The sequence below is a fragment of the Melanaphis sacchari genome, unplaced genomic scaffold (assembly GCF_002803265.2).
Source record: "Melanaphis sacchari strain LSU unplaced genomic scaffold, SCAv2.0 Contig4_pilon_pilon, whole genome shotgun sequence".
Taxonomy (NCBI): domain Eukaryota; kingdom Metazoa; phylum Arthropoda; class Insecta; order Hemiptera; family Aphididae; genus Melanaphis; species Melanaphis sacchari.
Genome location: NW_020271335.1, coordinates 3365875 through 3437963, shown reverse-complemented (window position 1 = coordinate 3437963; position 72089 = coordinate 3365875). Strand labels below are relative to the sequence as shown.

The window sequence follows — 72089 nt, the reverse complement described above, 5'->3', positions numbered from 1 at the left end:
GTATTTTAGAATTAGTCTAAATATTTTAAACATTTCATTTTGTATTATAATATATAATTTTAAAATAAATTTTGTTAATCAATATTCAACTGAATTATTTTATTATTTGTCTAAACAATATTTTTTGTATACTAGAAATATAAAAAAAATAAATAAATATAATTTGTATAGGTAAAATAACATAAAATTCACAATTTTTTTACCTAGCTTGATTTTATAATTAGAAATACTTTGATAAAATCATATTATATAAGATAGGCCGTTGCTAGAGATCGACAGACAATCAGGGATACATAAGACTTTTACGGTGTTTTATTAAGCAAAACAGAACCGTTACCTTATCGATTGATAATAAATCATAAACACAATCGTTGTTTCAATATAACACGTATATAAGTAACCTATATTATGTTTCGTGAATTTTTCCGGAATATGTACAGTGTGCCGATATATTCTAACCATCTTTACATTCACTGTGTAGCATATTATATTATTTGTTTGAAGTTAATTACAACGGAAATTCCTATATATATACATAAATCTGTATAAAAAGAAGAAAACAAATTTCAATTTTTAACTACAAACATAAAAAAAATATAAAATTAGTTAAAAAATTTAAAAAAAAAATCCATATAAATAGAATCTACAGAAATCTAAAAATTAGTTTTATGTATAGTTAACCTAAAATGAGTTTCAGTATATTGCACGTTTATTGAATTAAATAATAATTTACTTCAGAAGAAGTGCATAATGTTCCTAGTTAATTGTGCCACCATCGGCACCAGTGCACCACCTACTGATGTAGGTAATGTATACCATAACAATATTATATATGTATTTGATTAAATAGGTAGATATTATTTAAGTATCTATTATAGTATTATATTACTACAAAAAATGAATGAAAAACAGCGAGCAACTATAATATTTTATAAGACAATCGTGATGGCAGCATCAATTTGAGCAGATTATTTACCAATTATAATAGCGCAGCCGAGGTATGTAAAATAATATGCTGCAATATAATTTTTTATTTTCATAAAAAAAAAAAAGAGTTTTGTTGGTTTTCAAAATATTATAATATAATATATCTGGCACATTACATAGTGCAGACTCGCAAGGCGTTGAATTTTTAAATACCTACATTTTTTCCGTTTACGAAAACTTCTAAAGACAAATAATAATACGCTATAAATCGAATATTAAGCATGGCTTGATAATATATGCGTAGCAAATGACGAATTCGTGACTACACAAATTACTTACACCTTTATGACGCGCATGTAGATACGTCTATAGTTGAGTTGTGATGGTTACGGTAGATGTGAAGATTACTAGTACAAATCGTAAAATAAAAAAAAATCTTTATGCGCACAATTTAATAGGTAAATCGAGTTTGTTTAGCGCTTAAAAAGTAAAAATAAAATTTAAAAACCTAAATTACTACCTATACACGCAATTACGTAAACGATAATAACTTGAGTTTTCAATCATGATTACGGTACTCCGACAAATACGTTTTAACCAACTTGTCAATACTTAATACTTTAAAAATGAAAACAAATTTAAAAATAAAATGTTTTTTTGTATACTTATGTACACTATACTCATACTTTATTATTACGACATTAATATGCATATTAATATTGAATACTATAATTTTGAAAAACAGTAATATACGTAAATAATTACTATTTAATGACCAATAGGTATCATTATAGTTAATAAGTAATATAACAGGTACTTCGCATTTGATCTTTATTTTCTCAGTAGAATAAAATTAAGATAAATTTTTATGCTCTTTATTATAAAAATATATGTGTATAACTGCTTAAATAAATAAATTACATAAAACCAATGAGTTATAATATTCTTCAATCAAATGCTGCTTTATAATAAACTATATATGGTATTATTTACAAATATATATCTTTAATAACATATACAATTTATGACTAAAAAATTCTGGATTAACATTGTTCTGTGGTCCAAAGACTATATTTTTTACGAGGCCAACTTTTAACGTTTTAAAAAATATAGTTTTATAGATGTTTAGAAAAAAAGGTTACTAAAAAGGAATTGAGCAGAGAAAAAATGTTTGATAGAACATAAAAGTATGGAAGATTACGAATTTTATTTTTTATATCACTAAATTATTATTAGAATGTTATATAACTAAATGTTGGCTCTACGTTAAACAAAAAATACAAAAACAAAATACATTTTTAAAATTACAATGCAATGACATGATCGTTGCATATTATTTTTTTGACAGATTAACTTAAGTTTTGATGTTTATCTAAAAATTCTAACCTAGACCATCGACTAAATTTCAATAAAACAATTGGCCTTGATCTTAGAATAGTATATACGTCAATAGAATATTATATAGTTGTGCAAAAATATTGTCAATACTATAAAATCGTTGTAATAAACGTCATTATAAAAGTTTTGCACACATTTATCGAAATAATTTTGCGAACACAATAGAAGCAAGTCAATTGAAACTTTAATATGCGAGGCATTATGAAAATAAAACAAATATTAATCCGCATTAATACTTATAATCATAAGATTACATGAATTATAACCTAACCCTTCACGTGCAATTCATTGTTCGTTCTCGCAGAGATAAACGGATATTTATTAATGATTTTATGAGTTCTCTCTTTATCTTCAAGGCAAAGTCGTTGACTTTATTTCCACCCGATTAAATCATATACTTAAAAAATTTTCTATTATATTATATTGCAGTGAATCCACTTCATAAGACAATTCAATTAAATACGGATCTTGACAGTAAAATTATTTGATAATATAATGTTTCTCATCAAATCTTCGCTAAGAAAATAAGTGACCTACGTCTGCAGTTTAAATCAAACCGAAAACATAAATGACTTTATTTACAATCTTTATAGATACCTAATCTCTTTGAGATGGTTTTCCTACACTTAACGGTGTACCTGTATTAGTGAAAATTAAACAGTTTATACTCTATTATTCCATTATTAATACATTTATACTAAAATTAATTAAAACAACATGTATTATATTGTAGAGATTAAACTCCCATATATTATCATACGGTTTTAATAATAAGTCCATTATAAAAACTAAAAATATTTATTGGGAAGTACACCAAAATATAAATTTTTTATAAAAATGTACACGTAATTGCCATGTATGTTGTATGATATACTAATATTTCTATATAATATGATGCTGTGTAGAGTCTTAATACCAACTTATAGAAGAGATGCCGATTCTGAAGCTATAATCAATATATAAAACTTAAATTTCGCAAAAAAAATATCTGTGTAATATGTATAAAATAGAAATAATAAAAGTAACTTATAGGATTTATAATTGTTATCAGGTTATTTATTTAAAAAAAATATAATGATATATCATAAAATGTATTGTACAGACGGTATCTTTTAACACTAAACAATATGATACAAATTAATCCAATAAATTCACATTAAATATTAAAAAAAAAAATAATTAACATGAGTTTATGTGATGCATTTATTTGAAACTATATAAAAACTACATAATACTCAGGAATGTAGAATGCTTACTGTAAGGAACTCATTTTCTTTTTTTTATTCCTTAAACGGAGAATTTGCCAATATGCAAATGCACTCAACTTAATTGCCTACATAAAACTCCATTTTCGAGATTATAAGCTGAAATTCCGAAACAACAGTACTTACCTATAGAATAATAAAAATAACTACTAGAATATTATTGTTTTTACCAATTTGGTTTTGTTTATTTTGTATATAATATATTAATATAAATAAAAACATTTAATCTAAATAAAATTTGCAACAAATAATCCCCGTTTCAAAATGTACCATACTTGCAAGTCTTGAAAGATGTTAATACGACGCGTTATACTACTTTTATTGCCAGCCAGTGATGTTCCCAGGAGTTTTTATTAGTAAGGAATAACAAGTTAGATTAAAAAGCGTACTACATGATTAAAGCTCTTATTCTTCCGTTTTCTTCTACCATACTTATAACAGAATATTCATTAAATCTGAATAAGTACTAGCTAACCTCGTATTTATAATGGATTTAACTTTTTATTTATAAAATTTCATCAATTTTTCTTGATTTTCAAAATATGATATGATAAAAAAAAAAAAAAAAACGATAACACAGCAAAAATAAAAATGTATATAAATTAATTTACACCTTACTCTAGTCGTTGTGTTTCTGTTTTGTTTTCAATATTTTATACATGAATATATTATTTCAGAAATATTATCGTAGACACGCAGGTACAATGAAACCTCTTTATAACGGATCAATAAAAGACGAAAATCCCTTTACAACGAAAAAAACAAGAGTTCCGCGCATAATTTTAGTTTTCGTTTAACAAAAAAATTAGTGAGTTGCCTAAAGGAATAATCTGATAAAAAAAATTTTACTATATACCTATAGGCTATGATATTTTAGATAGATATACATTGTCATGATTAGTAAGAAATTAAATGATTGTAAGAATATCTACCGCAGTTTAAGGAAATTTACGAATTGATTTTAGTTTTGCTTGCCGTATTTAGTTATTCAGTAATAATATAGCGGTTTTAATGCTAATTAAGTCGAGAAAAAATATATAAGCTTTTATAATTGTTGATACTCAATAAAATAAATATGAGAAAAATAATGAATTAAAAAATATTTGTCAACTATCAAAAGTTATTTAGTATTATTTGCCATTTAATGAAAAATACTTCGATATCAAAAGTAAAAGTTATTTAGGTTATAGAAAAAATGTAATAGTTGGTGAATATATCATTCAAATCCCCTTCCTCGTAAGAATGCCCGTGATACCATGCACCGCAGTGACGTTAAAAATGTTCAAAAACAAAATACAACAATAATTAGCGTGGAATTAGCATGAATTAGTATAACCGTAGATATTGACATTTACACGATTTCACAGTAATTTAAGGAAAAAATACAATGAGGTGGACTAACGAGTAACGTGTAACGTTACATTAATACAAATATTCACAATCTGTTTTTATATCATTGAATGAAATCGACACGATATTTTCCACACGGTAAAATGTAATTATAGCAATTAATAAAATTAGTAATAGCAAAACATCATCCGCCCACCAAAATTGAAATAGTATACGAATTCGGCTACGGTCTACTATGCACCGCACACTGAAACTTAATATATTATGAAAAACAAGATATTTTAATGTATTGGCGACTTTTTTTTTAAGTTTTCAACGCATATATAATACCATAATATTAAATACCTATTATATTATATATATATAATTTCGTGTACTTACTCGTTTACTGTCCGTCATCGTCGGTAATTCGATAATTCAAAATAAACCATAGAAAAAAACACGCCAATTGCCCATACGCAAGTAGTCTGTACATATTACACGGCAGAACTCTACCGTGTGTGTTACTGTGAGTTTTTTCCGTCAATAACCATATTCTTCCAAAAATATTAACGAGTTATGTTTTTTTTTTTATTTTGATTTGAAATTAGGCGCTAATTAGATAATGCGAATAAAAGAAAATATTTCTACTTATTTGTTATTGAATGTTATTACATAATACAACATAGGTGGAAAACTTGCGGCTCGCGAGCCATATATGGCTCTTGTCATTGTCAGATACAGCTCGCGTTTTATTTATAAAATCAAAATTAACTTAATATTATTATGAATTTTAAGTTTTTAGGTATTAACTCATAAAAAACTATCAAATTGTATAAAAAGTGTCTATAAGCGTTTTCGCTCTTAATATCATTGTATTTATCTATGTGACCCGCGAACTTATTCATGTTGGCCACCCCTATATAATATAGCATTGTACATTTTTTAAATAACTATCTTATAACTTTGATTTCCATCGAAATTCATCTTTCTGATCAATATGTCCATATTAAAATAGTATTGACAACAATGATAGAAGCTGACAGAGCGATTTTCTAACAGTGTTAAAAATACATAAAACATTTGGACGAGTGATGATTGCAAACGCGGTGAGAAACATTGTAAATTAATTTTTTTATGTTTATGATGGATAGGCAAAAGTGTATATATACAGATAATATGTGTATGTGTATTTAAATATATACGCGAGTACTACGACGTACATTTTCGTGTTACAATATATCACAATTATAATTGAACGATACAATATTGTTTAACGACCGTATTATACAACCATTATAAGGTATTATAATGCCTACGAATATATTATAATTATAAACGCTTATACGTGCACCCATACAATATATATATAGTATCCACAACGAACAAATAATACGTTATAATTTATAATCATATTCTATTGCGTCCGTCAATTGCGACGATTTACCAGCAACAGTTTGCACGCAACAATCGGGCAGGTGTGTCCATAGGTGTACACTACATTAAACACCTTACCTATATACGTATTTACGCAGGCCCTAAGTACGTCATTCTATCGTCGAGCCGTTATTGCGTTTCGAATATTGAGCATTTAACCTCGATCGTACAGAAATATCACTATTACATAAATATTTTTTTTTTTTTTACTGAATTCGCATAAAACCATTAAAATACAGTACACGATATTAAACAATACATATATGTATTTAAGAAGACGTTACACTTGCGTGCAGTATCTCCGTCTTACAAACGTATAGCATAGCAAATTGTTGAATCTGATTTAACTCTGTCATGTTTAATATTACAGCAAATTTACCTAGTGAGAATTTAAAAAAAAAAAATACAGCCTACGAGGTTCTTTAGTTTGTCTTTTTACTTTTAAACTTGATAATATAGGTAAATTCATTATAACGTTACACACGACAGAGTTAAATTGATTGTTAAGATCAAACAATGTTATGCGTTCGTAAGACGAAGGCACTGTGGACGTATCGTAGGTACTATTAATGGTTGCTATATTATGGAAGTAGACGAAGATTTTAATTAACATAATATGTATATTTTGATCTAAGTGGTCTGTCTAGTTAATTTTGATTTTGATTTCAAGGTCAATAGTGAGTTTACTTACACTTGGCTAGTAATTCTGAAACCTGTCGACTACATGCGCATAATAACTGAAATACTAATTTCACGATATAAGGGTGTATAGGCACACAAAATATGAACTATTATTATAGATAGCATAACACGGATACTAAATTATACAATTATATAAGTACCGGCTTATTTGAAATAAATTAGCTACTGATTGATAATATACCGGTGGTAGTTGGAATATATATATATTATAAATATAAAATAAAATATAATTCCAAAATTACAAACCAATCAATCACTTAAGACGTCCAAATAAATAATAGAAACGTGTCCGGTGTTGGAATGGTCACTGGATGTTTTGTAATATGCGTCATCAGTTTGATCCAAATATTATGTCAACTGAATGTTGTGAATAATACCATTGATTTTAGAATAAAATTTTTATTCTAAAATCAATGATAATACTAATAAATATTAAATTATAAATTATGCTATCTCTTTTGGTACAGCGATATAGTTATTCGTTTCGGCTACTTTAATAAAAATAATAATAATATAGTATAATAGTAATCAACCTTGATAATATCCAAAGGGGATTAAAAGTTTTTGAAACTTTTAAACTTGACCTAATAAAAATAAAAAAATAAAATACGCTTAGCTAAATTATATATGTACATATATACAAATATAATCGTGATTAAAATAAAAAATCAATTAAATATTTTTCAACCCTAAATATACGTTGCCTGTAATTTAATAGGATTTTAAATAAATTAAACCAGTAAGAATAATAAATATTTCTTGGTTTAATCATTTAGTACTAACAAATGTAATAAAATCGCTTAAACAGTAAGTAATAACCACTACTAAACAAAAGTATTAGTGTGCATAAAATAAAGTTAATGTTTCAAAAACATCTATTGATAATTATTATTGTTTACAAACAAATTTACATTATTTTCCATTTTAATTTAAAATTCTTAGGGAGGTAAAAATTTAATTTTCAACTATTAATAGATAACTAAACGTTCTAAAAGTTGAATATTAAATATTAGCTATTAAGTACATTAATAACTAATGTTAAATTATTTGTAATTAACTTTCGTACTTATAAGTATAATTGTAGAAACATTGAAGTAGTGTCACTGGGCGCCCCTTCTCTCAAGTCCACGTGTCTTTTTATTTTCTTCTATAGCCTTCAAAATTTACTTAAAAATAATTTACTTAATTTACTCAATGTATACAGATTATAAATATTCTTTTTAAAATAAAAAAAAAATTGTAGAAACAGTGGTAATAAGGGATTTGACAGCGTTAAATATTGGAAATGTTTTATAACGGAGAAATTTAGGCTTTCTGTTTACTAAATGGTAAATTAATCGCTTGCAAGCATAGTAAACGCCATAAATCATACTCCAGAGTTCGGTTTATTTGATTGAAATAACCATAACTGTGATCAATTGTTTTGATACTTTCGCCGCCTATAAACACAAAGGACCTATGATACGTTGTACCCGTATTAAAATTATTATCTAAATAATCACCATGTAGATATTAGATAGCTGGTAGCAATTTGTAAATCATGTTTTTAAATCGTCCTGTTTTTGAAAAGTTATTTACTTCTGCCAATACAAAACCTATGCGATCAATTATCTGCAGCTGATAGCCTAGGTTTAAACATAATATTTAAATAATACCTATAATATTTATATAATACTGATAATTTCTTATTTTTAGAATAATATCATAAACATTGAATACTATGACACATTATAATGTAATAAATAATAATAATATGATCTGTGTTCCCAGTAGTATTATTCGTTTTATAACCATTGATTTCTGTATTATAATAATTTTAGCATATAATTATACGTATCGCTGTTAATTCTTCCGGAGTTCGCACGTAACAACAAATAATAATAGTAACGATTTTAATTAAATTATAATATAGTAATAAAATCGTCAACGATTTTCGATTTCACGGTTAATTTAGTATTATTATAATGCATATTATTTTTTTTTTTTTTTTTTTTTATTTTTATTAGCTTTTAGTATGTAACTATAATAGCTCAACAATTATTAAAAATAATGCATATTATATAGTAGTATATAATAATATAATAATATATAACGCGAGAATTTACGAAACCGTACTATACACATTATTATAAACGCTGCTTACTCCTCGCCAGAAACAGCTCCAGCGCGGTACTGCGTTTATTGTTTTATCGTATTGCCGCTTTCAAAAAACTTCGGAAAAAGGTAACAAAAGAGGAAAAAAAATACGCAACCCAAACCACCCATACTTATAATATACTTACACATGCATGTATTATATAAAATATGTCATGTTATTACGATGTTTTTACCACAATAAAGAACAAATGTATAGTAGGTAATTGTATGCGTATATTTTTGGTTATAATAGTACTTTCCTGTGTGTTAAAGAAGAGGTAAGTGTGTAACGATATAATATTGTAAGTTCCTGCAACGTCAATCAACGTATTTTCCGGTATCATTGCTTACATGCATTTAGTGATATATTTAGTATAAAAGAATGACATATTTCTAAGAAAAAAACGAATATCCTAAATCTGTCCAACGCAGTGTATATTATATAAGAGTTAAAATGTTGTTGTTTTTAACTTATTAACATACTTTTTCTTCAAATTTAATTGATATTAAATAAACTTATAATTTCATCAATTCTTATTGATACACATGATAAATGATGAATAACGAAATATGTTTTCAAATAAATTTAAAATCCAAGTTCAATCCGAGTTACGTAATTTATGAATAATTAAATAATTATTAATGATAGGTATATAACAAGAAATTAGAAATTTAATTGTTCAATAAAAATAAATTATTTTTGATACTAATTGACCATTTATTTTAAACTATCTATAAGCCATTCATACATATTAAAAAATAAAAATAACTTAATTTAAATTAGTAAGTTGATTGTTAGTTTCTATGTATAACTCTTAACTTAAGTGAGTTAAAAATAAAAAGTAAATTAAAAGCTTTAAAATTTAAAAAAATGTTTTATCAATTTAATTTAATTCAGTCAAAAAACTTGTCCAGTCTCTTATATTATTCCACAATATTCAATACAATTTTGATATAGTATATAATACGTACAATAAATCTTTGAGTGTACTAAAATTCAGAAAAACTATTGAAAGTTCTGTATATTAACAAATAAAATTTATATGTTTAAGAATAACTGGTGTTCTGCGAGGTGCAATTTCATCTCCTGTCCTATACAACATATACACAGCGGACCAACCTACCATCCCCGATAGTACTGTCGCTGAATTCGCCGATAAAATTATCTTTGCCTAGCATGATATGTTTCATAGTTCATGCTGTCTCCCAACATTTACAAAACTATCTATGATGGAATTGTGATACTTTAAATGGAAGATAAAAATCAACAATGAAAAGTTGTCATACATTACTTTCAGTCTTTAACAAAATATAGTTCCCCCAGTAGTTCTTAACAATAAAATCATCCATCCATCCTCAAATATGAAATTTCTGATACTTAGAGTTTACATTAGACAAATTATTAGCCGGAACAGAGAATATCAAATAAAAACGAGTCCAATTAATCACCAGACGAAGTCTCTTTATGTATGCTTCTTGATAAACATTCCAAAATTAGCTTAAAAAAACAAACTCCATCTATACAAAAATCATCTAAAATCAATATGGTCTTACAATAATTATTGGAAGTTGCTAAAAAAATAAGTAAATATAAATAAAATAAAGATTTTCCAATCGATAATATTACGTACGATTACAGACGTATCTTTCTATGTATAGAGCCACACATTCCACTCAGACGTAAACATGCAATATCAGAAGTAGCAAAGTCGTCTTACAAGTTATTTCATTTCCGACCAGCAAACCATTCAAACCCTTTAATCCTTGCCTTTAGCTCTGTCGATATCCCTGAAGATCCACCGAGAAGGCTAAAGAGAAACAGGTGTAAAGATCTACTAAGCGTATAAAAGTAGTAATAAATATAAAATTAAAAAAAATAAATAAATTGAATTGGACCAAAACATAAAATCATCAATGTCATAATAGTATTACTGTTAAGTAGTTTCTTAAAAACAAATAATTCATGAACAAAATACATATTATACTGAAGTTAAATTTGCTTATTGTAAAATATCTTTGAAGATTGTATATTTTTTTAATAAATGTTAAAAAAAAAAAAAAAAATTAAGATTTATTTTAAAATAATTATTTGTAATATTTGAAATTTAACAACATTTACAATTTTATTAACCACATACGAAGCATTATATGATTATACAAGTAAATACTATTATTATTATTTATTTTTAATTGAATGGGCAAACTACTTACTGTTTCTAAAGTTTATTATTTTTGTAAATTAAATGTATTGATGATTATGTGACTTGCAATATTGTTTACGACTAATTCAGATTGTTTATATTCTTAAATTGCATTTTTGTTTGTTTATCAACCGATAACGCAATATTTTATTAATAAAATCCACATCATACAATATAATGAGTGAACTTATGAGATGATGCAAAAACTATTTAATCACCGTCATTTTGACGAAAACTTTTTTGCCGTTAGACAAACGAATAATACTAAGAAAGATGTAACTATATGACCATGAACTTGAATTTACATTTCGCGATAACTCTCAATACCCAACATAAAATAAGCAATGATATATAAATGTTTATTTTTAAATATAAAATATAATATACAATATACAAGATGATTTAACAAGCATACTCACTCCTATTTTTCCTATAACACAATAAAATAAATTTCTTATTATACTAAAAGGGTATATATAGAAATACTTAGATTTATTTATACTATTCAATTAGTATCTTATAACGATACAAGTTTACAACTTATTTTTATTTTTTTTTAAGTTCAAATTATCTTTTTTTTTTATAAGTTGTTAATCCGATGATTTTTTAAAAATGTCGATGAATTCAAATCAAAATTAAAGCGATTATTTTTTGTCGTCTAACCTTTTGTAAGTACTGAAGAATAAGGATAATATATCCATGACAGGTTGCTAGATGCTAGATGATTTGAAAGAAGTAGGCCATGTGAGGTATGATAATTTAGTATAAATTCTATCAAAATTTTATAATTTGTAAAAATTATCTGAATACAATATATGTTACAAAAATTCAATATAATACGTAGGTATTTTATATTTTTTTATACCATTTTTAAGGACTATTATACTTTGTATAAATTGAACTTTAAGAAACTACTCGCTTAAATTTTGATTTAGATATCTCGGACAATACAAAAAAAAATTGTTTAGTATTTACAGTCATAAAGTTTATTTTATTTAAAAAATGAATTTATATTGCTACAGGACACTACATAAATAATTTAAAAATCTAAGTTAATTAAAATAAATTTCTTAAGTAAATTTAAAAATTTAAAAAATTAGAATATGAATAAATTTATTATCAAAGAATAAAGAGGGTAAGTACGATTAACGAATCATCCTGTATAATAAATTTAATATCACGGTACTATAATTATTAATTACATTAAAACGTCAAACGTCTATACGAAATAATAATTTTTGAAACGCACAAAAAAAGTCTTAAAATATTAAGTAGATTCGCGTATAGCGATATCCTATACACAATACACATGCATATAATATGTATTATATTTATTACAAAAATATTAATTTTTAATTGTTCTGTGATGATTATATAGTGTATAAAAATGTAAAACATTACTCATGGTAGTATAGATATATACTATACTTACACCATTATCTATTTAAATTAGTTTTCTTTTTTCTTTTTTAGTCGTATGACTCGTGATCGTAAGCATAACGTAGTCATATATTATAATATAGTAGTGTGCATATCGTTGTGTGTTAATTATAATTAAGTCGATTATAACATACGTAAAATAATTGCATAATCCATTAAATAGAAAATATATTACAGGTATAACGAATTGATGAACATTATAAGTACTATGCGTCTGTGTGTGTTCTATTATGGCAGATATCTATTATTCGCACTGAGTGGTTTTCGCGCACACGAGTGTAAACGCGAGAGTCACGCACATGCATTTGTTTATTGGTTTTCATGAAAAATAGACAAACGAAAACTAGATTCATATCTATATAGAATTCGCGTTTATATACATTTATATAATATAATACGATAGTTAAAAATATTATAATAATTATGCGAACATAGACCGCCGGGACCACGTTTATCGTATGGTTTTGACCCTGAGACTTCATAGTGTGTGTAAATATATTTTGTATTTGACTAGTCTCGTTATTATTATTCTTGTATCATAAAAACTAGTCAAAAAAATATTAATAACAATAATAAAAAGAATATAGGTACATGGTTTTTTTTTTTGCATTAATTTATATTTATATTACGAATTTCACATTAATAACATATTATATTATGCTGCAGACACTATACTTTTCGCTGGACTCACAAAAAGCTGTAAATTATAATAATATGTTTAAAGCAATATAGCTGGTTATTCCACCATCGTGCCACGTGGTTATAGACTGTAATGAAACGCATAAACGCGGTAGAAAATGGTTTGTTAGCGAAAAAATGATTTTTTAATGTATACTATGTAAATAGTATTATACTATAATATACAAATATGCGTTTCATACAACAAATTAATGTCCTTGTATACCGGTCGTCTCATTCCACATCTATAATACACCCAATATTGATCTGAAACAAAAAAAGGTTCGATTAGAAAATCTTTTTAGAATAGTTAGGGTTGGCCGGATCTTTAATAAAATTACATCTACTATACGCTAAAATTACACCACGCTTTCATATATTATTATGATAAATGGTAGACAAAGTATATTATCGTTAGTCACCGTCTTTATTGAGTAGAAGATAAAAATTAGAAAACGCTTCATTTCTATTCAGTTGAAATCAAAGAAATTTCATCCCTATTCGCTTAAATTTAAAAACATTGAAGTCTGCGTAGTACTTACTGCTGAGCTGAATACAAAAATTTTATAATACGAAATTTACTATTTTTCAAATTTTTTAAAATAAAACAGTCAAAAAATAATAATAAAAAAATATATGTAGATTTAGATTTATATTTATTGTCAATAGATTTTTACCACTCAAGGCAGACTACCTTAAACCTACATAAATATGCCTACTATTTGTCAAGGCTTAAATCCCACCTTAGCATGTATAAATGTATTATGTATAAGATTGTAATTAAAATTTTAATATAAATTAGTTTTATTCTTTTTTTACTTAATTAATTCTTAGATTATAATATGTTATGTTATAATATAAACGTTGGATTAAAGTACAAGGAAATGAAAAATTAATGTGGATATTATTAATTTTATTGTTACTTTTTTTTTGTATGAAACTTATTATATTTTTAAACAAAGATCGATTTTTAATTGATTTTGTTGATTAAGTGGAATTGTGGTATTATAGGTGATAGAATTAAAACATCAATATAGATAGGTAATATATGAAAACTATAGTTACTCTATTACTTTCTACGGAAGTCGGAAGAAAATAACATATATGAGTATTTAAAATAGATACACAAGATCATCGCAGGTTAGCATTACTCATTATTTGCAGAGATTTGGAACACCGAAGTGAAATGGAATTTTAAAATTTAAAATTCAATATGATGAAATAAGAATAATATAATTTATTTATTTCTTAAAAATAAAATGTGGAATGATTATGAATAAGGAATGTGATTTGTTGAAATATAATGTGTAATTAAATTTAGGGTATGAAAATGATAATTGACTAAGTTAATTTTTTTTTTTTTTTTGATTATTTTCAGTTAATATAATTTTCATACGTAATATGAGTTAACAATATTTTATATAATATTTAAATATTACTGTAGTCATGTTATTATTTTATGTTTGCTACTGTTCATGATTGGTAATAATGTTTTTGTTTTATGACAATAATAATTTATATTTTTTATTCTATTTAATATAATATTCGTAATAAATAAAGAAAAAATTAATAAAAAAATAATATTTTGGTAATTATTTACTTTTTTTTTAAATTGTTGTTTTGCAACTAAAATTGGGACTTGATTTTGTACTTTGAATTAATACTGATAGGAATTACAGATGATGAACTTGGATAACAGAAATAATATAAGAACGAGAATAAAAGAATAAATACTATTGATAGGTGTTTAAAAAAAAAATGTGAATGATGAAATCGATGGAAACGCTACATATTACCAATTAGTCACACCCGCGGCTTAAAATCCGAGACTAAACAATTAAAAAAATATTAGCTCATACGCACGTTTGTTTTATATGTTTAAAAACGACAGCCGTTGTAAATAGGTTCACGCATCCGTCGCGCGTCTGTACAATATTGTTAGTAATGCCACAGAACTAGGTATATGCTTTATGTGTCGGAAGTTCGTGTTAACATAAAATATATTATACATATTAATATTAATAATTATTGTACTATATTTTAGGTTCGCAGAAAATCTCTTGTCTGATATTATTATATATTCGAGCATGAATGCACGGCAATACGAAACTAGGTTTCGGACAGACATGTTGTTGCTGTGATATGTCCACGAGATTTGTCGCCAAATTGGCCACGGAAATTATTACGAAAATTATTTGGGGGAAAAAAACAAAAAACATTTGGGTCACCGAACGCTGCTGATCGCTATTTAGTTATATTCCGCGACACGATGGTTTCGTCACGTATTTTTTTCTCCACTATCGGCAATAGGTATAATTACGCCGGCGATTCTAGTTTTTTTTTTACGGAAAACTCGTTGTAAAAACGAGCGCACGCCTAAGTGTATTATAATTTTTATCTTCGCTACAAGGTCAACGTATAATACAATTCCGCGAAATAAAAAAAAATTGTTATTTTAAAATCGATTGATCGGACCACTTTTGATTTCGTTCACACATTTGATACTATCCATTGGCGCAAACAACGAAGGCACATGGTGATATCTAGCTCCCCTCCCACCAGGAATCGACGTCAAATTTACCCATTAAAAATTCTCATTAAATCGATACTATATATTAAATATTTATTATTTTAAAATATAAATTCAATTATAATTATTAAAATATAAACAATTATTTAAAATTGTGTTTTCCTGATAAGTATTCAGGTTTTGAAAAGTGATTTAAGATTATAAGCACGATAAGAAATATATCTGTTTATACATATATCGAAAACGAAATATTGAAAAAAATGTATCATGATATTATTTTCTAGATAAAAATACATTACTTATAATATTATGAATTATAGTCAATATACATATTATTATAGAGATTTTGTGTTGATAATTGATATATAATGTCTAATACAGCTTAAATGGTTGACCATATATCTAATAAAAATAATTATCAATCTGAACCTACTAGAACAGGTTAATACATTCATCACGGATGAAAAAATCGACTTTTGATTTCATTTGAGAAAACCTTGTATATCTGCCATTATGATGTATTATTATCTGCGTAAAAACGTTCGTAGGCGGTAGCTAATAGTAACTAAATACCTATTATACCTAAACTAAATTATTACTTCAGTCTCGGACACTTTACTTATTAGTTTAAATTTCACGCATGCAATCTATTCGCCATTTTATACGTTCATTTTGCGCACTACACTTAAAACGACAAAAAGGTCAATTTAAACTATATAGTTACTTTCTGTTTTTGTTCTATAGAGACGAAAAGTTATTTCAAAAAATATTCACATCAGGGCCATATCTAAGGATATCTAAGGCCATATCCCTAAGGAGTAGGTGGGAAATTGCCTCTATGATGGAATACTTTAAGAGCTGTAAATTTGTGTGAAATTTTTTTTTATGTATAAAGCCAACATAGTTATAACATTAAGATTATTTAAAATATTTTTTTCGTGTATTTTGATTTAGTAGAGATTTCTCAAAAATTTGTTTAGGATAATCTATTTTTATACAAACAATTCTATGGATAAAAAACTGAAAACGGCTCATAGTTAGCTTTTTTTTAAACTATCACACAATAATAATTATTAATAAGTCTATTTACATAATATCCATTTGATTACTCAGATTATTTTTTAAGTTAAATAAATATTGCATTTTACCAAATTTAAAATGTAGCAACCTAAATGAAAAACAGTTGAGTCAAAATCCAGTTTATTAAATATAATTAAAATATTAACAAGTGTGACAGTAATATGTTTTCAAAACTCCAAATATGAATTAATTCTTTAAGTTAGTAATAGTTATACCTATATCAACAGTTACAGCAGAAAGGAGTTTTCTTTTTTAAAAAGACTTAACTCATATCTTAGAATTACAATATTAAATCCAGACTAGTCATACTCTTCATAAAGATATTGATATTTCAAAAGATAAAATATTGGAACATTGGCTAATAGCAGAAATGTTCAAAAGTTAAAATTTTCGATTTGTTTTTTTTAGCAGTTAATAATTTTACATTGCCTATTTAATAATGTTGTTAAATATTAATTGTTTATTAAGAACTGTTATTTTTTTTTATTATTATTATTGATTATGTACCATATTAATTAGGATTTTGTTTAACTTTAGAAAATTTAGATATATTTCAAATAAAAATAAAAATTAACTTTTACAACTTTTTTTTCTCTTTTTAAACTTCGTTTAAAATCATTGTTTTTATAGTACTATGAAATAGAATATATTATAATCAATTAATTAAAGTATATATGTGTATATTATTAAACCAATGGTAATAATAACTAATATGTTGACATGATTAAGTATACTGTATAACGTTATAAAATATAAATACAAATTTGTATAGTCGTACTGGGACCGAAACCTTAGATTAAACATCAGCATCAGCATAGTTAACTAATGAGGGAATTCTGTTAAACTATCTGTATGTAAACAAATATCAACTCTATACCCCCAGTAAAATTCTGGGTATGCTACTGGAGCAAGGGTAGTCTGTATTTAGTATTTCTAGAATGCCGTCGGTTATAATATATTTATACGAGTATGTTTATAATATAGTACCCAGAGATGAAGTAGAGTTGTCTCTACTAAATGTATATTAACCCTAAATTTCATAGTGGCCAAATAGATCTGTGGTAGTCAATTATTGAACTAAATAATTATATTTTTTTAATAGGATCAATTCATATGATAATGGTTCATAATATATACATTATATATTTAGGTATATGAGTATAATAGTTATTTACTATTTAGCATAGCCGAAGGAAATACAACATGTTACCGCAATAATAACATATACGGTTATTATAATTGTGGTAACCTCACAATTAACATTGATAAATGATACTGTACTCAAATTAAAAGTAAAAAATAAAATTATCAGATAAACGTTTATAAGTCATAATGTGGAAAAAAATATAAAAGTAAATGAACATTAAAATTAAACAACTAAGTTCTAAAACAAGGACATTTAAAAAAAAAATTGTTTTCTTTTAAATGTATTAAAATTTTTAATTTATAAATTTGATTAAAAATATTAATTTTTTGTAAACCACTAAGCACTGTAACCAACGTCTTTGAGCATATTTTACCATGTATGTCATTATTTTTTTTTTTTTATAGTTATATTATTATATAACATGGTGATATTATGACTGGTGCAAAATTTGTAGATAAACAAATAACCGACCTACCTGACCTCGGGATAGACAAGATATATCTTTATAATATACACTATAGGCAAATGTAATCTCGCCTAAAAAAATTAAATGGTAAAACAGTTTCCCTAAAAATATTTTCTAAAAAATATTAGAATCATTTAGCGTAACCCAGAAGACATTACGTGGGTGTGGTTTTAGTTATTCTCCAAAAATATATGTATTTTTAATTGCATTTATATTTCCTTATTCATATTTTATGTTTAGAAAAATTCATCGTCATGCTACTTTTATTAAAATTATTATTATTGATTTCGTCATGTTTATAAGTTTTTGATTGAGTAATAATGTAAACCATTTTAACAAAGCCACTTTTTTTTTTTTGCCAATTTGAATCAATATACGTTCAAAATAATATTTATACATAATTAATGAACGACCACATTCACTGATAATAAATTTCATTTCTAATATGCCAACTGATTAATTAATAAATAAATACGTTATGTTAAAATATCACACAAAATACAAACGATGTTATAAATTTATCATAGAATAATACAAATCAAGCAATGACAGTGATATTTAATTGTCTGAGAAAGAAAAATAGTCAGACCTAATTATCTTTATTAATAATTATTATAAGTATTATGAGGTAAACTAAAATATTTATTCGAATATTTATATATATTTCAAAAGATCACTAAGATTAAATAAATTAATAGAATTAGATGAAATATACATATTGTAATATTCTATGACCTTAAATAGCTATTTGATACATAAAAAAATTGATATTTGTTGAATTATTAATTGAGATGTGTATAACTTAAATATTTTTTAATCATGTTAAGTAAAATAGGTATATACACTGTATAATGTACATTATGATAAAAATTTAATAAATTTGTTTATTTTAATTTAAGAAATTAGAAAGAACGCTGCAGTTACTCTTTATATGAACAACACACTAGTTAATAAAAGTATATTAAATTTTTTTTAACTAAGTTGAGACAATATTATTTTCTATATTAACTTTAAACTTATCGAATTAAATTTATGATTCGTTAACTGTCAATTTATAACTTATCGGTACTCTTAACTTAACTTGAGTTAATTATTTTCATTAACTTGTCCGTCTTTGGGAATCAACAGAAGTGTATAATACGGTAGCAAAATGTTTCTAGAGGCATTCACAAAGTTTTAGTGGATTTTACATGTGCCCTAGCCCTACATTATAACATCATAGAACATAAAAATATATTGCATAGGTCGTACACGCAACTACAACTACTCCGATGAAACATGTATATTGTATATGAACAGTAATTGAACGACAGTCGGTCGAAACGATAAAATTAATAAGCACCGAGATCGGTACAATTACGCGTTGTATCGTGTAGAACTATGGAACACAATAATGCACAGAGGCTTAGGTACATAATAATGTATGATAAGCCACAGTCACGGTCAGGTGGTGCAACGAGAACGGTGGAGATCCACAAGTTGGTCAGTTTTCTGAGCGAAACGCCGTAGCCTAGATGAATAGAGATTTTACGCGTGCAGACACCTATATAACAAACAGTGCAGACAAAATTGGACCGATATCCCGCAGATAATCTCGCAGCATGCGGTGGCGTTCGTATATGATGACTTCTCTATATTTCCGATTTACAGAGATGATGTTATATTACTATTGTTATCATTATAGTTATTACGATGAACGATGATATTAACGTACACGCGCGTGTACAATCTATTTTCTTCAATGATGTCAAGATCTGATTTTTGAAATTTTAAAACATATACCTACTTTTATACTTACCGTATTTTTAAATTCTTGAGATATTACTTAAGGGCATCCTGTGGTGATGCAAACTTCTGTTTTTTTTTTTTTAAACAAATATCCCGATTTTAAACTGTTAATCATTCAGCAGATAATTTTTCTGAAAATATTATCGTATCTAAATCAAAATTTAAATGAGTACCGTGTTTTTAAGTTATTTAACTTATAACTAATGATAACAGGTTATATGGGAGCTATAGTGATTTAAAAATTATATTAATTTGTTGATTATAAAAATTTATAATTTATATAAATGGTCCAAGGATAATAATAATTACTAGATTCAATATTACATCTATTATACATTTTTGTAGAAACATTTTTATTAGCTATTATCCTTAGTATAAACATTTTAATGACTAAAAAATTACTCGTTTGAAATTTTATGTTGTATTAGACAGAGGTAGATTGAGGTACATCAAAATATTAAACAAATTATCCACTAAATAATTTACAATTAAAAAGGAGGGTTCTTAGTTGAAAAATAGAAATTTGCATCACTACAGGACTTTCCATTTAGTAGTACCTACAGTAACAGTTTTAAAATATGGTTTAAAAGTATACTTAAAATTTCAAAAAATCAAAATTTTAATAAATTTTTTATTCAAGTAAAATGAGGGGTGAGTATATGTATGAATATTAAAATACTTGTTAAGTGTTCTGAAAAGACACTACCAGTTAATTAACCCACTTGAGATGTGTGTTCAGCGCAACTGCAAGACTTCTAATTTATAGGTTGCAGATGGATGCTCGATAGTACAAATGTTTATTTATTCGAATGACGGTCGATTATTAAAATATGTATGAATCCACTTATGTAGAGAGCATAAATACTATAAATATAATAAATAAGATGTGTTTTAATGTAGCAGAGACGGGCACCTGTGTTTCAGGAAGCGCTGGTTAAATATAGGTTCAAGCAGTCGTGATTTTTCATTTAACTTATATGATAAACTGCAGAAAAAGGCAACGAGCTAAATATATAACACTAATATAATACGTTGTCACACATGAAAGGCTGTGGTCTTCTAAAGCAGCGATGGCAAAAAACATATTTATTTATTCTTTATTCAAATAGGTACAAATTGTGTATTTCGCTAGTCTTCAATAGTTAATCATAATTAACTAATAATAATTGTTTTTGTTTTATAAAAAGATTTGATAATTTAGGTATACTCGTATGAACGATTTTTTTTTTTTACTGTTCTATATTTGTATTGTATTATCTATTATATTAATTTATCGTGTGTAATCTATTATATTATTTAATATACTCGTGTATACATAAATACTTTGTAAATATTCTTCTTTATCTTTGCACATAAGTGTGTAAATATTACCTAAATTACATATAGTACTCAACTATATATTATATGCTTTGAATCCTTATCGGTTATTCTTTACTCTTTAGTATACGTATAATAAATATAAGCGTACGTAGACAATAATCGTTGGTACGGTGCACAAAATAAAGTAACTTGTTCATTTTGCAACTTGGGCAAACAAATTTTTAATAACCACACTTATTAATTTTTATAGTACACAAATAGAATGTGTCGTGACTGTTACACCGTTGACATTAATAATAATATACGTTTTATAAAATATATATATTATGTAGGTATGTATAACATTTTTATCGTTTCAACTATACATTTATTAATTTTAAAACACCAAATCACTGCTACTCTCAACAATATAACATAAAATCGTAATAAACTACTTGCCTAAACTTTTTCAAAACTCGTCCAATTAATTTCTAATCAATCGGTCCAAAAATAATTGCAAATACAACAAGTTATGAACTTATGAACCTTCTGTTGTATACCCGTACGCACAATTATGGTACCAACTATTTAAACTGTAGATGGATAGTAGGTAGGTCTACTACCGTAAATATTGTCAATGAATCTTATATTCTAAATTTTTAAAGTAATCCCAATTCTATTAATATTTAATTTCATTATGCATTAGGAATTTATATTAAAATAGTATTATATTTCAACTTCAATGTTGATGCAATTATAAATCATTCAAAGTATACAGTACCTATATTATCCGATTGAATATTAGTGTAAGTGCCATTCAGTAATGTATATTTTATTATTGATAAATGATAATAACAATAATATATATATATATATATATATATATATATACATTATATTAATAATAATACCTAATAATAAAATAATGAATACCTAATCTTATCATTATTATGTATAGGTATTATGAAAACATTTCAATAAGACAATAACAACAAAAAACCCAATTGTTTTTAAAAGATTATTTTCCATAGTTCATTTCAATTTGTATACAATATTATAAAGTACGCACCGCTGCGTCATCGCAGATGTTTGCAGGTTTGTTTTTTTATGATCCGATCGAAAAAAAAGAACTTTCACCAGTGTAGGATATACTTATCCGACATTGGTTGATACATTAATCTATTTAGTTTTTCTTCGACGTAAAAATGTAAAATACCACAGCGGGTGTGACATTATTGAGCACACCGTACCTATACCTTAATTCAAACCTGTCATACATAGGTATAATATTATAAGACAACATATTATATACAACTAACAAATATGTTTCACGGATGAGTGTTAACCTGTCGTTGGTCGTGCGGTAAGATGTTTACTCGCCTAGTCACCTCAGTATTATTTAAATCTATTATATCCGTTTATTACCTTAATCGTATTTCTTATCGGTTATTAGTAACATGATATAGTCTAAAAATAATTGTAACATTAACTGAAATTTTAATCGAATATCGATTGATAGTATTCATCTAACGTAATCCGTATAATGATAGAAATTCTTTGTTCGTGACAAATAATAATAACAATAATAATATAATTAAATAATATGGAAAAAGAATAAAAAATCAATTAGCCTACGTTTATATACACGCATTTTTAAAATATGCACATATTATTATAAAAATTAAATTATATAGTGATACAAATAGTATACAATTATAATCTACAAATTAAGTTATTATGAACTCGGAAGAGTTTACCATTGGAAAATGTCTAAGTCATTAAAATCATCAGAGTTTATTATAATTATCTATATGACTATATATACTTATACAAAGACGATATGAGTTCGTTTCATATCATTATATTCTAGATAAACGAAAATACTTCAAGTTTTACTTATACTAATATTATTATTTATTCTTAGATATTTCTCAAAATTATTATCCAGACAATTGAAATATTTCCGTTGCAAATAATCAATACATTTCTGGCTATACTACGTATTTTTCCACAATTTTATTTATCTTAAGATCGAATTTTAAGTCCTCGAGTTTTATTATAAAAGGATCTATACTAAAAAAAAAGTACAGTAGAATCTCAGTAATTCGACACATATCAGTCCATGCAACTGTTGGATTAACGTAAACGCTGGATTAATGAGAGGGGGGGGGGGTCATATAAAAACGCATTTTTACTCATAATAAATCAATGATCTTATTGTATTTTATTATAACATATAAATAATACATACATGCTGAGCAATTAATATTTTTATAGGACAGGTTTTAAAAAATATAAATACATATTGGTACATATAGGTCAATACTACCAGATTATTGGACGTATCAGATTATCAAATGACTGGATTACCGAGATTCTACTGTACTTATTTAAAAGATATAGCATATACACCAACCCGATTTATCAGCTTATTGTGGCAAATTCGAAAAACTGTAAAATATATAGACATATAGTGGCTTAAGTGTATTTCAGCAACACTACGATAATTATACAATAATTTATAATTAATAGCCCTTAAGTGAATTTGTACTTGTAATAAATGTCATTTCCATCTTATACAACAGCCAAACATCAAATCTATTAGTTTTATTGAGCGATAATTCTCAATAATTTAATTTTTAATGTTCTATGTGTAAATCACTAGATTAAATTTATATGCATTTTAAAAGTGATCGTAACTGAACACTAATTTCATAATAATTGTGTTTGAGTGATTTAAAACATATAAAACGACTGAGAGAAATTCTTATTATGTGATCAACGCATCGGATTAAGTATATTTAATATTATCAAATATACAGTAGTTGCGTTATACACGCTGTACGGAATATAATATCTAGACAAAATATGTAATATGGGGTTGGGTGGGAGGGTCGTCCAAATTTCACGTTACAAAATGTGTAGGTATAATATTATACATGAATTATTAGAGATGTCAATGAAATTCCCACCAAGTTTCTATAGCAAATAATTTGGATGACCCTGTATGCCATATATTATAGTATGTACCCATATATTAAATTATAAATAATCTGCTATATATTTACGCATGCTCACGCTAGTTTTTTTTTTTTTTTACCGTATTAATTATGATTATTTTGTGCGCGCCACGTTACGATATTCGCTCGACGCGTATGCGACTTGGCAGCGGCCGCGGGACACTCCTATTTACCTACATGCGTACAATATCACAATATTATTATTATCGTTATAATAATATAAATATAAAGGTACGTAAATCTTCCGTTCACATGACGTATGTATAAACGGTCATTGCTCACCGTGTTCCTCTCACCGGCAACACACACACACTTGTAGGCGTCAGCCACGAGTTAATTCACTGCCGTTCTCAATACCAATGTAATATAATAATATATACCTACACGCGACGCATAGGTCATGAAATTATAGCTGCTATACGTATATTTCAATAACCATAAGTCTGCGGACGATAGTGCCTATCAATATTTAATAGTCCGAGTTATATTAAGTATATACCTAATATTATAAACATTCTGGTGGTGCATATAATCAGGACGGTTCAAAATGATTACAATGGAAAGGGATAGGAATTTTATTCAACAGTAATTATGGAAAATATTCAACGTTTATTCAGCGCTATTATTGTTCTCTCTTTTTTTTCCATATAAACCAGCTATCGTCCGCCGAAAATGTTCGGATGTTAATATAAATTTCGAATTAATCACGATCATAAATAATTGACGGGCAGCAGAGTAGGCACAAACCATTAAATATATTAATACGTTAAATTATATATTATGTTTATATCGGTACACAAAGTTTTATCAATAAACGTTTTGCATTATAGATCGATCCACCGGACACGTTTATCAAGTATAATCTATATTATTTATATATGTGCCACTGTGCCAGCAGGTCATTCTCTCCATTCCTGTTCTCCAGTATATAAAAATACAATGAAAATGAAATATATGCATAATATATATATTATACTATGGAATGCCCTTTACAAGAATATATAATTATATCTTATAAATGTATATAATATTTTTTTAAACTCTCATCGACTTTCACTCGACGAGGAGGCGTGCTTACTTGTATATTATCATATCGTTATCATTGGTAAAAAAAAAAAACGCACATTAAAATATAATATCATCATTATTATTATAGGTATATTATGATATAATACGGGTATATGTAATCGTGGACTTCACCGATTTCCGCATATTTAGCGCCTAAACTCCGTCTCCGTCCGAGCATCTGAACCCTCCTTCCTATATATGGACCTATATCGTCAGACATTGATATTATTACAGTTATTACACAATAATGGCGGAAGACCGTGTGCGTGCGATTCACGGTATATAATATTGTAACATTTTATCGTGATAATAAATGCAAGTATACAGACCGTGAAAACAATTTATATGTTTCATATTTTATTATATATGGCAAGGAAAATACTATCGGCTTACTTGCACGAGGTATGTTTTACATAGGCGTGTATAGATATTTTTTAAGGGTGCGGCTTCCATTCGGCTCACATAAACGTAATTTTTGTTTTTAGAATAGGTATACACTATATTATGATAAACACGTAGCTCGTAGGTTTACAGCTGAAGGTTTTTGAAGAAAAAATATGAAAACGGGCAAATTATAGTAAAATTCTATTTGAAATACATTTTGTTTGGAATAAATTTCACGGAGATATACTGTAATTTAGTAAGCAAAACAACTTTTTGGTTAAAATATTTCTAAAATTATTAATAGAATATAATAATACATTTTAAAATTTATGATTTTTGTAGTGTGAGTAGTCCACATAAAATGATACGATCTCACCTATCTGCTAAATAATTACACGCACATGTATAATATATTATTATTATTATTATTATTATTTTATTATTATTATTATTATTATCGTCATCATGCAAAACAAATTACATGGTTTAATTCGGTTTTATCACGAACACATTTTTAAAATCTATCTCCACTATAGCTGGTGACATTATATTCTCATGAATATAAATATATTTATTGTATATAAAATAACATAGCCTGACTCACTAATTCATCATGACCTAGCTAGGACTACTTAAGATATGAGTAAAAATCTAGTTAATAAATTTGTTTTATAACTTGGAAACTCACTTAGAAAAGATTTAAAAATTCATCTTCTAATGGGGTTAAAAAGAGTAAAAAAGGGTATAAATGGAAAACGTCATTTCTTGGTCGGATTATTTTTGGAACTTAGTACACGTGCTATGTAATACAAACAATAAAATATCTTTCAAAATATGGGCAGCTTATATACATTTAACGGGCTTTTAATTTATCATAAGCAACGTTGTGCAAGTTAAGCTAGTATGTTATATTATAATATAGTTCAAGTATTGAATTGCTGTGTTCCCTCTATTGTATATAGGCTGTATCCGAATAACATGCCAAAACAAAACTCTAAATTGCATGCTATCTCTTAGAGGGGTCTGCCAAATTGCATGCCACTTCTTAAAGGGGTTTTTCCGAATCGTATGTTGTGTACCTACAAGTTTATTTATCAAATTAAATTTATAGAATTATATATGTAAAACAGTTAGCATACATGGCATACCAACTACAAAATAATTAAAACAAAACTTTTCCAAATTTCTAATAAATGACATTGATAATATAGACAATATTATTATTATTACTATACATAGAAAATTCAACATTGTACATTAAAATTGTGATATTCTATGCCTGAAATATCAACAAAAAAACAACACCAAATTTTATAATATTATTATTGATTAAAAATACCATGTGAAAATATAATACATTCATTATAGATTACCTTAAATTACAATCGTTTTGTTTAATATTTACAGTATTAACTTCTCCAATATTTATATATTTTATTGTAATATAACAAAAGTCCGGCTTTCAGTGAAAAATTCAGCTAAATTATTTTACTTAGTAAAATTATATAGGGCATTCAATTCGAATAGACCACAGACCCTTCCAAGAGTTGGCATGCAATTTGAATGCACTGATGGTACAGTACCTACATCGTTATAATTTTTATCGTTTTACACTGAAGTTTTACCAGTTAAGTTTTCTTTATGGACAAGGTCTAAGAAATGAGGATTTTTATTTTTTATTCCTACACCTAACTTGACTTCAACTACATTACTATTTTTGTCCTGGATTGCGAAAAAACGGCTCCTAAGTCTATCATACCCGTTTCCCGGTTCCAGGTTGCTATCATCAAAAATTAAAAAAAAATTTTAAATTCTGCATCATCATTGATTGTATATTATGTTATCACCACAATTATTTAATAAGCACACACACACACACACACACCCCTATTATAAGACAACAAAACCAACTGTTTCAGTATCGTAAATAGTATGATACGGAATTTGAGAAATTCTAGGCACTAAATTATTATTATCACTATAGGTGTTTGATAATGTAATAAAAATAGTGCCTTTTTTAGAACTCATCGCCGGGTCATGAGTTATCTAACTCACATTATTATTAGTGCAAATATTTGTTATTCTACATCGCACCATTCTCATCGCGTTACGGGTATTAATGATATTACTTGTCAAGCATCCGCCCATATTATAATACAATATATTGTACATAATATATATATGTATGATATATTATCACATATATAAAACACTTGAACGACATGTAGAATATAATCCAACAATAACATATATATTATCTTAATTACATTATATACCATATACATAACGTTAAGTGCGCGTATAATATGACACATCCAAAAGCGATAAACTATAATGTTATAATAAATACTATATAAATCAACACATCACACGTGCATTATTCACAACGTGCAATAAAAAAATAAATAGTTAATTCGCAACGAAGACACGCGCGATTGAAATCACTTACTACGTATACCACGATAGTGTATAATATAGTGTTTAAACGAAATTCATGTATCGACATTTGGCAATAAGTACGTTATAAATACGCATCGCCTTTTATTCAAAGATTTAAAATCATCTAAGTTGTTTTGGATTCTGAATGCAATGATGAATGTGTATTGGTAAAGTTATGTGGTTTTTTTATTTTGTATGTATCTGTAAACATATATTTTTGTACCGGGAAAAATCCTTAAATCGTCAATGATATTGAGGTTTGAATTAAGTATATGTTAATAACAGTTTAAAATATCATTTAATTTAAAGAAATTGAAACGTTTGACTTAAAAATTTAAAAACTATTTAAAAATTAAGAAATGTATAGGTTATTTGGTAGTTCAATATTGATTAAATTTTTAGTTTTAATACTTAGACTTGAAATATAGAGACAGAAAACGATCGAAAAAGTACTTGGAATTGTTAAAGAAAATTGTATATTCATGAATACGATTAAAGTAAAGTATTGGAAAATAACTGGACATGAACTGAGGTTAGAGACACCCAAAAGAGGTAAATAATATATTTATAGAAGATTTAATTGAAGGAAAGAACATTGCAGGGCGTCCTCGTATAGAGGACAAATATAAGTGATGAAATAGTCAAAACCTTAAAGGAATTAAAATAAAAGGCGAGCAATTGACTGGAATGGAGAATCAGAGTTGTAGCAAACAACCTTCGGATTGAAAAAAATAAATATTTCTACGTTAAGTATCATATTATACGATGTTTTTGGCACACGATAAAGGTACTCCTACTGTACTACTAACATAAAAATAAATTACTTAAATTATTTTAATGAATCGTAAAATATCTTTAGGATTAGAGGCTATCAAGAATGTCTCCGTTCAGAAATGTTTTTTGTATGGAATTATTTGTTATTCAAATGAAAATTAATTTTTACATTCAGTAACCCACTCATTGATGATATTGGGGTACTCAAAACCTAAAATTCTTCAGAGCACAGGTGTAATATGGGCCATTGGGGCTTGACTTATTGATAAACATTTTTTATTAACATCACTAAAACCTAAATAACTGCAATAATAGAGTACATTATACACACTGTTATTATTTATTAACTATTTTTACTTGAATTTAAAATTTATGATCGATTAAGAATATGTCAACGCTATATTTGTTTTTTCTCTTTGAATCACGCGCAAATATAGTAAAATTACATACAGCAAAGCCAATATTGTTTTATTATAGCTTTAACGTATTAAAGTGTAAATTGTTCTATTATTAATCTCATTAAAGATAAGTACATTATTGTATGTTAAGTATTTGTATGCAAATTACGAGTAGGTACGTAAAATATTACAACTTGAAAATTTTCTTACTACAGTAAAATTAAAATATCGTAAAAAGCCAAGGTTTAAAGGTTACTAATTAATATTTATATTATAATAAAATTAAAACACACAATTGGTTCAGCTGAACTCAATTTTACCATCTAAAACGTTTGTCAGAGAGAAAGAGATAAAACAAAATATAATACATTGACTACTGTACTCTTATTAAAATAATAATATATTAACCTTAATAATTCGTAGAATATGCCATTAGTAGATACCTATTTCCTTTCTGATTTTATCAAGCGTCAAGACATCTTGGCTAACACTATTTATCATCTCACATTGGTGTTGTAATTTATTTTGTGGTAAATGGGTGTCACTTACACACACTCTCTCGGAACAACCCTGCAGTGTAATATATAATGACAATATATTAATAAAATATGGTACCATATTCAATTATCGTTTAAAATGTTGAATATTGTTTAAAAAGGTAAACTATCCGTGGGGTGGGGTGGAGGTCTTTACTCCCCACTGTTCGGATTGGCATAAATTTAATCACCCCAGAAAAAAATTTAATTACGCTTGTGCAACATAGTAGTAATTGTATGACATTCTGCGACAATATTTAATTATTTAATAGTCATAGGTTTTCAATAATATGCACAATTATACAACTTTAATTAGCTAACCGTACAATATATAATTCTACGTTTTATCTGTGGGCGAATCGTCGCGTAACAACTTTCTCGGAGTAAAATATTTTTGGAATTTTCGACACTCCGACCGTGAGGGACGATCCTCGACTTCGTGTATAAGTTGGGCAATCTTAGTTTTTTAAGTGGATAAACATATTAAAACAATATTTTAATTTTTAATTTCGAGTTTGGGAGTGACAAATATCCTGTGAGCAAGTCACACGCACACGTCGCCCCGGTCATAATTCTTCAAAAAGCATTAGCACGGCGAGACACCTTGTCGGTACCTACCTCGTATTTATTGCAGTAGTGCCAAAGTGCTCATTAGTTTTATGTACACGCTGCAGACCAGATCTTTGCGGATATGGATATATCTACTAGATCAACCCCCTAAACCGTATTTTTTACTGCGTCACGAAAAATTAGGACATTTACACACACGTGACGAAAGATAATTTTCAACTCGTGTTTAATATTATTATATCTAGTTAGTAAAATGATATAGGTACGTACTACGTAGTTTCCCACGGCAACTATTCCCACCGCCACAGCGCCGGGCCCACCAAAAGCGGAATATTTCATATGCCATACTCACTCCTGCAGCGTGGCCGAATCAATACCTCTACGTGTATACATGAATATTGCTAGATCTTTCTGCTCGTTCGATCGATTCGGATTCCGCGAATTTACAACGTCAGCCGACACGTGTATTTCGCAATATGTATTTCCACTGTTAATTGCACCCGAGACCGGATTATAATTAATAAAACCATATATTATGTACATTATTTTCATACACAAACGGCAGTTGTGTATTTATTACCACGACGAGGAATTATATTATTATGTGCGAATAATACGAGTACATAGGCAGTATATTATTATGCCCGTCGGATCTCGAGATGTTGAATATTACGCGTCATATTTTAATGATTTCTTGTAATGTTTATGACTATCCCGGTAGTATTCTATATGACGTGTACCTAATATTTATGGTCAGCGTATTTTCTCATTTTAATTGTAATACACACCTATTTGAATTCCTTTTTTTTTTATAAAAAAATGCATAAGACAAATATTTTTAAAGGTATATGAATCTTATCACTAAAATAATACAATATTATTTTAGTCGGGTATAACTCGGTGAAATCCAAAAGCGCAAATTTTCGATTTTTTCGATAGACCAATAGCGCAGATACATTTTACGCTTTTGTACCTATTGGTAGTGAAATAAAAGCGCAAAAATAAATATCGGGCCCTTTATTCTCTATCTAATAAGCCTAATTAGTAATTATCAATTATGTCAAATTCGCCGATAATTATTTCTATTTATCTTAATGTCACTATTATGTATTTAGTATCAAGCATTTTATTATAATTGTTGAGCTGTAATAGTTTTATACTCGAAGCTAAATAAATTATAAAAAAAAAAATATATCGTACTCGTTACACTATAAGTTTCATTATAAAATTATTCGTTTTAATTAAATGTATAGAATTTTTATAATTATTATTAAAAAAACATAAACAGTGATCGAGTTCAATTGAAGTTTAGTATTATCGTATCATATTTTATCGTAACGATTTACGGTGAAAGTTGAAAATCATTTAAAATAACTATACAATATACACAATATACATTGATATGTAACGTACAATACACACTTTATTTTGTAAAATTTATTTGCGCTTATAGTTTGTTAAAAAGGTATTTATTTTTTGCGCTTATGGAATATTTATTTTTGCACTTTTGGGTTGCGTTCGAATCGTATTTTGCGCTTATGGGCTACAGTCGTATAACTATGAGCGAAATAAACGGACTTGTTATTCCGTCCGGGCGGCGCCACGCGATTGCGAAACGATGTCCCGGAGGTATACGATTAACGCGCGCACAAACTCACAAAGGTGTAGTTCATTACGGCGTATTATGTCGAACTATCAGCCCTGCGACGTGTATTTCGTCAGAAAAAAAAAGTATGGTAATAATATTACGTTCGAAAATGAATATCATGTAGCGTTCGAAATCCACGCCCCGGTCGCGGTTATCGAGTTATTCGATATCGATCCGTTGTTGTCGAATCCGTTGCGGTTTACGAGACGATATTTTTTACGATGTTACGCATAATCATATTATTATGATTTTTCATAGTATTACATTTTAGCCAACGACGACAAACATCGGCAACTAGACGATGATAATAGTAATAATAGTATAACGATCGTCAATACGGACAAACAGAAAAAGTCGAAAAGGTTAATAAAATATAACCAACTTGTTCTTTTTCAATAACAATTTAATTCAACTATCAAAAAAAAATAATAATAATAATAATAATAATAATAAAATACAAATACAAATAATTATGAAGAGTTTTACAAAATAATAATCATTATAAATATTACACGGTTACTCTATAGAGTCTATAGGTACACACACACACATATTATAAGTAATACGTATAATAATCTAACGTAAAAATTGCATTTTGGTAGAATATAATATGTTAAAATAAAAACATTAAATTATAATTTTTCAAGTTCATTAACGAACGCGATAATAAATAAATAAGTCTAAATAATCAGATTATTTTCTTAATTAACATTGCGCAGCAATATAATAATGGTCGTAGCCCATTCGGCTCCCGTTTCTCTATTCGGCTCCCGTTTTACAAAAAGGTCAATTCCCAAACGGCTCCCGTCCAAAAAGGTCTAACGAACAGGTAAATTCCTAAACGGCTCCGGTTTTGTACACGACAATTTCCTTCCTACTTTATACAGACTTAGGACTGTCTCAAAAGAGGTGTGGTTAAAAATGTCTTGGTGTACACCATGTAAATTATTAAAATTATATAAAAAAAAGTGTATAGTATAATATTAAATTTTAAATTTTTAACGTTAAAAAAATATTTAAAAAATGTAAAAAATGTATAAATAAAAATATTAAAAAAATCATATATCGGGTAAATTTGTTAAGCACAATTTTTTTATATAGTCCATGCGTGATATTTTATTTGATGAAAACTCGCAAATGATTTTTTCGACGAACTCTTGCTTTTTTTTCGATCTTGGTGTATTAAAATAACTTCGAGCTTTAATTTGAGTTTCAGATTGTATATTGATTAGTATGTCAATAACCTTAAAAATATTTGGGTGTGTAGTATTGAATTCTTTGTTGAATGTACTGTGGAACGCTTCACATCCATTTGTGGTCAAAGAAAGAGCAGATGAACACTCAGCCCACATTTTAGGAGGGAAACGACTATCTGAAGTTATGGAATTTTCAAAAATATAGTCGAAAACTTTGTCTATTTTATCATCTATAGGTTTGATAGCCATTAAATCATCTGTAAAACAATCTAAGACGTCTGACTGTGGTAAGTAAGGAAGGCCAAATAAATATTTCAACGCTCTTCCGATTCCAGAATCTTTGTCTCTGAATTCTGAAGCAAGTCCCACTGACTGAATCATTCGCCACCAACTTTGACCCAAATGAAATCTACACCCCTTTATGTTAACCGATGGCCACGTTTTTCGCAATGCAATGTGAATAGCTTCCTCAAAATCTACGAAAACAACTTGTGGATTTAAGTGATCACACAATGCTGAAAAGGCTTTTCCGTAGGTTACTGAAGTTTTATCTGGTAAAAAACAGTAAATAAGGGGAAGATAATGTCCGTTATTTAAAACATGAATGGTGAACATTTGATAAAAAAATTTCGGACAATACTTGAATGTGCCATTAACATATATACATCGGTTTTCCTTAAGAATGTTTAAATTGGTGTTACACGTAAGAATAACAATATTTGACGCTTTATCGTTAAAAAATAAAAAATTCTCACCCGCCAAAGTTGTTATATTAATTTTGTCTAAACTATCTTGAGCTTCTTCTGTTGATTTTGGTAATTTTGGTAAGGATTTTGAATGAACATAGTATACTGATTTGCGAATAGCGTTGACATCTTGTGTTGTCAACACATTTAAATCGTTCGGTTCAAGTTGAGTTCGAAGAAGTTTCGAGGGCTTTTCATGCAAATTTTCTTGAGCTTTACGCTTTAAATTGCTACTTATTTCCCTCCTCCTTATAACATTGTCATCTAAATGTAAGTGGTTATGTTCCAGATGTTCATCAAACATTTCGCCAATACTATTTCGCTTAAAATAAGATTTACAACCACGCGTTGTACATTTCCAGCGCTCTACGTCACCAGCGAGTTTTTTATGGAAAGAAAACCAAAAATTTTCTACCAATTTTTTTTCACGAATATCACTAGACATGTTAGAAAAATAATAAAAATAAATGACCGCACTAAACGACGGTGAAGATCGCGAACAGACTGAAATCTGAACAAACTGCACAAATTGATACGATTGTGTGCCATATCTCAAATCTGATAAAATTGTATAAGTAAAATTGTTATCGACATTATATTGTCAATATTTCCAATTAGCTATAGTTTAATGTTTCGGTTTTTTCGACATTATTAATATACCTATTCTATATTTTCCTTTATATTCCGTTTTATATATTTTAAATTTAAAAATATGATACACATGAACTGTATATACTATACAACAACAGAATTACGATGAGCGTAATAACATCAACGGTATTGTGTATGCTGTTTTGGAAGACAGGCGTACATATGTCCAATAATTATTGTGGAGTTTACAATTATACATTTATACCTATTTGAACATTTTTTTTGGACGGGAGCCGTTTCGGAATTTACCTGTTCGTTATACCTTTTTGGACGGGAGCCGTTTGGGAATAAGCGAACAATAGACGGGAGCCGTTTGGGATCCGACGATAATAATACACTTACGTAACATATATATGTATTTATGTGATATCTACATTACCTAATAGTTTAACATTTCATTTTTTATTCTATCTAGACACATCAATACATCACACATCATACTGAATTGGGTTTAAAGAATTTGTAATTATTTTATTATTTGCAATAAACACATAATAAAAAACGGCTTTATTTTATTTTCAGTTTAATAAATATAATATTATTTAATCACGGCAATCAGATTGGTACAGGTAGAATACACACAATGAAATAGAACTTAAATATAATAAATATTATATCTACGCTAATAGTATACTCGTTCAAACGAGGTTTTAAGCATTTTTTGTTCGACTCTGATTTTCATTAAAATAAAAGCCATAGGAACGTCGATTGACATTTAATAATAATGAATTTTTGTGCAAAAAATAAAAAACATATAAAACGCGTCGCTCGATAAGCTAATTCAATTAAAAATATTATATTTTCAAATTTTTTAAAAAAAATCACAAATTTTGTTTGAAAGGGTATAGAAAAAAGTGCATAATGATAGAATTTGAAAGTAATGGAGTGGGCCACACCTCTACCTAAAAAAAATATAATCAAAAGCCTAATTCGATAAATTATAGCTAGCACCTTATTTGGTATTAATCGTATGTTTTACGACAGTAAAATATCGTCAGCAAAGGCCCAACAAAACACTCTTTCTCTAATAGTCCTATTGCTCTACCCTTTCATTTCTCCCAGCAACACATACTCAATACACATACACACATACATATATACTTATACATAATATTAAACTATAAAACATACGATTCGCAACCTAAAAACACTAATTCCTAATAATACACGATTGCTTGACTAGGTCGATTTGTGACATTTACACATAATAAAATATAAATGTACACATAACGTAATAATTATCTATGATATTATTATTGTTGTTGTTATTATTATTATTATTATTATTATTATTATTATTGTTATTATAGTGTTATATAATAGCGTAACGTACGAGTGCGAGTGGCAAATGACGACAAAAAAATCATGGTATATTAAATTTCGTACGAAAAAGTTGAAATAAATACGTTGTAACTGGTTGGTTTTTTTACAATGTTAAAAGTAATAATAATAATAATAATAATGACAGAAAAAACAAGTTTTTGTCCGCAGGCAATGCTTTTCACGATGAGTTATCTACAGTATTGTAACGATTATTTCTTCCACGCGAAAACAACTGCAATAACGACGACGGAGGAGCTTGTTCTGGTAGATGGTATTTAAAATTCTTTTTTTTTTTTAATATTAACGCTTTGCGCTTGTTCATTCTCGACGTCCTTGTTTCTTATTCGACTAACGCACGCCCACGCCGGGGTCACACACGTTTGGAATAACAACAACAATAATTATAATAACAATAATAGTTGGTATATATTATAATAATATAATAATAACACATATAATATCGTCATAATACATCGTATTGCCTGGTGCAAACAAGACACACAGTGGCAATACACTCCCGACGCTTTCAAAATCATAAAATCAATAATAATTTTAAAACAAAAGTCTTTTTTATATGGTATTAAGCGGGCGATTTTCACGCGCCGACCCGTCGAGCAGAAGCATTCCTGGCGGTCACGGCATGATTACTGCGTTTGTGAAGCTCTTTTTCCTTGTCAACATGGTCAGCCACATCGACAGGACAACGTGACGGCGGCGCCTCCACGTAACCACTCTCATCGCTGTCCTCCTCTGACAGCGAATCCAGGTCCACAGCAATCTTCTTGCACGCATCCGATCCTCCACTAGATATGCTCTGTAAGCTGGGCGTGGACTCGTCATCCGGATATCCGCAGTCTTTGTCCTCATCCAACAAGTCCTCCTCGTTCACGTCCAAATCGTCGTCACCGTCGTCATCTGGATAACAGCCTTCAAACATCAGCTTTCGGTTCTTTACCAGGTTGTTGTAGGCGCCCAGAAGCTCCGAGTCTGAGCTCATTCGTTTGAACTGATCGCGACGTTTACCTACGCCTCCACCTATGCTCTCGAATAGCCTCTTCCGGTCCCTGACCAAGCTGTTGTATTTGTAGCACACGTCTTCTGGACCTTGTGGACAGTCGACAATCACTTCGTTGTACTTGGGAAGCAGTTCATGCTGTTGTTGTTCGACGCAAATCGTCGAAGACGAAGAGGACGAAGTGGATTCTTGATCTTCGGCTACGACGTCTCGATAAGACGGTAATGATTCAATCGAATCGCAATCTATGTCTTGAGATGGTTGTGCGCCGTCATCGGTCGATCCGACGTCTTCGAGCTGCAAGTTTTTGGCTAGTCGGTTTTCGATTTCGCCTATCATTCCAGTGGCGTCGGTAGTGCCGTCGGCAGAGGATTCAGTAGCAGCGGCGACGGTGGCGGCAGTAATGGCTGCAGCAGTGGTGGCGGCCGTCTCCCTATAACCGTGAAGTCCGCCCAACCGGTTGCGCAGCGTGCCGGTCCGCAACCGGTTCTCTGCTCGACATCTCCTAAACGCTGCGCAGGAGTCGGCCGGTTCGTCATCCTCTTCCAAGCTCTCTTCGATGGACACGAGCCGCGGCGCCGACTTGGACCGCTCCAACGGCGGCCTGTAATTATGCGACCCGGTGGATAACAGGATCTTTCGACGCGGCAACGACGGGTTCTCGTACACGCTGTTAGCCAACGATAGTCGAGCGTTCTGCCGGCTGATCTTATCCCGCTTGAACTCGCTGAGAGCCTGCGCCAGGCGGCCGCGCAGTTGGCCCGCGATCTGTCTGGCCACCGACTCTTTGGTGCACACGACCGCGTGGCATCTGAGTTCCTGCTTGAGCTTGCGACCCTCGTGCCGGTACACCCAGCAGAATATTCGCGGGAATTGCGGCGACGCCAGGCAATAGGTGACCCGGTGACTCCAGTATTCGGTAAGCCCGTGCTCTTTGGTAAACGCCTTCAAACCCGACTGTGTGATAGTCAACTTCATGTGCACGTCCGGTTTCTGATTGCACGTGTAGTTTTTCCAAAGGCTGCACAGCGGCTTCTCCACGCACATTTCACCTGAAACCGAAAAATGATAAAACGTTAGATACAGTTAAGGTCAGAGGTTTGATAGAACACATACGACAGACAACACGAATAGGTATTTAATAAAGTTTGTGTGGGTGGTAATGGGTACAATAAACCACCGTGGACTAGATACCAAGTTCACGACTAGATGGATAATATCGCTTAAAATGTTCATGAATAAATAAATAAATAGATGTAATATTGTATTATTTATATTATTTTACCGATAAACAATCGTAAACGTTACAGGTGGACTAATAATATGTACATACGAATTCGTATGACTTTAGAACTCAGTAATTATTATTTTTAGAGCTTTCGACATAATTATCATCACCCTTTGTTGTACACGTATGTGTATAATACTATATAATAGCATTAGTTATTTACAGTATTCTCATCACGCAAGTGTAGAACGGTTCATTCACGTGGAGCAACAGCCAACTCATCATAATATATTATGATAGCATTATTATGCGCTGGCTTTTCCAAGCTAGCGCGTCCATCGGCATCATATTGCACACGGATCACGATTCCCAATTTCTGCACACTCCTCTCGTACTTTTGCAGGTTCCTACTAAGTAACTTGTTATTTCGCGCTCGTGCCAATACCGGTTCTGCGATCGGAACGTCGTACAACATAGCGTAGGTGTGGTGTAGGAGGTGGCGTAGCGTACGCGGATGACAACGCAACAACATTTTGATTAAACATGCGTACTGGATTTGTAAATAGAAATAATCAGCGACGGCTTTCTAATTACTAGGAATGATGTCTTGCGACTACAGATAATCAAGAAGATTTCCTATCACATTATTATCATTATTATTAGGATAAAAGCTCACACCCAACCATAACCAACCTAACCTAACCTGAATATAATTTTGTAAATAAACTGCTGTCTAAAATAACGTGTGGTATCATTACAATGTTTAGAAAGACAATATCTTTATACGTTTTGAATCAAAGTTTATCTATGTTCTCGTAATACGACAATACGACCTATACTTATTATATCCTTAATTTTCAGTTGAATAAATCTGCGGGATCAATCATTTCTTACAAGGTCATTGGAACATTTTCATTCGACTAAAATAAAAATAGTTTGGTAGGTACCATACATTCTGCGCGGTAATTAAAAACAATTAATAAGCATTTCTTATTTCAGAGTCCTATGACCTAATAATATTGTATATTATATTTTTCGATAAAAATAAGGTTAAAGCGTCACAGGATACCGCCTTGAGACTAGTACAATGCGGCTAGCAACATATTCACCTATAAAACAACATGTTCGGACACACAAATCAATGTAGTCACGGTTCATGGACAATAAATTTCAAAGGAGATAGACGAATTTCAAGGTTTCACGTCAAATGTACGTATTTTATATACACTGTCGCCACAATCACGCGTACACACGTTCCGGTGTGTTCTTTTTGTGACAATAAACACAGTGCAGCGTATCGACGACGACAACCACGATCGGGTCGGAACAAAGTTTTCCATTTCTTTAGTGTACATCGTATACGTACAATGTTTTCGACACGAATCAACGGCGTGTTCGGATGACAATCCTTTTTTTCTTTATTATTTTCATTTAACAATGATTTATTCCGCGACGCGACATTGGTGCGAGTCGCGTGACCCAGCCCACGTATCGGACACTGTTATTACTATTTTAATAGACGATATTATACCGCTTGTTTTGACGTGAATACGAGTGCCTGCAAAAATTTATATTATTGTCCATAAAGGTACGCCCCCCTCCCCCAAAGACTCATAACAGAGAAAATTACGCACCAAATCCGTAGATTGTCTATAATGAATTTAATGAAAGGTACGATATTATTATAGGTACATAAACGATTATCTACTTAAAAATATCTGAATATGATATGATATAATACATTACTATAAGTATTGAACACAGAACTCTCATTATGATTATTTGTAAAAGCTTTCGCACCGATAGTTTCCATCACGGTCCAAAAATCGATTACATTATATTATGTATCTGAGAACTAGAGATGAAGGTCAAATATACAATCAGAATATACCAAAAGTGGTGATGTGTATAAATTAACAAATGATAATATGATTATGATGTACCTACTACATATATACGCAAGTAAGATATAGATATAATAGAGATTTTTAAATATCATTAAATGTTCCTATACCCATCACACAATTTATTTTATTCATCGATAATGTAGCAGTCGTATATATATACATAATTAATCGTTGCATTAATTGCATCTTGGTTATTAAAGTTTACTATACATGATGCATTGGTGGCATATAATATAGTGTTACATACTTTATATTAATTATTATTAATCATATTACAAATTGATCTGTGAATGACATGGCGTGAATATTATTCCGCACAAACAAACATGGAAATAAATGGATATTTTTATTTTCCTTTACATATTATTATATTCGGCACCGTGAATTTCTTGACATGTATTATACATAAATGTATAGTAATACACATAATGTGTGCGTGTATTGGTATTTGAATCGTGCGAAAATCAATCGGAATGCTATGTGAAAGTAACCGTATGCGCATGCCGACACTGCGTGCGAAGTCGCTCAAGGAAAACCGAGTTGATGTTAAAATAAAAAAATAAGCGATCCCGTTCAATAGGATGTCGGGTTCGAACACACACGAGGGAAAACACTGCAGTTCGATAAAACATGCGTATCATTACAACAGTACTCTTGAATGTTGACCATCTATCGCGCCTATCGCGGAAAAAAAAAGATAAATAAAACAGGTAAGTACACGATATACAATTTGTTCCGAAACCTAAGCGTAGTTGTTTGAATAATCTCCGTATCTTCGTAAATATCGAAACGCCAATTTCTGTTATCAGTTTTATCCCATCATTAAAATACTTTTAATAACTTTTATTCGTCTTGTGTACATAGACACTTTTTTAATAGTATTGTACATAATAGTAAGACATACGCACTAAATAATAAGATCAAATATAAAAATTAAAAGCGCCTTTAGTCTTAAAAATCGCACCGATGTATGAAAATAAAACCGAAAGGAACAATATTGTATATTTTATGTCTCTACATGACGTGTATGCATGAACTTAATTACGTTATGTTATTAGTTTACCCTTTAACAAGTGACTACAACAATGTACAAGGAAAAAATAACTATAAGAAACAATAAATTAAGTCCCTTGGGGTTCGCTATGCCTTGTTAGTTAATGAGACCAAATCGCATATATGATACAAGCAGAATTAGAAGCAACTATAATATAATATATAAATAAGTGGGTCAACCACATTGGAACATCTAAACGAATGATCTCCGATGCTATTTCAGGTCAGCATATAAAAATAATATTAAAACTGATATTATAAATAATTTAAAAAATCTTGTCCGACGTGCGCTAGGTCCAAAATCAAATTATAAAATATCAAATCAACGAAAACAATTTCAGAACTCGAATTAGCACAACTTTTTTGATAATGGGTGATATGTACGATAATTAGATTATTTTTAGTATGCTTAATATCTAAATAATATTGTTATACAGCAACTGATACTTATTCGAAACCAAGTATTAGGATATATACTATAGGTACATATAATTTTATGATAAAATAAAAGGTATTGTGCTTAAATCAAAGTATCCAACCTATCACCTCTTATACACCAATAATGAATAATTAATACAATAAATCTATGTGATATATTTACAATGTACATATTAAATAAATTAAAATCATAATAATAATCCCAAACTCTCACGAAAAGTACAACACACACCACGCTATTTATTATATTATAACATACCTAATATAGAAAGTCAGAAAGTGGATATTATTTAATACTACTATTATTTGGAATCCACAATGATAATAACGCTATTGACTCGGTCATAAGATGAAAAATTTAAAAATATATTTTTTGAATACTACTTGTCGTCTATTATATTAATATGTATATATTATAAGTACGATACCGATATTATAAGAAATCGTTACGTAACAAAATAAACTCTATATTTATTATACATCCCAATCGGGATCTGCTTACGGCAGACCGCGTGCTCCGGCGTCGTTCACACCGAATACGCATATTATATTGTATGTTTCCATGTTACTCTTCTCCAGTCGCGGGAGACCCGGAACTTTGTTCGGCAGCATCATTTCCGAAACCGGTTCGTGACCGTAGCAACATAATATTATAATGAAGTGCGACGAAGAAAGAACAACATATGAAATAAAAATGAATGCGTAGAATACGATAAAAAACCCGACCGGGTCACAACAGCTGGGCATTGGGTGCCGACAAGAGAAACGAGCTGAGATACAACTTGGCGATTAAAATTTTTTTTTTATTTTACGAGAAAAAAATAGACCATACCTGGTCTTGTGTACTAACTGGATTCTAAAGTAGATGATTTCGACGTTTAAATTGATGTACAAGCTTAGACAGCATACAAAGCTATAAATTTGAATAATTTCGTCCGATCAGCATAATTTGTCTTCCCATTTGTGTTTACCATCGACGATAACTTATAATATAGAACATTCCTTTAAGAATGAACTAATTTTAAATATTTAGATATTAGACATTTTTATTGCTAAGAAATATTATAAAAACGAATATAGCATTATATAACAGGATACTTTCGAAAATGTTTTATGTACCCTCATAAATGGATAAAATTCATTTTTTTTAAAGGGGTAAACTATAATCTTCCTATAAACAATATGTACAAATTAATAAAATAAAAAAAAATATATTATTTTAATATTAAGGGAACTTTGAATAATCTTGTAGGGCTAATCCCCCCCAAATTGAAGCATATCCTCGTCATACAAACAATATAGGAACACTATTCAAATTCCTAAAAAATCATTCTAGAATATCATTTAATGTGCTAGTAGCTATTGCTGTGTTAATGTGTTAAGTCTTTGTGATGGAATGAAAACAAAACGAAAACTAATATTTCGATTTTAATTTATTAGTTGCTTGTATAGCCATTCGTTAAGATTTGTATAAATTTCCAAGACACAAATAAAATCTAGAAAACTTCTATGACTTTTCGATTGAAAATATAAGTGACCATTTTTTATAGAACGCTTTCTTTAAAAATATGTAAACTGTCGATTACTGCAATGACACACGATAATAGTAATGTAGAGCAGACGATTTTTAAATCAAATCGTCTAAAACTAAGTTATGAATGAAAAAAAAATTAAATTCAATGAAGTTGGCCTAAAAACATTGAGCAATAATAAATGACAAATGTACGCGTATAGTGATATTTATATGAAAACGTAATATAGTAAAACTGTTCCAGTTGAGTGTATTGAAACACTGCAGGCTTAATGATAGATGGACGTGTATGTTAAACAAGGATACACGGTACAATGGTTTTCCGGTGTAACGTATTCTGTGTTAGGCCTTATGACGTTTTAAATAATAATTATGCTTGGTAAAAACACAATTTTTACCTATATTATTCGGTTATAACTTATTAGTTATTTTAATACTATACTTATTGAATGGGCTTTAAAGCCACTTATCATTGAAGAACTTCTGCGTACACCGTCGCAGTGTAACCTAAATCCCGTTCAATAAATACGGGTCAGCTGTGAATATATTTTTTAATAATTCTGACTGAATTATGTTTTATGAAAATATAAGTATTAAAAACACAAATACCAACTTTAAAATAAATAATTTAATTTAATAATAATTAGGTAAAATGTAATACCATGAACACGGACGCTATCCAACTACCTAAACACATACAAGTCAAAATAAATTCTATGAATTCTTTCAATTGGTTTTCTTTACTCTTGTTTGAGTGAGTATCGGTTTTTGAATACTCATTAGTATGGGTTACAGGTACCTATTATGTAAGTAAAATGCTTTTGTTTACGTAATACTTAATTTTATTTATGGATGTGAAAATTGCGTGCCATGACCCTCCCCTCCCTTACGGATACAATTTACATTAATCACGTTAAAAGTATATCATAATATTGTATGTATCGGTGTAAGTATCTGTGTACCATATACATGATATGAATTATCCACTATTTTTCCACCCTTAAACAACAATGTTTACATACAGATGTTTATTATCTTTGCGGCAGCGTTTCGTCCAAATGAACCGGTTTCGCACAACATTCAAGTTACCTTACACGGTTAAACGGCCCCCGTGCAGTCTGAATCATTTAAGTGGACGACCTTGATCTCGTCGTTTGACTATAATAATGTATACTTTCGCACACCGATTGTCATTGTGGAAAATAGTAATGATCGTACAAAACTTTAACGAGCTATTTTATACTTTAATCGAATACATTTCTGTAAATCAAATCCAGTCATATTACATATTATACATATAATAATATCATAGTATTTTATTATATTGTCTCTGTATCTACTGCAAAGAAATAAATAGTTTCGTTTTTTAATAATAATAATATAAGCGAATATTTTAATAGGATGACGTTTTACAGGATAGTCCCACCGTTCCGTGCCAATGAGTATATGGAGCGCATTGTGCGTACGATGCGTATTTTAATGGCGGTGCCTAATTAATATTTCGACCGTTAAAACGTCAGCTATGATGACCATATAATATACAGTATACATACTATTACAATATATGGAGATATGCGCCATATTAAACTATATAATATATTTAATGTTATAGAGAATTAGTATAAAAACGCATGACTGTACGAAGTTTATCCGGCTATAACCATAAACGTTAACATTTAAAAAGATTTTAAAAGTCCCGTATAGTATAATATTATTATGAATTGTACTTAGACACACCGAACTAACGCACGAAATAGCGCACTAGTTCTATTATACGATATTTGAATTATTTTTTTTTACTTTTTTAATAAAAAAGGTCTCTTCACTTCAGACATCTTCAACGACCATAAAATAATAAAAAAAATAATAAATCCCTTATGCTTATTGTAAACTGTTTAATTTTATAGATTGTATAATAAAAATATTTTATAAAACTTTTTCAATATTCTATCTTCACTGTGGGCTTAAACATTGGTTATTTTTATTTTAGACACCAAGGTATAACTGGTTGAACAGTGTGTTTAAATTAATTATTTTTAACTACATATAGAATTTTCTACACTAGCAACGTCGCATACTCATAAACACGCATCAAAACACCAGTTAATTTTGAAAAAAAAACTTTTTTACAATTTTTATTTTTTTACCAACCAATCACGAATACAACGGTTAAATAATTATATTTTCAGTTAAGTGGTCATCTATAGAAATTAATGTTCTTAAATGATACATTTTATTATTGTTTTTATTGATTGATATAATAGTTATTTTACCACAACCGTTTTTACTAAACTTCATAACAATGTACTCGATTTCATTTCGTAATAAATTACTGTTAAAACTATTTATATGTATACTAATAGTACAATTTTAATTATAATAGCCTGAATTTAAAGTATTATTATAAGTTTATATCATCGATTCTATAACAAATTATTTATACGTATTTTTTAGAGTTATAATTGTATACTCATTGTAAAACTCATATTAATTTTATTTTAAATTATAGATATTTATTTATTCACTTCGTACATTACACAACATACGTGTAATAATGATTACAGGTTTGGTTGTTACTGAAAATCTGCGAATCACCAATTATAGATGTTCAATACTTTCGAATATTATTACGATAGAAATATTTTGTTTGAACGCAAGTCATTACTGAACAGATCGATAGGTAGGTACGTACCACAAAGCATGATGAAGAATACAAATAATTATTTACATACGATTGAAAACATCATACTATAAGCACCTACGTTGAATAAATTTAATAAATTTAAGTTTTACACTATATAGTTATACACAAGTATTGGTGATATATATATAGTTGTGAGCATACGTTTAGTTAAAAATCGTAGAAAATATGTACCTACTTATCTATTACAGATTTTCTTTACGATAGTATTGCCAGTTGGGGAATATAAGTAATATGGTGCAAATATGGAGGAATACACTGCAACATAATATTATGACAACAGACAAGGTGATTGTGTACAAGCAACAAGTCATCATTAAAATAAATCCTACAGGAATAACATTTATCGACTCGTAATACATCATGCTAAGTACTTATAATAATGTATAGAAATTATTTTGTCGTCCATAAAAATGACAATCGACAATCGAATTATTATATTATTATAATAAAATAAAATGCAGAGATATACGTGTCGTTGGAAGTCTGGAGTTGCGGTGCACTAGAATATGTTGACCTAAATCACCAAACTAATAAGTGTTTACTGCAAAGTTCAACTATTGAAGGTGGTGATAATAGTGGTGGTCTCCGTGACAGATAAAAAAAAATAGACTCGTGGCCCATATTTGGAAAATACTAATCCCACCTATAAAGAATTATAATATTATAATGTACCTATATAAAGTTAGCATCAGCCATGTGTACGATAAATATCGTTTTAGGTGAACAGGTATGCAAATGTTTTCGGAACACAACATATTGTATGTTATATTCTTTATAATAATTCCAACAATTAATGTCTATAAATGTTAATACTAGTTGCATATTATTATTAAATATTTGTCCACACAAATATTGAAATACGAGAAAGAATGGCAATAAAATAAATTCACAAGTGTCAGACGATTATGAGCCATACATATAAATAACGAATGGTTAATCTTCGATACACTGCTCTAATATACTTTAAACAATAAAGCAATGACGTTAGTTTGTACGTCAACACTGATTTAAAGAATCAAAAATAATCCTTCTACTGTGTCAAGTGTTGTGACGTAAAACGATCATTAAGTTGATCATCATTAACAGAAAAAAATTAATGCGCGCTTCTGGCGTACGGCTGTCGTCTATCAATATTACATTAGATCAAGAGAAAGGAATCACAGAGAAATGTGTAAATCCGGTGTTAAAGTAATCGAAGGTCGAGAGGGTTACATAGATGTACGTACATAGGGTACACCTACTCCAAAGTGGAAAATCATTGAAACAATAATCTAATATCTAAACCTTTTGAAAATTAATTTACTTGATACCTGCATACATTGAACATCACTCGTACGTCATAAATACGAAAACAAAACTAAAAATATTATTTACTACTACATCTGACATCAGACCACTGGTTGAATACCAAATGTAGTTGTAAATAAGATAGATACATTCACCAAGCACTTTTCTCGCACGTAAGATATCTAAAAATCATTCTCTGGGCTGCTACAATGTTACACAGTATAGTAACAGTCTGGTCACAATTTAAATATATACTCATTAGTCATTAATAACGACATCCGGTATGTTCGAAAAATCATTGTTCGCCTTATATATAGGATATTAACGATTTTATAAAAGAAATACAAAATTAATTAATGATGAATAAAACGCAGCGTAAGAACTAAAATTAACTAAAATTCAATTCCGCAAGAGGTCATGCCCCTATTTATTACAAATAATTTGAGTGACTAATTTAGATCTTTATATATATACATATATATCACACCAGAAAATATTCACCCACGTTATTTTTTATGCAATTACTTAAATCAACTAGGATCAACTACCGTATACAAGTTACATAAGTACATACAATAAGAGGCAGGCAACAATAATAATTGCGTCGAATGATAATTATAAATTACCGATCCATAAGACAATTTAATATTACAGACTACGTAGATATTGTTTGATAAAATATTTATTTAATGATTATAATTTTAACGGCTAAACAGGAGCGACGAAAAATTAATTAATAGGTAGTACGAATATATCACGTGATCAAAACTAATCAAATTTATAAGAATATTTTACTTAAGTATACAATTAGTATTTATAATATTGATATCACATTATATAAGACTACTGAACATGTAATAAAAATCACTCAAAGTATTTTTATAACTTCCATATAATGACATACACTATGTTTTTTTTCATATTATGATTTGATTGATAAAAATAATGCATCAAATTACTTAATGCAATTATAACATATGAGATTCTGCAAAACTAAACATAATCAAAAATGCATCTTTGGTTCGGTAGGTACTTGTATAATTTCGTTAGACAAATTTCACACTGTTCATCACTCATAAGTCATAACTATAAGTAGTATCAATGTACTGAGGTTTTTGAGCAGATAATGTAATGTACACAATAAGAGTTGGAGTAGTTCATCAATTAATCATTTTATCTTAATTGTTTTATAGCTTTATACTCGATTAACTCAATTTTAATTTAAAATACATTCATATCTTTCAAGTATTTTAATGACAAATCCAAGAAAACAGATAAACATGTTTTAATTTTTATTATTGATTTTAACTAATATCTTGATTATAATATAAGAAAAAAATATTTTTTGGTTATAGATACATGATGTATTAATATTTAATAAACGCATACTTAAATGTCATTAAACATACAGAACTTTTCGAATATGAAAATATATAATTCAGTAATAATATATCCAATTTAATAACAGTTTAATAAATTATTTAGTTTAATCGTATTAGTAGAAAGTTGTATCAATAGATTGTCTGGGAAAACTTACATCAAATGTGATCATGTAAATACTAAATTTAAATGAATTTAATTTTTTTAATATTATTTTTCTTTACATTTGAGGGACATAAAAACATATACAGACACAATAAAAAGTATGGTTAGCCACGTTCTTAATGCCTACAGCTTGTATATCAGAATAAATCATAAATAATAGTTTAAACTAATATTAGTTTACAAAATATGGTAAATAGTTAAATATTTATTTTATGGTAGGTGGCGATATTAAAATATACATAATAACGTTAAAATTAAATCTTAAGATAATTAAATTTCATATTAAAAACAAATTCGCACAGCAATGAAAAACAATATTAGAACAAATAGTTACAGATATTATATTAAAATATAACTAGTAAGTATTTTAACAACTCTTTTCAACTGTTTACATTGACTTTGAGTAAAAAAAATGATCTCAAGGTTTTTTAAGTTTTGTAATTATTTTAATGAATACAGTAAATTGTTTTTTCTAATTATTAAAACGATTATTTATTATTAAGAAATATAAATCATTTGTGTATTTTTAAAGTCATCATTACTTATTTTTTTAGAAAAATAAATATGATACGAATTAATGAGAAACTAAAACGCACAAATACAAATGTTCAATTATATATTATGCAAAAAATATAAAAAATAAATCATTGCATACATTATACACTGCAATAAATTGTTCCGAGAAACACTACCAGTAGTGCATAATTTTAAGTATTTTATTGGCTATTAATATTTTTATTGTGATACTGAGTGTTTTTTGAAACATTTTGAACTAAAACTACCATTGAGTTTGGTACCTACATTTTAATTAAAACAATATAGTTCTGAAACCATGAAAAAACTACAAGTTTCAATTTAAATTAAGTGTTAAACATAAAATTTCTTTCTGGATTAAATTTATTTCAGATGCTGATAATTATAACGTTTTAGGGAAGCAATAATAATGATGCGTTCTTGCCACAGTTAAGATATGATTATATAGGCGATTTTAAAAACAAGCATATTGTATGCTACCAACTCACAGCGTTCAGAAAGCATTTTTTTGGAAATATAAAAATCTATTGGTCATGCGAAACGCAACGGTTCTATAATATGAAAAACACAGACACTTTATTTTATTTTATTCATTTTTTTTCGGCTTTTTTTTTGCAACACCGCCGCTATTTCATAATACATATAAATACTATAATACATCGTCAATGCCTTGCGCTCACCGTCATTGCACTCAAGAATCACTGTAATTTCATCAATGCATATTGTATACGATATATAAATACTACACGTACCTACAGTGTATTTACTTATTTTTCTAGGTTTAAAAAATGTTTTGGGAACCAATTGCTCTACTCGTCACACATTCCTGAAGAGCTACGGTCGGTGTTCGCTCGGGTACGCTCGTTTTTATTTTACGATGCAACACAAAACGAAGAACCTAGCGTAGTAAAGTCATGCTGGTACTACAACTATAAAATACCTACTTTTTTAACAGTAGGAGTATCTACCTGCAGTAGCATAAGTAGTAATAGTGTAGTGGTAGTGGAAGTTATAGTAACATTAGTATAGGTAGTATAGGTAGTAGAAGTTGTCCTTTATTAGAAATCGAAAACTGGGAAGAGTACCGTGCAGTGTCCGGAACAATGAGGGCCTCGGGAGTGATAACAAAAGCAATATCGGCGGCATCATCAACGACTACAGTCTACAACCCAACATTATTATTATATTATTATTTTTATTATGTTTATTATTATTATTATTATTATTATTATTTATATTAATCAACGATCGCATTGTTGTCGTCGACGACTGTCCGTCATTGCGCACACGCGTGTTGCCGGGCATGAAGCGTTAGCGCGATACACTACCCAGGCGACAATGCAATTATTGTAACAAGTCTTCGACTTTCTGTCATTCGAATAACTACTAATAGCAATAACTACCCTCATCATACATACATTAAACATATTACCAAAGATACACGAAAATACGAAATACCTTAATAGCGATGAAAACGTATTTTGTACACCACCGACAACGGATATGAGTACCCAGTGAATTTTTTACGGGAGAAACAAGCCAACCAACCGACCTTCGACAACCATAATAATACATACAATAAAAAAAAAACTGCGTTACCACCACGCTACACCGTTTCGCAATTATCAACACAAACACTACTGCTCTGAACACTGTTCATTATCAAAAGCAAGAGAAGAGCAATGAATTATTATTTTATCCCTGGTAATCGCGCACTGAGCACAAAAAGGGGAATTTCATACAAAATAAATAATAATATAACATTAATCCTGAAATTTAGGTGCTCGGCAGTCGACGCTAATGGCTCGGATGGGTGAGAAGTATTGGTATGTACTTCTGTACTAGTTTATCTACTACCTACCTATTATACCATTACGTATCACTGATAATGACCTAAGCTTTAAGAGAATGTCGAATACGATAGAAATCAAAATTAAGGATATAGAAGTTGTTTTATTATGGATAAAGTGCATAGTATTTATAATATGTTTACATAACATTAAAAATTATTTTTTTAACATTTGTCATAAGCATAACGTTATTATTAATAATATTATATAAATGTACAATGAAAACATACAAAAAATTGTGTGCATATGTAATTATTATATTTTACTTATGGCAAAACATAAAAGGCAGTTTAAAAATTTTTATAAAAAAATTTCATAAAATTATGCTTAAGTATTGTTTATTTTCAAATCTATATTTTAATATAATAACGAATTATTCCGTGAATTAAACTTACTCAATCAATTTTTTAAAACAGTATCAATCTAATGAAAAAAACTAATTGAAAAAGTAAATATAACGGAATATCTGTGGTTTGATTTAACTGTTAAAATATTGATGTTATGACTGCAGGTATATTCATTCAATAGTAAAAAAAAAAAAAAAAAACATACATCACAGTATAAAACATACTATTCTATTTTATTTAGAAAATGTTTGTTCATTTAAATAGTATCAATATTTATTTAAATTACTGTATTTTAAAATATAAAAATAAATATATTATTGATATGTATAATTCACGATTTTACGAGATTAAAAAGTCTATAAACTATAGTAAAATTTAAATTTAAAAAATACTATAATATAATGCATATAATATTATAAACACACTGATAGGATATAACTATAGCTTGGTTAATATCAAATTTGGAAATGTGTATCACCTAGATGAATTTTGAATGATTTATATTTTTATATTTTAATATTTCTATTCACGTTTTGCTTAGAAGTAACATACCATGTTTACATGGTAGTTATGAATGTTATGATAAAAATTAAATAGGAAATCCTTCGAATCCTATCAATTTTAATTTTAAAGTCACTCTCAAAATAAATGTTTAAATTTAACTTATATTATTGAATTATTTGCAGTACCTATATCTAACACGGTAATTATTTGACAATTTATTACAAAAAATAAATAAATATTAATAAATTTCAATTAAACTAACAGTTAAAAAAAAAAAAAAAAAAAAATGGTGTAAGAATAATATGAAAAATTCAGGTCGATTGTTATGGGATGAATGTAAAAATAAACACAAAAAAAAAAAACGAAAAACGAAAATTAATTGTAATTAATAAAATTGTCCAGACAACGTTCCTTCACAAACAAATGTTGTCAAGCCCTCGAAGTAATTTTTTTTGTTTTATCGCCAGAGAAACACTTTTAAAACGCAACAGGCGTTGGCCACGACAAGTGTTGTACTTATTAATAATTACTTTAAAACCCTTTAGAATTAAATATATCACGTGTGCAAACAGTGCCAATCTAAAGTCGTTAATGTGTCTGCGTTCATTTTTTTTTCGAATAAAATAATATACGTAATGCTATTAATTATTATAAAAATTGAAATGTTAACAATTACAAAAATAAGGAGCAATATATAAATAATATAAATAATAATATCTAATTTTAAACTAAGAGGTTTCATATTATATTCATTATTTGTAGTATATTATAATATTCGAAAAGGAAATTATAACGTGCACAAAAAAATTTTATTTTTAATGAGCAGACTACAGTATAACCACTGTATTAATAAAAAATCTTTTAGTCTTTTTTTCACACCTAGATTCTTATTTTTTTTAATGTTTAAATTAGGTTTTATACAACTTGATATTTGTTATAGTATATTTTGAGACATTTAATTTAATTCCCTTTCGTATATTGAAAAATATTTAACTATTACAGTATTATCACTTAAATGAGATGGCTGCTAGCTATTATTTTATTGGTATACATACGTATTACGAAAAAAATAAATAAACAAACTCTTGCAAAAGTAATATTATAAAAATACTACAATGAAATTTTGTCATTGTATGTATGATAAGATGTATGCATGCAAGATTATGTAATTGAAAAAAAATATATGATCAACGTTCAACAGTAGGCAAGGTAATCTGTAATTACACGGTTATTTATAAGCTTGTGGTTTGGTATACGTTATCGGCGATATTGCGGTGGAGATATCAGATGATCGGAACAAATTAGCAGATTGCAAGAAATGCCAAGACGGTAGAACGGAAAAAGAAGCAACTATACTACAAGATTAGGCACGATAAACGATTATTATTGTTATTAATATTATTATTATTATTATTTTATACAATCACACGGGGGTGGGTGGAGCTTCAATCTAACAACATCAATGGTGACGTCCACGCGGAAATATTTAATACATTATATTATATTACATATACATAATATAATATAATCGCATTCATATAATATATATAATATTATAATGCCTTTCTGAACAATGTGGCAAATTTCCACAATGGAATGCATTAGAAGATATATTTTCGAACGGTTGATAGGCGTAGCTTCGACCTAGGAGTGAGAGAGAGAGGATTTCAAAGGTGTGTCTGTCACTGTAACAAATCTACGTGTATGTATCCGATTTTATGTGTATAATATATACATATATATATAATATTATATGCAATATATATACCTACTTATATATAAATAAATAAATATATATATATTATACATAGATAGATAGATAGATAAATAATATTTTCTCAACGATAAGATGATGAGAATGAATAATACTTTTAAAATGATGTAGATATATAATATATATGGAAAAAAACCATACTTAATAAAATTAAAATTAAAACCGACGATTTAAACTTAAATTTTTATAGAAACAAAATTATCATCACCATAAAATGTTTAATATTCTATTATATAACTTTGTATCCTTCCACAGTTTAAAAAAAAAAAGATTTTTACATAGTGCATTTTGTATAGAATATAGAATGAAATTCTATAGAAATCTAAAATTAATATTTGATATAGATACATTATTATTACCTACAGAAAATTTTCAATAAGTTGATGCAATTATATTTAAATCAAATATGAGGATTATTTACTTGATACATTTTATTAAAAAGAGTTAAATATTGCAATAATTTGTATAGTATATACCTAATACTCTTATAACTCTGGTAACATTTTTTTCTAATTATTATTAAGAATAAAATATTTTTTTTTCATGTAAAACGTAATTATTTATAATACTAAATACACAAATATAATAATGTTCACCGTTTACTTGGTGTTATTTAACTTAAGTATTAGATAGTAAATTAACAAAATAAATTGTATTAGGTTAACATATTTAATTATTTATTCATTATAACACGCAATCCCAATTATCGAAAAATATAAATATGCAAGTAATAGCTGTTTAATATAATATTATATATTTTAAGGAATTATTTCACTAATTACTAATTAATACTTCTAAATATTTTTTTTTATTTATATTCGAATAAATAAAAATAACATGAATTATAAATGAAAAAAATTTTAGGTAGATATAACTAAATATTACATTTCTGTGTATTCATTAATTTAAAATTAAAATTTAATTTTTAATAAAAAAAAGTGTTTTTTTCTTTTTTTATCGACAATGGCAACATCGCTAGTTTTTGTATGATTATTTTTATTGTTATCTGTCAGTAATGATACAACTTTTTTTTTATAAACCATCAAAAACGAGGTTGGTTTGTATAATTAAATTTTAAATAGAAGAAATAATTAAAAAAAACTTTTAATATTAATTAAAATAAAATGTACGAGTAAGCCTATAAAATTTAAGTTCTTACTTTAGTTTAGAATCAAAACATGACGTATTGACGAATGCGCCCCGGGCGGCCGGGATTTCAATACGAGTTTACAATCCACCAAACCTATAGTCAAACACGTTCTAATTGCTATACAAACACAGGATGTGGGAGTTATAATTTATACAGCATAATCAAATGACGAAGGTATCCAGTTAAGGTAAAATTCTACAGCCAAAATAATTTTAAAATACTAATAACTATTACAATAATATATAGTACATACCTTTGGCTATGCCAGTGAGGACGTTGCCCAGATAAACGACCTTGTAACATGGATCGTATTCGGTTATGGTCACAGATCGCCTTCGCCACAGTTTTCCCAGACCCAGGGCACTTAAACTGATGCTTTTTTTGAAAGGTTTTCCCTTTCCATTTGAAATAAGCTCTGGGTGCTGGCTTTCGTGCTTCATTATAGCACAAGCATTAGATCTACAAAACTGTAAAACAAAACCAAACATACGTCGAGATTAGATAAATTATATAGGTACAACGTTATTAAAGTTGTTAAGTAGTCAAACATAAATCCAGTCGTTAATCACTACTATCAATATAGTAATTAAGGTGTAAAATAAGTATAAAAAAAATTTTAAGAGATATAATATGATCTCAAATGGTTTAGTTATAAATGAATAAATTATTTAAAAGGTAATGACTTGTAAACAATTAAAAAAATATAACATCATATCTTACATCAATACCTTGATCAATATACTTACATAAAAATCTCTAATTATTTATTAACTTCAATGATTACGATATATTTCTTGTACTCTAAGCTTAATTTAATTTCAATAGTTATAAAAAAATTATCATTACAGTTAATTTTTATTTAATATAGGTAGATGGATAACAAATTTTGGGTAAAACGATTATTCTTTATTCACAATATTAAAGGATGAAATTTAGACAAATGACAATTACGCTGATTATCAAGAATTTATCACACATAATAAATAGGAACATATTACCTATTTACAATTATATTAATAATAGATCATCTTAAATGTTGTCAATATTTAATATCAAATCGATATAATTATGTTTCAGAAAATCGACATAATTATTATTTAGGTATTATTCTAGGTAGTTTTAAAGATCAAATATTACCTTTTCTACATTTAATGTAAATAGAATTTTTTTCAAATTTTACATTTGAGCAATTTGAGATTATTATTTAATATTGTGAATTATATATAGAATTAACGACTTTTTTACAAACGATAATATTTCTATCATTTATTATAATAACTTGCAAATTGAAAATAAATTGCAATATATACACCAGGCTATTTGAAGGTCGTTTAATTATCAATAAAATGCACTACAAATTGAATACCTGCAGGTAATTATATGACATTACATAGAGAGGAGGAATTTAATGTTAAACAATTGTGTGTATAGTACGTACATATCTGTATTTGGATTACACTGAGTAACTTACAACTTTTTTTACAAACTAAGTAAATACGTACACTGTTTATAATATGTATTTATAAGATGTTAGCGAATAATTCACGAATAATTAAAGCATAAGAAAAATTATGAACAAAAAAAACAGTGGTAACTGATTAGGAAGGAGTAAAATTGACAGTAAGACGATACACATAAAAGAGAAAAAATAGCACGTTACACTCATAACATCGTTTTCAATTGTATTTACTTTGCAGACTGTGCAACTCCATTATAGAACATTATCACTTAAAATTCATTTTTTTTTTTTTATTAACTCGTACAAAAGCAACCATGTATAAATGCGACTAAATTATAATGTGTATATTGAAAACCATTAAGTGTGTCTGTTTGTAAAAGCATCAAAACATGAAACAAATTAGGATAATTTAAAAATAAAAATAAATTTTTCAAAATGTATATTTTGTTGTATACATGAAAAACTAAAAAAATCTCAAAATTTGATTATTTGAATTTTTTTCCACTCATAATTTTTTTTTGTTTTATTGAACTCGTCAGAATAGTGTAGTGGTGCATCAGGGACTCGAAGTTGGGAGTTTACACTTTACAGGTCGTTATACATGGTTTAGTTAAAAAAACAAAACCCGTGAATGATTTCAAGGTCAGTGTTTACAAAAAAAAAAAATAAATTTTTAAAAAAAACACGTGCTTATAGGTAGTACACGCAGCTTTATAGACTTTAGTAGTACATAAGTCATAGCGAGCAGCACACCATAATGCTCGTACAAACATTCAAGTCACTTTGTAAGCTCATCAAATTTTATTCACAGATCTCCTCGCTAGTTCGTCATGGGTCACCAAAAACGTTACATAATACGAGTTTTCTATTTAAAATTGGAAATTGTTTTATACCTATGAATAATATTTTGATCGTTATTGTAGACAATTAAAATGGGTGAAAACGCAAACGGTAGTTTAAAAATGTGTATCACAACCATGAACTCTAACTAAAAGTGTAAGTGGCAACTAGTGATATGACATAAATCTGGATTATCCAAAAATCCAAAAATCCAGATTTCGGACGTTAGGTTACTAAATCTAGATTTTGGATCATGAAATTTAATTTTTGGGTTTAACATTGTAGATTTCTGTATTCTGATAAAAAATAATTTTCTTGGTACAAAATCTAAAGCAACTAATCTTACAAACTTATATATTTTAAACATAGAAAATACTTATAATTTTAAAAGTTGTACCTAATATATATTATTATTAGATACAAATTAATTATTATATTAAGTAATTATATAATGGGCCGTTTTTAAAGTTTCTAGATTAAACATTAAAAGCCCATTAGTGTTTATACTTCATAAAATTACCTATCTATGATAGAATAAAAAAATATCACTTATTATTAAATTAAGGTTATATACTGTGATAGTGTTCTTCTGAAATTGATGTTTAAGATACAATAGTGAGTAATGTACAAAACTGAAAAATATCCGCAAAGAATACTAATTCAATGTTTCAAAATTCGAAATCCAGATTTAGAGTAAAATCATGGTTTTAAATTCAGAATTCTAAGAATTTGAATTTTCAAACTTCAAAATATCTTAATTTTTCTCACCAATATTGGTAACCCAATAATACCTTGACTACAAAATAGACCATCTCGATCATTCTACGACAGCATTAAATAAACAAAACACGTTATGTCTACAATATCAATAATATCGTGGCGCACTAGTAAAATATTGATACAAAGGGTTATTTTAAACCAATTACTAATTAGTTCATATCATATTAAATTGTGTTAATTAAAATCGTAAACGTAACAGGCGCAACATAAGTCGAGAAATCATATCGAGAAATACTATTAAGATAACTTTCGCAATACTGTGTAAATATTAGATTGCTATGCTTTAGCGACCCTTAGGGCTTGTGTTCATTAATTATTTTGTGTACTTTAATGGTAGATTTATAAACAATACCTATAATTTCAATACAAATATTTTAGATACTTAGTTAAACAAAACATTTAAAGCATTAAAACGCCAAGTTTCTATATACAACACAAGACTGAGTTTATACTAAACACTTAATTAAAAGACATACACATTTGAACTATGCAATTTTTAATTTGTTTGTTTTCTTGTAGTTAGTAGAATTTTTGTAAAAATTTTAAGAAGTATGCGAACCATCACATTACATAATTTTTACAGTTTATACACGTTTTTCCATGTTTGTACGAATGCCGTACATACCACATATATACGCAACAGCAATGGTGGATTCACGGTTATTACACACGTACCGGTATAATATATAATATAGGTACCTTAAGCTGTATACGGCTCTATCGGTCATTCGGAAATGTTTTGAAAGCGTTAATTTTTAATTGACGTACAAACCGTGACACGCGGAACACGTCTTACTTCAACCCGTGTGTATATCAAACCCTTTTACTTTATAATTTTCGGCCGCGGTTCATATAATAATAATAATCTTAAAACATACAAATAAATATGTCAAACTTCTAACGACGACCCGGTTAACTATATCAAAAATACGCGAACAATATCGTCAAAAAGAAGCGTAAACATTTACACACACACACAAGCAAATATAGAAGTAGTTTCGACCGCCAACAGTTTAAATGTTAAAATGATTTAACTTGAGCCGCGGGCTTACACCGGTACGTAATGTTTTGACGTGCTATGAGATTCTATGTTCAGTGTCTGCCGGCCCGAATTTCATTTTTTTATTATTATATGTATTTAATATTACTGTATGCCTTCTTCTCACGGCAAGAATTGTAGCCATGACCTCCATTTGTATAGGTACATGGAGAAGAAAAAACACATAGCACCTCAAACATATAAGACATACGTATATATGTATAATATACATGTCACCGTTACATTAAATTTCACACCGAAACACGTCCACGGACAATATTATTCTAATTACAATAAAGGGGCGCCAGCAGGCACAACTATGTACAATAATAATTAATTGTTCTTGGTCCAACTGTCACTATCGTTTTCTTACATATGGTACGCTAGCCGAATAGGGTGGTGGTGGTGGGTAAACGCATCACGAACTGTTTCATTTCTAACATGCCTGAAATACTATTCTGATTATAAAAAGAGTCATCGAGGACACAATCGCTGAGGATACTCGATCTAAATTCTGATATGCGACTATAACAGAGGAACTTTTAAGAGTTATACGTTACCAAATACCATTAAAATGATTTCACCTATCCATCAATTTGAGAATAAATTTAGAATGATTCTATGTACGATTTCAAAGCAACACGCTCATGGACCACTGCTTTAACGGTTACAGACACAAAATAAACAATTATAAACGAAACTCATAATATTTCGAGTATTAAGTTAGAATACCTGCCATTGCCGCAGCCAATCTTTATTCATGCGCTTGTCGTCTTACCGATAATGTTTCAAAGGAAAACATATCAATCTAATGTCAGAATATAATTTAATTTTCTGTAGGTTTTACGCCAACAAATATCGATACTCATTATTATGTTCGTAAACCCTGTTTTACAGAGAGTACCTACGTACAGCAACGAGTGGGAAGAACGCGCTCAGAAACCTAAACGGTTTACTCATTAAGGAAAGACGTGAATAATAATATTATGCAAGGAACCGGTTGTCACTATAACGACACGGCCCCAACTATTATCGAAACTCTAACCTAAATGCCTGAGTCGGTACAGGTTAGGTTAGGAGTTTATTTACATCGGTCAGTGACCGTGGTTCGTCTGCAAATATTATATTACACATGGTATATGTGTATATTCTACATATATATTTATATTACATCGATTAAATTCTGAATATTTTTGATAATATAGTAGTATAGTACTCATTATTATTAAATTTTATTTTAAATTTTTACCAACGTTAAGGGTTTATAGTTAACGAATTATCAAAAGTTAAAATTATTGAAATACATAAATATGGGCGAACCAATAAGATAATAGCTGAGCAATAATTTTGCAAAAAAAAAAAAAAAAAACAAACTAATTACTATGATTCATTGCATAGATAACTATTTATTACTTAATACTATAGTGTGAAAAAATCATAATAAACCTATTTTTTACGATATCACTTAAATAGACAATAATACGTATGTATATAAATATTTTTAAAAAAATATGTCAAAATAAAATACATTGAGAGTTATGATTTTTTTTTACGAATTGAATAAATAATAATAAATTAGTTTTGATTAATAAAAAAAAATCATAGATTTATAATACATACCAATGTAAATTATTATTTACTAATTATTGGATACTAATAATAAAGTCATAATATATATTTAAATCAAATAATATATTCCTAAAAAAAAATAGGTACCTAACTTATAAATATAAACGTATACTGTTATAACCCGATACTTATAATCAATAAACATAATATTTACAACAATAAAAAAATAATAATATCTACTATCCAAGTACAACAAATTATAACATTATTTGAAATAATTAAGTATCTACATTATTTTCTGATTAATTATATTTATTGTGTTTGAATAATATATACTATATAAATAATGTCTAGAATGATACACGATTATATAAACAAAGAAATGTTTCATGATCGAAAATTATTTTTATTTTTAATAATTAAATACATATATCTATAAAGTTTATTTAAAAAAATGTTATTATCATAAAAACTTACGCTTATCTATTGGAAAGCTGTAAAGTTTATGTGTCATAAAAATATATTTACTATATTCTTTGAAAGTTGGACATCTTTTTCCTTTGATACGAGTAATACATAATAGTATAATAACACCTATTAGAAATAATATAATTGTTAATGTTTATATATTTATTTAATATATACATTATTAATATTAATAATATGATAAGTTATTTAGAAACATTGAACTTGCTCCAAACAATCTCTATCAAACTAAATTAGCAATCATAGCTCGTAAATTATAGAATCTTCGATAGAATTGTGATTACGGTCCTTGAGCTCTTTTAGAATGTGAAAGGCATCTGAATAATATTTTCTAGTATTGTACACACTGCATATTATATAGTGTATTCATTTATGACATGTATAAGTCTTATTACTAGATATTATTGTGAAAAAATATTTTCCATTTCTGTTTCATTCATAACTTATTATTTTGCATATCAGACAAAGATACATTTTTTTATTTTTTTTAAATAAAATTGGTTAATTAAAAATATGGTACCTTTATATAATTATACATAATTAATAAATATTGCTTCACAATTTATTGAAATAGAATTTTCGAAATGGTAATTAAAAAAATTAAACATCAATGATTTTAAGTATGAAAATAAAAAATACCTTTTACAATATTTACACTACCTAGTAATTAATAAAAAAAAAGTTATTGTACAAATATATATATAATTATAATAATAGAATGTAGGGTTTAACTAAAAAATCTAATTTGATATTATAAGCATAATATATGAAGATAATACAATAATAAGTAATAACAATACATGAATGATAAGTTAAAATAAATCACCTATAGTAGAAACACTTTTCACTTGAATTTTTTTTTTTTAAGTTAATATCTTTTTTTTTAAATACCTAAGTCTAAGACAAAATTTATACATTTGATCTTATAGTCAATGCACCCCAAGGCGAATCGTAAAAGATGGATATCGTGATCGGACGAAAAAAGATATAATAGTCAAATTGGAGCATAGCCAAAGATAAGTGTAGACACGTTCCATTACAATATTTTTGTAATCAGTTATTATAACTATTTTATTTTATTTTGGCTTTATTGTTATGGTTTCGATATTTTTATCTTTTGCAATATGTTTTGTTATTTGGAGTACTGCACAATGTTGACGGAAGTTTTTCAATTTATGGTAAAGAGACTAAAACATTTGCTTTTTTTTTAATTTTCAACACTAGTCCTTGAATGCATTATTTTGTATTCGATTAAGTCAACATGATAAAATCTAAAAGAAAAACTTTCTCCACGAGTATTTCCTACATATTGTATTATATTATACATCCAATGCAATCGCATTATTGTATTAACTTAACTTATGAGTTGATTATGAAAGTAATGAAGACACACGTTGCAGTAATGCGTAACATTGTTTTTTCCATAACTATTTAAACATTATACAAAAAACTCTTAAGATCAAAGTTAATATACGTAATGAAATATTTAGTTAGTTTTTTAAATACAAAAATATTATTAAAATATTTTAGCCAATAGTTGTTACAATATCAGTTAATATCAGTGGGTATATACAATATTTATCAAATTAAGTGAAATTAAATTAACAGCTAATATAATGTTTAATATGATAAGAAAAACGTATTAACGCGCAGATTATTGTTTGAAAAAAAGTGAGCAACTTAAATTTTCAAATTAACATTTAATACTGTTGAGTGTAAGCATCCTTTGACTAAAATTTGTAACTAAATATATATATACATATATATAGTTCAAAATAATAAATAACTAAGCACTAATAGTGATTGATAGAATTATATAACCATTAAGTGCAAACCGTAATTCAATTTTTTTGTCATTATACGTATATGTTGCAGACCAGTAAAATAATCAGAATCAGTAATGTTTACATTCGTATTCTCGAATAGATGTAATAATAACCACCGCTCCCGTTGTACGTCGCCTCTTTGTAATCATTTTCTTCGATCAAATGTGACGTTATACTCGGTATTATAAGGTATGTAACGACATAAAAAAATAGTATCAAAATTGAAGGTACCTATACAACTATATATAAAAATAATTCTGTAATTGTGAATTTTAAAAACAACGTATAAATATGTTAACTATTGTTGAATTAAGGTTATAAACAAACATAAGCAATTTCCAGTACCTGTGCGAGTACTTTATTTTTATTAAGCCCAATCACAAATTGACTTCAATATTTTCATTTGTACTTTCCACCTAATAATAAAAGTAAACTAGATGAAAAACAAAAATCAACTCTTAAAATAAATTTCACACGTGGTCAGAATCAAAAACAAATTGACGTCAGGTTTTTAGTTACCGAATCAGTTCCTGATTTTATTACTCTTGATATTATAATATACTCACAACGCAATTGTATCATCAGAACAAGGTCACATATGTCGACTTTGTGTTAATTATTATTATATTTAATTTAGGTACGTGAAAAGCACAAGTGTGCAACAAAGGTATAGTAGTATGCCAAGCATATTTTTTTCGGACACCTACAAGTAGACGTATGCACACGTGTATCTCTTCACAGGTTTTAGTTTACGTGTAACAAGTATTGCATATATATTGCAATCCAAATATATCATCATCAATTACTAATATAAAATATTATTAAACAGTGACATGTTATCAAAAATTGCAATCACATTAACTATTTATAGGCAAAGTAATAAAAATATCCCATTTGATAAATCGTTATTAGCTGATATAATATAATTATGTTTCAGAGCTTAGAAAATTTATTCCAGTCAACAGTAAAAATTAAATACGTGAAGTTCATTTTTTAATCTGTTTAAATATTTTGATAGTAATATTTTAATCTAGTTATTTATTTTATATATTTTACAGAAATGCATACAAATAGATATTTTTCGATGCCATTATATCGTCGTATACAATGAAAAAAGATAATAAAAATTATTACATTGTGCAAAAGGAGGAAAATAGTTTAGTCTTGGGTATCTAAATTCTGATCAGGTAATTATTTTCGTCTCGAGATAATGGACGTATTTTACTTAAATATTAAATGATTTCATATTATTTTTAGGAATAAATATGGTCAAATAAACCAGTATCATATCGAATTGAGCTTTTAATAATCATAAAACACTTATTTAAACATTTTAATTATGTATTACACTAAAATAACTTTTTTTTCTAATAATTAATAGTATTTTAACTGTAATAACTAATAAACAAGTAAATACTCCTATATATATATATATATATATATATAACTAATGTTAAGTTTTTAAGAAATTTCAACACAGTATCACAGCATACTTCGATTTAAAATATTTAATATACTATTAACCATAAATATAATTTTAAAATATGCCGAAACAACTTTATTACAAAAGAAAAATATATGCAAATAAGATAGACAATTTATTGACTGTTTAATGTAAATTTATTTTGTCATTTGCTATTAAAGGCTATATAAATTTATACTAGAGAAATAAGTGTTTTTTTTTCTAATTAATTAATTAATTAAGAATATTTTAAAGATTTAGGACAATAAATCGATGTTTAAAGACATTTTCCTTGTAATTATTATTTTCCTAATACTATAGATCAAAAATGTATTCTAATTTTTACAAGATTATTATTATTTTGTTTGCATCTTTGTCTTCTTTGAATAATGTAATCATTGAATGCCATTAATCATTATTCATTACATAATAATAATTAATAACTGAATTATTACAGTCGTGCTCACTGAATTGTCTACCAAAATGTAAATATATAATCTTACGAGAAAACCACTCGACCCACTGATCACTGGTACCGTATAAGTTCTATCGAATCCAACCTTATAGGTCGAGTGTTTTATATGCACGAAAACACATTTATAAAGTTTAGTTGTACAATGCGTCGTAACCCATCAAGGTATATTATTATTTAATGTTTTGATTACATTTAAATTTTGTTTCTAGGTAAATACAAATTAATTAACTTGCAAACAGGACGTCTTCTTCTTACGAATGATATAGTTTTTGAATCTTCCGGGAACATGATGGTGTGGAAAGTGAAACTATTATCATTTGACATCCATAATACCACAAAATTAACATTTAAAGAAAGAACAACGAAATACTATACTAGATAATAATTATTTATATTTAATAAATCATAAAGATAAGAATTAAAAATTAAATGGATTGCCATTAATAGTACTAATAATAATAATAGGTATGTAGTATTTCTATATGTACATATTGTCTAGGTACCTAATAGTAAACACATTTTGTAATACGATACCCGTTTTGTTATAATTCTGTATATACTGACTACAGAATATATTATATATACCTAAACATGAAAAAGTTCATCTTATAATAAACAATAATTACTGCTGTGCAAATTTAAAATTTTTAAGCAAAGTCGATTATAATCTTTACAGTTTTAAGGGACCACCGGGAGACGAGAATTTTCTGTAAAAGATATTGATTGCATTTATAAAATTATACTTAACGCATCTTTATCGTGATGGACGAGATTAGTAAGATTTCTCAACGAAAAGTAGCCGCAACCACCATCATTTATAATATGCTTATACAATTCAGCCTTGCAGGTGACTTTTAATTTCACTGTATAATATGTTTATTTAATTAAAGAATGTGAAAATGCAAATAAATTAAATATAAAAAAACATATAGTCGTCTAACCAGATTGCGAATATGGATAATGTCACCTTACTTTGTACTAAAAATATTATATTTTACACGATAGAGAAAAAACTCGTTTCAAATGATATTTTTCGTAATTTGTTAAACAATTATGTGACCCCTTTCCTAAACAAAAATAAAATAAAATATCGCTGGTTGTATTTTAATCCACGTTAGTACACGATACTCATTTAACCATCAAATATAAGTGCACTAAAGAAGATCTATATATCAAGTACCTCTATGGGCTTAATTAAGGGTATCATTATTATAAAACGCTAAACACGTAGGATTAAATAAATCCATATAAAAACCACTTCGATTGTTTAATCAAACGTTATTTATACTGAGAAATAAAAAATAAAAATTATAGCTAATAAATATAAAATTAAACTCGAAATAAATTAACCTGAACGATAAAATCTAAAAAAAAATTATTATCTTTTACAAACATAATAACAATAGGTAACATCAATATTAGTAATGTAGCCAGAGCTTCCAAAAGGTGCTTTCAGCCGTCAATTTTAGGAAAATTTAAAAATACTTCCAGTGTTTTGTAAACATACTTATTACAAAAGATTTTTATTAAAATTATAATTTGTATGAAGGTGACTGTAAAATTCTAAAATGTTATACACCTAAGGCACTGCACACCAAACTTCTAAAGGATCTTAGATTAGTCTCCCCTATATGCCTATTAATATAACAAATTATCAGTAAAATCCTAACTACACCACTGGATAATATCTATCCATTTTATAACAACATTTACTTTTAAAACGGTCAGTTAAAAATTTATTCGTGTATTATATTAATATGCCTACAGTTATACAAACACATACAAGTATATACACACTCACACAAAGGCATATAATAGTTTAATAACATAGACACATTACTATTATCTAAATAGAAAGAAATGAAGAGGAGCAAAGAGTTGGTAGTTCATTTTTATACGAGAGACAACCCTAAAACCTGAACGGAATGTTACCTATTGTATTCACCTGACCGGGTGTAGGGTGTGCTGATGGTGATTTTACTGCCCCCCCCCCCCTCAACACAAACACACCAGACGAACCTGTTTCGTTATTATTATTTTTTGTATACACACAGCTACATAGAGTGTGGTAGTATCATATTATTATTATTTATTCGTCCCGTTGCACATCCAAAACGGCATATTATAATAATATTATGTACTTAAATAGGCATATATTTATATAACGACGTCAGTTGTTATGTGAAATAATTTATGAACGGGCGATTTGGCTCATCCAAATCGCGGTTTTATATAGTTAAGCAGACAAAGATAGCAATAAAACAAAATAAATTCGAAAAACAAAATCGTGAAAGTAAATTAACTTTTAGGTACTCACCAAAATATCACGTTAGCAAATTATTTCTTTATCGGGCGTCGTACCTTCAATACCTATAAAAAGTACAGTACGGTCGTCCGAACGGCACTAGACTCGTAAGATACCAGTATTATCGTAAAATCCGTATACGATTACATGACGTTTTGTCTTAAATAAATTGCCAAGACCGAGAAAAAAATGATGACAATATATCGTTTAGAATTCGTACGATGCACACTGAATGTTAAAAATATAGTCACAATAATAATAATAATCACAATAACGGCGTACCGGCGATTTTTTTTCGTATAACAATTGTTCGATTTATTCTTAAGAACGAACGACAACTAACAACAACGTTTATCCGTTAGCTATTGGTGCACTGACTCTGTGGTGGTTTCGATGAAGTCACACGGCTAGCACGGCGGCTTTTCACCGGACAACCAATTACCAACTGTGCAACGATAGTGCGACCGCGCAGTGCGTACCAACTGCATTATGGCAACGACGCGAAGCAACTGTTACTAAACGCATTAAAGTAAGTTACCTATGTCCTACAGGTGCACCACAACCCTACAAGTTCTTTATCCGATGGTACACATCCCTTTGTTACATTTCTTACAATGTTGACAATGTTCTATATATATAAAGTAATATCCTTACATTGAAATGTATTTTTTATGATATTTTATATTAAACGTAAATATACTACCTACTAAGTGTACTTTACAACACTGACAGAGAAATTACAGTAGGTACTGGACATTAATTCATATGTCAATTATTACGAAGGCGGAAATCATTTTATTATATTATTCGTAAAACCATAAGTTAATATGACAATAATAATTATAATATGTAATAATATAATATTAGAAAAAACATTGATTTTATGATATTATATACAATACAATACAACATCACGTCACTACCTACATAAGTATACAATTAATATTAAATGTTAAAACTAAAATTATTAGTTTTTTAAACTATTTTAGATAGAATAAAATTATAGGTACATTTTACACACATACAAGTAACCATATTACGATCGTTTGATTATTATAACATATGTAACGTAGATAGCTTTATTAAGTGTTTTTAGAAAGGAAGGGTTAAATCAATAAAATATAATCAAATTTTAACCTATATTATTTTATATTTTATAGACAAAATATATCCAATTTAATATTTTAAAATTGATTGGAGACTCTTCATACCTTCTCACCACAACAAATTGGTAAATGGAACACACCTGATTTAACGTGATGCAACGTAAATATTTCTTATAGTCTTTGAAACATCATAATTTTATAAGACATATCTTCGATCATATTATAATAATTGGATATAAGTAAATAATTATATTAAAAATGTTCAATATTAATAAGAACCACATTTCTTGACAATTATGTTATTTTTTAAATAATATTTTCAAAATATATCTTTGAGGAATGGAATTTAATATTTTAAAATCATCTATATTTTGTATTTCTGTATCAAATGTACCATTTATAAACCATAGACTTCATCTAGAAATTTCATGTGAATAGACTTATCTAAGTTTAATCAGATGAACAACCGATTTATGAATAGGTACATAATTTCAAATTAACATAATATACGAATACACCTTCGGAATAAACAAAATTCAGTCTCCGAGTGACTTTTCAATATTCATATAATATTTTTTTCCCAATCACAAGTACTAAGTACCGAATATACATTTCCATATATTATAGGTTCATTAATCATTTTACAAATTTTAACCAAAAAATCTTTAGCTTTAATTCTGTATTTATTTATTTGTTTTTTTTTTTTTTTATTTTAATCAATATTATTATATTAATCATATGTTTCGACTACAGGGATCATTAATTTTTCGTAATATGATATTTTAAATAATTATAAAACTCGTAATAATAAATAAATAAATTTATAATCATATTTTTTATTGCAGTATTAATATATTTTTCTACTTCGGTACTCCTGAAAAATAGGATAACGTTTTCTATTCGGTAATCAACAAATTACAATTATTCATAGAGGTTCTATGCTATGAAATTTGAAAAATTGTTATAGTTTGTTAATATTTGTAAAATTTCTGATTAAATTAAATGCTCTAAAAAAAAAAAATTGTAAAATAAACCACCCTGTAATTATAGCAAAACTCTATTTTAATATCACTACTTTTACAATTCCTGGTTACGCTCGTCGACGTTTTAAACATATTTATAATGCTGCAAATACTTAAATAATATTATACTTATTATGCAATTTTAACAACGAATTCTAATTAATAAATATTTTGAGATAAGTATTCTCAAATTGTATTAACTTATAGGTGATTTAAAATACGTCAACACCGATGTTTAATACATATCGCAGTAAATATATAAGTTAACGTTATAAACACGTTAAGGATAATATGTTTTCCGATGTTCTAATAAGAGTGCCACAAAAAAAAAACTTTTAATGAATTTTATATTCAATTTGGGTTCAATAGGGTTGTTATTAAAATTTAATTTCCAAATAGTTTTCGAATATTTAAATGTTCAATTTTTTAATAAATGTTGTCAAAATCCAAATCTCGAATGCTTATTAAAAATTTTGCACATATAATTAGTATTAGATATTTTTTAATGGCAACTTAAAAAAAAAATTGTAAGAAATCTTGCATAACGTTTTCAGCGTTTTGATCAATTATGAAAATTGTATCAACATTTATAAAATAAACTAAAAAATGTCAATGCCTATAGAAATTGCCTAAAATAAATGGTAATATTTTTAAAATTGAATACCTTATAGAAAATAATAATTTAAGTTTAATACTGAAATGTTTCAAGTATCAAGAATTAATATTTTTTGATTTACAACAAAGTAACAAAAATCATCTAAAGAGAAACCATTAATTAATATATTTTGTATATTTAATTTCGTCATTTTAAAATTCAGTTGCTTATACAAATAAATGTAAATTTAGATTTAACTTAAATTTTTAATTTGATTAGGAACAACTTATGAAGAGTCTTGTATAACATTTTCTTGCTTTTTTAATAAATATATATTTTTTTTATCAACCCTCATGGAAAAAAACTGAATAAATAATAAAACTGACTATAAAATTAATTGTCAAAAAATATTCTCTAACATAAGCACACACTAAACAAACTGTTAAATTTATTTATACATATTGTAATTTTTTTCCCAAATAATACATTTAGATAGGCACAACTCAATGTCGTGTGAGTATAGTTCATTATAATATTAATAGCTCAATAGATGCGTATAGTAACTGCATCCTACAAAATTGTTAACTTAGACCTTATTGGCTTATCGTAATAGTTCACCAAGTACTATAAATTATTTTATATTTTAAGTGCCATATAAAGTTCCATATCACTATTATGAGAATGAATTTCTAAAATAAATTTTGTTCAATAAAACTTTAAAAAAATAAGCTTAGTTAAGTTAGCTTGAATTATGGACAGTCGTATATTATAACATATCTACATGTTATTAACGTTTTATGAAAATAAGCATGTAATGGAAGCTATAAAAAAAGACCACCTATATTAAATGCTAAGTATAAGGAAAATGTTTTATGGTGTTGCATATTATAATCAACTTAACAACAATAAAAATGTTTACTTAATAGTATTATTATCTACAAGTTAAATTTACAACCTAAACCTAATTGAAGTACAAAGATTCGTTTATAATTAGTTTAATATATATTTTAAAAAATAATAATAACTGGGTCGATTTATTGTTGAGGTAAGATTATAATATTAAAATTTTAACAAATTATAAAAATAAATAATTAGATGTTATACTGATCTATACTTATAAGAAAACAGAAGTTTAAATTTAAACAAAAATGAACATTTAAACATAAAATAAGGATTTAAGTAATTAATTTTTACTGCAAAAATATTACTTGATTACTCGCGGGGACTAGAAACTTGTACATTGTACATACATTAAAATATTTTACTATGGTTAATAATATTTTTAAAATATTTAGATTAATTTGAAGCTACTATGTATTTATACCATGAATTTATTCAGACAGATTGTCTACGGTGTGTCAGTAAAGAGTAAATCAACTTAAAATTTAATGAGAATTATATATTATATAAATATATAATATTTAGATAAATAATTTTATTTAACGCCAAAACTCTTAAACTAATATAAAATAAGTGAATATTTTCAATCGATTTTACAATTGTATAATAATAAAGGTTAAATTTATTGTATGTAAGAAGTATATATGGCTATTTAATTTTTACGATTTTTACGAATAAATACAAAATATGTGATAATAAATTTGGATTAAAAAATACATCAAATGCAAATATAAAAATTTAATTACTTAGTTGAAAACGTTTATTTTTATTTTTTTTTAATG

At 27.6% G+C, this 72089-nt stretch overlaps 1 protein-coding gene across 2 annotated transcripts; it reads right to left on the bottom strand.

Annotated features, from left to right (window-relative positions):
- Positions 1–36019: 36019 nt before the first annotated feature.
- Positions 36020–68076, bottom strand: LOC112599016. 2 transcript variants are annotated; one of them, XM_025345715.1, is made up of 4 exons: positions 67697–68076; positions 61608–61724; positions 55697–55910; positions 36020–38643 (listed from the first exon to the last, which is right to left on the bottom strand). In XM_025345715.1, exons 3-4 carry the CDS (start codon positions 55881–55883, stop codon positions 37172–37174), a joined length of 1659 nt encoding a protein of 552 aa, XP_025201500.1. In that variant the 5' UTR covers positions 55884–55910; positions 61608–61724; positions 67697–68076; the 3' UTR covers positions 36020–37171. The 2 variants fall into 2 exon arrangements, with proteins under 2 accessions (XP_025201500.1, XP_025201499.1); XM_025345714.1 differs by lacking the exon at positions 61608–61724.
- Positions 68077–72089: the final 4013 nt, after the last annotated feature.

Coding starts and splice junctions, on each gene's coding strand:
- LOC112599016 (XM_025345715.1), bottom strand. CDS start 55,883: ATGAAGCACGAAAGCCAGCACCCAGAGCTTATTTCAAATGGAAAGGGA. Junction 38,644..55,696: donor CCTCACTGGCATAGCCAAAG/GTATGTACTATA, acceptor TTTCGGTTTCAG/GTGAAATGTGCGTGGAGAAG.